General features: G+C 44.9%; 2 protein-coding genes across 2 annotated transcripts; one reads left to right on the top strand and one right to left on the bottom strand.

Annotated features, from left to right (window-relative positions):
- The first annotated feature begins 32493 nt into the window (after positions 1-32493).
- On the top strand, positions 32494-33551 carry LOC8028349 (elongation of very long chain fatty acids protein 4). Its single transcript, XM_029973480.4, has 2 exons — positions 32494-32591; positions 32722-33551. The coding sequence occupies exon 2, from the start codon at positions 32739-32741 to the stop codon at positions 33549-33551; it is 813 nt and encodes a 270-aa protein (XP_029829340.1). The 5' UTR covers positions 32494-32591; positions 32722-32738.
- Positions 33552-49562: 16011 nt separating this feature from the next.
- LOC8028347 (putative inorganic phosphate cotransporter) lies at positions 49563-70985 on the bottom strand. The gene is made up of 10 exons (XM_029973551.4): positions 70338-70985; positions 69294-69496; positions 66690-66923; positions 65743-65926; positions 65077-65207; positions 63953-64102; positions 63184-63316; positions 60231-60386; positions 57078-57163; positions 49563-55880 (listed from the first exon to the last, which is right to left on the bottom strand). Exons 1-10 carry the CDS (start codon positions 70405-70407, stop codon positions 55623-55625), a joined length of 1605 nt encoding a protein of 534 aa, XP_029829411.2. The 5' UTR covers positions 70408-70985; the 3' UTR covers positions 49563-55622.
- Positions 70986-72089: the final 1104 nt, after the last annotated feature.

The raw sequence follows: 72089 nt of genomic DNA, 5'->3' as shown, positions 1-72089 counted from the left end.
CCGAAATGACACCTAGGAAGCTCTGAAGTCAAACTTCAGTTGTCGCTGTGTTTCAGGTGTTACGTAAGTGCCTACAATTTTGAATCGATAGCAGTTAGTGGAACATTTCGCGGATTTCGCGCCATCGACTTCGTTATTTGAATAGTTAACTAAAATCTATTCATTCGTATAGTCTCTAATAGAAATCAGCGTCAATACTGCATTTTTAACACGATTCGTCAAATCAATATTAAAAGTTAATGGATTCTAGTCAATTACTCTAATGTGGCTTTCCTGAAGGCGCTGCCTTCAGAAGTTATGATTTCTGAAGGAGCTGCCTTCGGAAGAACTCAATGCAAAAACCCGCACATAATTAAAAAAAAAAAAAAAAACTAAATATTTATCAATAAGAAAAAAAAAAGGAGCCAATTATTTTTTTAAAAAGTCAGAATTAACGAAGCGGACCACCCCTCTGACCGTGTTATTATAGAATTCTTTTTTATGGTGATTTAATTAGAACCTGTTTAATTAGAACCACCTCAGATTGTCAATAAACGGTGAGACTGTCCATAACATTACATACATTTTGTAATGTTTTTAGCTTAAATTTGTAAAACAAAGTTTAACATGTGTACTACAGTCATGCTTCGTTTATATGAGCCCCGTTAATATCGATGTGGACACCCTTTTCGGGACAAACTGTGAAAATACACGTATTTTTGTCCCGTTAATATGAAAACATTATGGACGGGCGACTTCTGGGGGGAACGGAGGTGTCCATATTAACCAGACATAACTGTATAAACTATTCGGCAGTGCATGAGGCACACATTTTATTCTTAACATGAGTGTGTGTTTATCTCTATTGCCTCCCACGCACATGTCTTATATGTATATGTGCGAACAGATTGTAATATGTTAAAAATATAAATAAAAATATATTGTGCCATATTGTATTGTATTGTACTGTATTGTATTCACCGGCCGGGCCGGCCGTTTTCGTCGGAGGGAGTATACTGTTAGGATGGTGAAGACGGCGAATAAGGAACAGTGGGGCGCGATTCTTATGCCAGGCCCCACGTGCCGGCTCGGCCTCCATAAATCATTCTGTTTTCTGTCATCGCTTCTCCTTTCCTAATTTCATGCGTTAATATTATGGATAAAAAAACTACATACATTTCCGATGAAATTATTTAAATTTGGTATAAAGGGTCGGTGCAAATATATTAAGTTGGAACCATTTTCTTCTTCTCAAATGGAAGAAGAAAATTATCCCAACTTACACGAGCTTACGTATGAGGCCGCGTTCATTATGCGCGCGCACTTTCAGCGTGGGCTGGTCTGTGATTTAGCACGTGCGGGATGTTTGTAAACAGTGGAATTGTGACAGACATTTCCAAAAAAAAGGGGGGCTCCTCGCCGGTTCCAGTTTCAGTGTTGGTATGGCGCGCGATTCGCTCGCTTTATGAGCGTGCTGGGCTGAGGATTTGTAATTATTGGAATGACGTATATATTGCACGAAACGCCATTGCCTATGGCGTTACAGCTTTTTTGTTGCGGTGGTGTATTTTGAAGGCAAAGGCGAGCATTTGCTTTCAATCTCTCTCTTTTGCGAAACTTGGTGACGTAGCTCGGAGGTCGTTGGCATGGTCCCCCGGGGGACGATATTTGAATGCCGCCTATAGATTCGGATTCAAGCCCGTGTCCATTCGCTGGATTGACGACCATAGCCATAACAATTTTCAGAACTCAGCGCGTGTCCTGTGCTTTGCCAACACCAGCACGTGGTTTTAATAAAAAAAAAAAAAAAACACTGGCGGCATGCATAATCGGCTTCAGGTATTGCTCATCTACAGCTGGGAGACTCGTCGCCCCTTGAGGCAGACCATGTTCTAGGCTGTATAAACACACACAGAACCCAATTTTTTTTTTTTTTTTCGGCTTCAGATTACGTGGCCCCTTTTTCTGGATGTGAGTTGAGGGGTGAACGCGGCTCGTTTTAGAGAGCAGCTCTGAGCGGGCGTCGCCGTCGGCGTCGGCGTAATTATGGGAATATTGTATTATGGGAATATTGTAAGCGAACGTAACTGCGCGTTGGATTATGGGAAAATTTTGCCGTTAAATTTAGCGGTAACATTTCCCCGCTAACTTCAGCGGAAAAAATTCCCCGCTAAATGTAGCGGAAAATATTTCCCTCTAAATTTAGCGAAAATGTTTCTGCTAAATGAGAGGGGAGCAGGAGAGGAGAAGGGGAGGGTACAGAGGGGGAGGAGGGAGGGGGGGAGGGGCATATCATCCCCTCCGTACCCTTCCATCCTTCTCCTCAAGAGCTGCGCTACAGAGATATGTGAACGTCTTTCCTTTGTTTTACAGCGCAGCTCTTAGGCGCGCGTTTCTGGCTTGAGCGGCCACGCCGTCATAACCGCGCCTTGCATTATGAAAGAAATTTTCCCGCCAAATAAGCAAAAAAACATTTCCCGCTAAATTTAGTGTAAACATTTCCCGTTCAATTTAGCAGAAAAATGTTCCCGCTAAATTTAGCGGGGAATATTTCCTGCTAAATTGAATGGTAAAACTTTTCCATTAAGTTTAGCGGGAAAAGCTTTCCGCTAAATTTAGCGGTGAATTTTTTTTCGTTAAATGGGAGGGAAGCAGAAGAGGAGGAGGGGAGGGTAAGGAGAGTGAGGAGGGGCATTCCTTCTTCTCCATACCCTCCCCTTTTCCTCCTTAAGAGCTGCGCTCTAATTCGGCGTTACAGAGAATTGTAAACGTCCTTCATTTTTTTTCTCTTTGACTACCAATTAAGGAGAAAAAACTAACGCGTGTTTTAACGGTTTTAAACGTCAGGGATTCAATCCAAGCGGTATTTGCGCAAAGTGAGAAAATCGTTGCACCACCCCTTTAAAACGAATCTCTTTTTATTTATTTCCTTACAATTAAGAAAATAATGTCAATTTTTATGACTTTCCAGAAAACTGACCTTGACACCTTTTCCACCGGCGAGGGTGCATTCATTCGCGGATGCAAACTGATTTTTGTTTTCCCCGATTTTAGCGGAAACTTCTGGCCCCGAATCACGCACATCCGCGACTACTACGCAAACTAGAAGCTCAACGTCCTTATCAACTGGGTCAAAGGCGTCTTTTTTCCGACAGAACTCAATCGACCTCAGTCCGCAAGAGCGCATAGACTTCACGCAAAGCAGTAAATTCTAGAGCTCCCCAAGGTACAGTCCTTGGCCGTCTTCTTTCTTTCTACACAAACCGTTCTAAATGTCGCCTTTCAATACTGAGTGTTTCAGCCGAAGAGATTCCAAAATCGATAAAACTGGGTGATTGAGAAAAAAAAATTATTTTCGGGAACGAACTGCAAGTCATAATAAACGTCAGGGATTGCAAAAAGAAGAAAAGTAATTTGTAAAATGAATGTAACTTACTCGTTTTTTTTTAATTAGTGAAAATAAGCTTATGGTTCCCATTAGAAATTAGAAAATCATCCAAAAATAATAAATCAGATCATTTAAAAGAAGATATAAGGCAAGTACAACATTTTACGGCATTCGAAAAAAAAAAAAGAAAAAAAAAGAAGACTTTCAATTTGGACGACGCGTTTTTAGGGGTCGGTTTTCTAACGGAGCGCATCTTTGAGCCAGCGGTCCTGTACTTACCTGACCGAGGCGCAAAGCTACCGCCATCAGTGGGCATCACGCCACTTTTTTTTAGGGCTAATAAAAAAAAAAAAAGGAGAGGGGGAGGTGGTCTCGAAGTACTGCCGGAAACGTGCGATAAACGGTAGGTACTAATATTTATTTATTATTTTTTTCTCAGTCGTTAGATTTTACGCAGTGTTGGAGCCGACGGAGCGAAGCCAGCAAAGTGGAAAAGCGTCGAGTCATCGGAACCAGCAGGCACGCGCGACAGAACAGAACACCGTGCGGCACCGAAGACGAAGTCTGGACTGGTCTAAGGGCCGGTGTTTGTCCAAGTGCCTCTTCGCGAAGTATCTTTCTGTTCTATGCACTCACCCGATTAGCCACCCGCTAGTGTTTTAGTTCGCCTTTGAGTTCGTACACCCTTCGGTAATATAGAAGAAGCCCACAATAAAAGTTAATGACCAATGTAATTGTATCGGTATTCTTAATCTCCTGAGGGGGGAATTGGGCTTCATGCTACCGAGTAATGAAGATTACGAGAAAAGAAATTTCTCCTGAACTTCACGCGGTGGAAGGAGTGCTTCCCTCCCAAATGGAAAAAAAGTTTTCGGGCGAGGATTTAGCGCCCGAACGGAGTACAAGTTCCTCATGGATGCTGCTGCCAATCTTCTTCAAGCATCATGGAATAAACTGCTCAAGGAAGTCAACACCTCGTGTCTACAGGTAAAGACCACCAAGTTTGAACCTCCCGTGATGCTTTCCAAGAAACAACTCTCCGCTGCCACAATGGATCTGCTGTCGAGGGGACCAAAGTTTGCTCCAGATCTTCCTTCGTTGAAGGTGGACCAGCTGGCCTCTGTGCATCAAGTCGCGTCGTCTATCCCTGAACATCAACGGCAAGACTTCCTGGGCTTGGCAGTGAGCGCAGTGTGTCAGCATCCACCCCCTCGGCCAAGCAGGCTTCCACTACGTGCGGCTGTGCAAGAACTTCGCCAAGAACACCTACAATTACTTGAATCGGACAAAACGGGTGTTTTTGTTATTTTGGAGGAAAGGGCTTTTGATGATAAAGTTCTTGATGCCTTGTCAAAGAATTTTGAGCCCTTAAAAACTAGGCCTTCGGGTAGACTTCGCTCGAGGGAGAGGAACTTTGTTCCTCTCCCTCGAGTATATGTAGTATATACAGTATATGTCTGCGTTCTTTACTGCAAAAACTCACAAGTATGGAGTTGCCTTCAGGAGCATAATTTCAGAAATTGGCTGTTGACAAAAACCTCTGGGTCGTTATCTACAAAAACATCTGTCTAATATCATCTTCCCTCAGCTTTTCAGAGTCCAAAACTCCTTTGAATTAATCTCCCGCTTCGATTCGCTTCATTTTAGTTCCATTCCGCACTCAATAGACCGATCTCACCAGCTAGTTTGAGTACGCCACCGCTGCCGATATGCATCGTGGGAGCTGTAGTCTTTCTGCACGCGCGATAACCCTGTTTGAGGTTTGCGCGAGCACACCACGAGGCAGCATGAGCTGCCGCGTGAACTGGCGTCTGCCTCCTACGAACTACAGTTATAGCGGCGTCACGCATGCGTGGAACGCTTGGTAGGATCGGTCTATTGTCTTCCGACATAGATGGTATGTATTACAGCCTAGAACCAAAACTCATCTTAGAATATGTGACTATTGTGATCCCCCCTACTGAAAAAAATTATATGAATTTTTTTCTATGCTTATTTTACACCTTTTTTATATCAGAACTTATTTTTTTCATTTCAGTTTTATATGCCGCATATCAGTTACACTAGGCTAGGTGGCGCTAGGTACCGCCCAATTCATGTGCTACAAAAGTATATTTGTTTACTCACGCCACCAAGTAGATACATTACGCATACCACTAGCATCAGTTGAACAACTACATCGAGTGCATACACATACACGGCACAACAAACATGAATACAACAGCACACCCAATAACTACTTCGGAGCTCTGCGTTTCCGCCTTTTATACAGGTCGTTTTTAAGTACGGAGTTTTTCGGTGACCACCTACGCAATAAATAACATTTTCAGCGTGTTGTATTTTTTTCAGTAATGTCATACCTCTGAGAGTATTTAGAACGGCTCAGGGGACGAATCTCTTTATAAAAAGTAAACGCTCATCCCGTAGTTATTTGAAAGCCAGTAAATCAAGCCGCTCCACTGCGGTTCCTAGCCACGTGTTTGCTTTCCCGCGCGGCACGTCATATACTGAAAAAAAGTTATATGAATTTATTTGTGATATGTTTATTGGACACATTCATATCAGTCGGCATATGTTGCATATCAGTTCTTATATGTCGCATATCAGTTTTTGGGTATCTCATATCAGTTCTTATATCGCATAACAGTTAAGCATTTCATATCAGTTTCATATATAGCGTATCAGTTTTTGGGTATTTCATATCAGTTCTTATATCGCATATCAGTTTTCAGATATTTCATATCAGTTTCATATGTCGCATATTAGTTTTAGGATACTTCATATCAGTTCTTATATAGATTCATATACCTTTTTTCAGTAGGGCATGAACACGGAATTTACGACGTTCAAAATTACTTCGGTCCCTACTGAAAAAAACCATTTGGCGCCCATATGAAAATAAACGGGTCCATACCGGTAACCGTTTAACCATACTGGTCACCACTTTGTCAAAGGGGTCGCCCGTATGGCTCAAAGGGGTCCCCCGTATGAGCCATAACGGTCACCTATTTGGCAAACGGGTCGCTCGTCTGGGCAAATGGGCGACTCGTTTTGGCAAAGTTGTCGCACGTTTGCTCAAACCGGCGACCATGTTGCAAACTGCACCGGTTTAATCAAACAGCTCTCCGGAGCCCGTTTGATATTGAACGTACAGATCGGCGGCGTGGGCACGCCTAGCGTTTCAGCCGTGGCAGCCAATGTTTTCCGGAAGGCTGGGAGCGCCGCTTCATCGATTTCAAATCGTCCGCGTAATGCAAGTAATTATATTTATATTTCAATTGCGCTGATTTTCGATTATACTGCAACTAAAACTAAGACCTTTTTTTTTTGTTTTACGTAAACGCGCGACGTTGGTGAGCCGATATTTTTGACAGACCTTTAATACTTTGTCCATCTTTGTTGCCTCAATTTACTTATTCAGCTCGAATCTCTCTCGCAGAAGACGCGACCGCGTGAAAGAATGTACGTCTAGACTCCGTTTCACTTTAATTCAAGACGCAGCGAAGGTAGCACGCGTACACGCGGCTGCAAGAACATCGAGCATTGCGAGAGCACGCCCGCCGTTGCAGCACTCAAACTACGAGCTTGCGCTGAGTTCTTTCTTCGCTCGGGCGCAAGCCGAGCTTCTGGCAGCCCCGCCGCCATTTCCAAAGTTCGAGCGCGCGCGCGCGCGCGCGTTTGTTCTTCGGGACTACAAAAACGCATCTCCCTGGAATGCCTGGGGAGAGGGAGAGGGGCTGTCCCGGTGGTCCCAGCGCCTTGACCTCGCCCCCTCCCTCCTCTCTTGTCACCCCTGTCACGTGACCCACAGCAGCGCGCGAGCTACACGCTGATAAGCATAGAGATCCGGAAGGGCGCGCCTTGCAGCCGCTTTTTTCTTTGTCTGCTTGTTGTCAGTTGCTGCTCGAAGTTCGCTCGTCCTACCTGCTTCAATCTGTCGCCTAACCCTGCGGTCTTATTGGGATGTCTCTCGACAACGTATTGGATGTGCACCAAAGCTATCAGTGTTCGAAAAGACCCACGTGTATGTCGGCAACGAGCGATTCTTCAAAGAAGTCTCAAATTCTCGCGGTTTGGTTGGGATCGGCAAATGACAGCTTGTGCGCCGCATCGTGTTGAAACTTCCAAGGAGCCGTTCCCTCTCGTTTGTGTTTGTGTGGTTGTCCTGCTTTGACCGTGTCGACAAATATCACGGATTACCTCTTTCAAGTCCGCTATTGTTATGGTAAGTGCACTGCAACCTACGTGTTGGCAACGATTGACCGTTCTTCTACGCGTACTCTTCTAAATTATCTAAAGAATTATGCAGCGCCTATTCGCGTGGCAGCCAGGAGAATACTTTCCCCGAAAGTCTACCTGTATAGTGTTCACAGATCGCTTGCACGTTTGTACTTGTCTACAGAAGAGGTAATAAACTTCGAGGAGAATTGAAAACAATCTTTTGTGTCGGTTTTCCTGTCCACTTACAAGCACCTACGGGAGTGCATTTGTTCTACGTGTTTTCTCCATGTTATAAATACGTTTATGAGTTTCGGGACGTCTTAAATATGTTTAAGATAACCAACCTCCCAGACGATACCCATTTAGGGCTAGCGCATAATTTGCCATTTCGAAGGGCACGTTCAAACGTGTGGTCACGTGCCATGTCGAACGGGTACTCGTACCATACGGCACCCGTATCAAACGGGCACCTGTATCAAACGGGTACCGTTTCGAACGGGTACCGTTTCCAAACGGGTACCCGTATCCCATAATCACGTTTGATCCAAACGGATCGACATGTTTGATTTCAAACGGGCGACCAGTTTGCCACCCGTTTGAATTTCAAATGTTTTTTTTCAGTAGGGGTGTTTCGGTTGAGGGCTTCATCGAGCTGATAGATATTTACTTGCAGTCCACTTTAGTAGAATACGAAGGAAATATTTACAGACAAAAGAAGGGAGTTTGTGTAGGCTCTTGCCTTGCACATAGTGAAATATTTCTTCTTTTTGTTGACAGGGCTATCAACAATCAGTTGGACAAGTCCTTCCAGGGTTGCCTAGTGTTTAGGTACGTTGATGATTACTTGGTCATTGACTCAGACGCTGTGTCCGCTGACAGCATCTTTAAAGTTTTCAAAGACTGTGCGGTGGGACTAACTTTTGCCCGGGAAAATCCTTCAACGGAAGGATTACAATTCCTGGATTTACGATCACATCCTCATTCCTCGGGTCTTCGTTGGGCCTTCCAGCAGAGGTCGGAAAAGCCAGTCCTACCTTTCACCAGTGCTCACTCCAAGTCAGTTAAACATGGCATAGTAAGGTCACTTTTCAACTCCTCATTCTCCAAGTCGTGCACGTATTCCTCTGAAGGTAGCCTGAAGTTGCAGCAGCAGGTTGGAGAAAGCAGGCTTTCCTGCTGACCTACTTCGTTCCACCCTTGAGTTGAGAGGGTCATTCTCAAACCAGAACTTCCGCAAGCTGTTTTCAAAAAGAAAGGTCGTTTCGCTGTGATTCCCTACACGCACAATTCCGTGCACCGTTTAAGATCTATCGCGTCCAAGTTCGACACGAGTGTTGTTTTTTTTTCCTGTCGTATGCGCCTAAAACAGATGTGCAAAAAGGTTAATGAGAGCGACAGTCCCAGAGGGTGCGGTGTAAAGCATGCCAAAAAGTTGGTAGAATGCGAAGAAAGAAAGGTTTATTCAATTCCACTAAGTTGTGGCAGTCAGTACATTGGGCAGACTGGAAGATCCACCAACCATGCGACTAAGAAAACACAACTTGGAAGCATCAAAGGCTTCAAATGAGTCGTATATCACCCAATTGTCGTTCACAGCCGCACGTGCGATGACTGTACTTCTTATTTCTTTGGTACTAGAATACTGGGCGGGCACAACAACAGATTTGGGAGCGAAATCGTTGAATCATTTGCCATTGGGACTGTAAACAACATTTCTGCACCTTCATTATCATTGACAAAGACAGGTCGAATTCCTAACACCAGAGATGACTAGATGACTGACACCTCGTCGTGGCGCTAGAGATTTTTAAACTTTTATATTCATAGCGAATTTCCCTTTGGGACTGTAAACAACAATATTTCTGCACCTTCATTATCATTGACAACGACAAAGGTCGAATTCTAAGTAATCGGAGATAACTAGATTAGTGATACCTCGTCGTGACGCCAGCGCTTTATAAACTTTTATATTTACAGTAAATTCCCTTTCCTTTATAACAATTATCTCCTTTCCTTCTTTGAGAACGTTGAAACCTTTGAGGGGCGGTTTTATTGTTGTGCCATTCTATGTTGTTGCTAAATGAAAGATGTCCTCTTCCCGTCCTCGTCCTCGCTGTTTTATACTTTCAAGTTTTGTCTTTGAGCCCTAGGAGTTTCCGTACTCTGAGAACATTCAGTGACTCTAGCAGTAGCCATGTAAAGCAAATTTTATGTTTCAACTCTTCGCTAAAGGGTGGCGCTGTTATCTTACCTAGCTAGCGGCCCAGGTTTCAAGGCTGAGTTTCCCACCTGAGTGTTTCATTGGGTGGAGGCAACGTTATTAGATTAGCTCAGTTACGGAACTGCAGTTACCCCCCCCCCCTCCCCCCCCCCCCCTCACTCACCATGACTCGCCCAGCGTCGCTCGACGCGCCGCCAGAAGGCTGCTTTGGTAACTGAATCTGGATAAGTACGTTTCAACGTTACTAGAAACGTAAAAACTAACGAAAAAAAAACTATTTTTAGTAACTTTTATGGAAGTGTAGTACAAAATGAAGGGCGCGTGATGTTTTCTAAAATCTCTAGTTTGCAAGGTTTTGCGGCAACATTAATATTGTTTTCGTACAACCCTTTCCACTGTATCTGTTTCGGCTCCGAAATGGCCGATTGAAGCCAAAATAGATGTTATGTGCAGTTCCTCTAGTGACCGCTGCAGGATAAATGGCGGCGTTGTGATCGCCATTTGGTGCTTCAAGGGGCACTGACACATCACAATCATTTTTTTTTTTTTTATTATCCGAAACGATTGAAAACGATGCCGGGACATTACCCTCAAAATTTGAAATTTAGGAATTCAGTATTCGTGAAGTAAAAAAAAATTTCCAAATGCCGAATTCGAAGTTCCCGCGCGATCGGCGCCGGTGCCTTGACGTCAAAAATTGCGGAGACCTGAGAGTCGACTTTCTTTCACCACTCCCTGCTGTTGCCATGGCGACCCAAAGCGACGAGGAAAGGAGTGAGCGGCGGCGTCGCGGCGGACCGGTTTTGAGCGGTGTCGCCTGTTTTCCGTTGGAGGATACAAATCCAGGAGACGGCACCACGACGAACTCCCGATTTTTGGTATTTCAAAAAGAAGGGCCGTAGTGCGTTCGCAATTGCGTTAAAAAACATGTTTTAGGATTGCCGTAATTAAATGTTATAGAGATGTCGCCTACAAAGCTTCTAAATTTCCTGATTTTTGACGCCACCGATCAAAAGAAGCGAGGAGGCGAGAGGCGGGAAAATCAAACGCCAAAAATAAAAAGGAGCGCGCGCGCGCGGGAAAATTTTTTTCGCGATGCGGTTTTTTTTGCGTGTTTATGACTGCAACTTGCATCGTTTTAGACAATAAAAATAAATACGACCTTTGGGGTGTCAGTGCCCCTTTCAGCTGGGCTCTTTGGGACGCATAGTTATGAAACGAAAATATAGATGGCGCTTCGAACGACGGCTGGGAAGCAGGGAAGCGGTGAGCAAGGTAGAATTTGAGGATAGGTTGAGGCAAATGGATGGGGAGCAATGGGCACGAAAGTTTTTCAGCTATTTATACATGAGGAGTGTAGACACAAAGTGGAGACAGCGCACTAGGAAATTAAGAGGAAAGTTTTTGGGCTATAGCGAAGATACGGAAGAGCAGGGAAGTTAAGTCCACAGAAAGAGATCGGTGGCTAGAGGGAATGCAGACAAAGACGGCTCTGGAAAGCTATAGATTAAACAAAACAGTTATTGCCAAAGAAAGCATTTATGACAATTCTAGGGGAAGCTCATTGTTGTTTGAGGCGAGGACGGGTGTTCTGCGAACCAGAACATACAGAGTGAAGTACCAGGAAATGGATACAGTGTGCACTGCTTGTGGAGAGGAGGACGAGACGGCTGAGCACTTGATACTCTACAGGAAAGGGCTTCACCCTATGCCTACCGAAGACAACATAGATTTAATAAAGTCATTGGGTTTTAGAGACAGCGAAGGGAGAGTGGATTTCAAGGCTGTAGAGATTACCAAGCAAAAATTAAGTGAATGGTGGCAGAAATCGAGAGAAAACTGGGGATTTTCTTATTCACTGCACAGAGCAGCGGGTCGCACTCATCAAAATAAACGAGCACACCGCAAACGCCGGCAGCCATGTTTGTTAGCGTTTGAAACCGAAGCGGATTGGAAATCTCGGAATCGACATTATTTGTTGATTAAACATAAGATATTGTCGATTAAAATACTATTACGTCATGGAGCTACAATTTTACAACGAACATTTCACACACCAATCATCTCTCCTAGCACTGAGAGCCGAGAAAAAGTGCTTAGCTTCGTAAGCACCGGGCGGGGCATAAAGCAGAGCTATCCCCCCCCCCCCCCCCCCTTTTTTTTTTAAAGAAATTTTTGTTTAACGGCAGAAATATTGCTAAGAAAAACTTATTTTCGTGGGGAAAAAATGCTATCCCATTTAGTCTTTGAAGAACATTTTTTTTTTCATTCCAGTGTTTTTTTTTTTTTGTTGTTTTTTTGCAAGCGTAAGGGGCTCCTAACACCTTCTCCACTTTAGCGGAGCAAACGCTGGAGAGCAAACGCCGATTTAGTTGCAATAGGACGTTACGTAGCTCACGATCGACTTATTTTTGCTCGTGTTGAGACTCGCGTCAATCTTTCTCGCTTGATTATTATTTTTTGTAAATACAAAACAAATACACAAGCAGCATGTAAAATAATTAAATCGCTAGCGCTCAAATGTAGCGCTAGCGATCGGAACCTCGTGCTGAAAGTTTCAGAACCCACGCGCTATTGCAGCCAAAAGTTATATAAGTGATTTTCTGAAAATTTCAATAGAAAAATGGGGCCTGTTTTTTCCCTGTTTTCGGTAATCGGCGCAATTCAGCTGGCATGTATTCGAAAGCTCCATCGGTCGACATTTTTCAATTAAAATGTATATATATATATATATATATATATATTAATATATATATATATATATATATATATATATATATATATATATATATATATATATATATATATATATATATATATATATATATATATATATATAACTTACAGCTTTTGGTTGAAATAACGGTATAGTTCTTTAACTTCGGCAGCTGGTTCGAACCGCTAGCGCTGCATTTGGTTGGAGAATAAACGCCAAAAATGCGTCGTTCTTTTTTTTTTTTTTTTTTGCAATTAAAAACAGGATGATTGCTTCGCAAATCATACATCTGCAGAAGATGTTTTCGAGCATCCTTCGAGCTCAAAAATTTAATTCCTTCGAAACTTTTTTTTTTTTTTTTTCAAACTTGCAAAAACATTTTAGTCAGATGGGGCTAAATTTGGTGGATAGGCCGGCTGTTTCAACAGTGTAATGAATAAATCAACCTACTTCTGTTGCATGAGGCCGGCGATGTGAGACGAGGCGTTGCACCGAAGAAACAGGGCGCTTTTGCGAAGCAGATGTCGCGTCTTCTTTGGAGACTATAGCACTTGCTTCAATTTCTCCAACAGCAATATGTACAGAAGCTTGCGGTGGTTCTGGATTGCCCTTTTCTAATTAATAAACTAGAAGTATCCCGTCCTTACGCCAAAAGACAGGTGCCATAAACTGTTCTGCTGACTTTTCTCTGTCCGAAACTTTTTTTGGAACGTGGAGAGCCGCTGTGGCTCCACTCCTTGGATTGTTATTTTGTCTCAGGATCGTATAAATGAATCCATGTTTCATTCATGGTGACAATTCGCAACAGAAATCCTGCGTATCCGGTCGAAAATGGTTCAGAATGGCCCGAGAATCAACCACGCAATCACGCTTCTGATCAGCATTCAATTCTGTTTGGGCACCACTTTGCTAATAGCTTCCTCCGTGTCCAGGACTTTGATGATGAAGCCAACACGTTCTCTCGACATCCCCAGAATCTGATATTTGCTTTGCAGAAATTCGACAATTTTCCGAAATAAAGTTTTGCAGTGCCTCCAGATTTTCCCGGACACTGACGACTGGAGGTCTCCCCTGGACGGTCCTCGTCTTCTGTGCTGGAATGGCCCGTCCTGAACCGAGCAACCGACCTCTTCACTGTGGCAAGCAGGGGCATATGTCATTTAGAGTCCTAGACATGTATGGTGTTGTAAATTTCCTTAGCTGTCTTGCCTTGCAAGAAAAAGACAACGAAAAACTTCATCACAACTCTGCTCTCCTTCAGTCTAAAGACTACAATGGAGGCCGCCATCTTGTCTTCAAACCTGGATAACAACAAATCTACATTAATTGTAGTGCTAAATGTTATCCCTACTACCATAAAAAGTGCCAGATGGACAAGGCTAAAGACTTATCACCACCAGAATTAAAATCATATCGATATTAATTCTCCGCCCTCTCTCCATCTACAGAAGAACGTTTCAAAGACAAGGTATCGTACTCTCGAGCGTGTAGCCTTGGCTGCAGTAGTGTACAACGTTCCAACGTTTACAAAATCACAGCCCAGCAAGCGATCATCACAGCCTCTAGTCGGTGATTGGGTAAGACTGAAGTGGAAGCTCCTCCCACCCCTTTTTACACCAGCAGAGCGAACGCTGGAGAGGATGTCGCCTCCTTTCCAGCCTTCGCTCTGCTAAAGCGGAAAGAGGTGGGAGGAGCTTCCACTTCAGTCTTAACCAATCACCGACTATATATGGACAATTGCAAGCATGGCGCCACAAGTGGTGCCCCATGCGTGCAAGCGCGTGCAACGCGCGGGTGAACGTAGCTTTGGCAAGCTCGTAATCGCACGGGCGTGTCTGCTCGAGCAGAGACATGGCGGCGGCCAGTCGCCCAGCTTGCAATCGTCTATATATATATATATATATGGCACGCAGGTGTTCTTCGCTTCGGAAAGCGAGCAAAGCACGCGCCATACGCACGAACTCAGAAAATAGCACGGGCCAGAAGCCCGCTTGTGGAATGGGGCATAGATTATTTCTGACCCCGATGCGATAAATGACGTGGCTGAGCGGTAAACGTTCCAAACATTAAGGTTTTACATCTCTTTTTTTTTTTTTTTTTACAAACGAGACGGCGATTATTTTTGGGTACAAAATAATGGTTCAAACCTTGAAAATATATCGTGCTATAAATGCTCCAGAGTAACATCTCATTGCGACGTTTCCATCAAAGAGCCTTTGTGTGTCTAATTGCCAAAAAAAAACGCAAAATTGAAAGAAGTTTTTACATGAATAACGGTTCTAACACTGTCACGTGTTTTCTTTTTTTTTTTTAATTTAGAGCTTATTAGACAGATAAAAACTAGATGAAAACGGCATGATGGGATGTCTTCCAAGACGCGCTCAAACTTTTTGTTTTGGAGGGTTCACGAGCGCCAAGTAATATGTAAAAAGGTAGCTAATTCATCTGCGTGAATTGCCCCGCTTGGAACATCGCAGCAAATATCTCTTCCCAAGCCACACACGTCCCAGTCATATCAGCCCACACAAACAAAACGAAAAAAAAAAGTCACGCCAGTTCCTAATATCTTAGCTGTCAGATGTCACCAGCCGACTTGTCTAACACAAATGGCAAATTAATAAATAAGAAAATAAATAAAGGAAATAAACGCGTGTCTCTCAACCCAGCTGCATTTCCAATCGGTATAACGGGTTTATAAACCAATTAAAAATAAATTATATGGGTCTATAATGTGACAAAAAATTATATATAAAAAAATGGAAAGAAAAACAGGTAGGCCGCGAAGCCACCGGATCAGTAGCGAGCCAGGGAAAATGTCAACGGGCTTCTAAGTGAATCACCGTGAGATAAAATAATGCGTGTTGTTTTTGAAAATCTTCTTGATCCCCCTGCCCCCAGATAGTCGACGACCTGCAGCCTTGAGACTTATTCCAACGTTTTATTGTCTTGTCTAACACAGATGACACTCCATATGCTTTCACCTGCATGTAAAAAAAAAAAGAAATAGCCAAGGTCGGGCGCACGCGTGATGCCAAAACACATCACTCCGCGGCAGCTGCCTTCTCGGAAGAAAGTCGCTCTCTTCACCTTTCAGATTCGTGCCATACGTAACTCTCCTCGAAAAAAAAAAAAAAATAAATGAATAAAAAAAAAATATAACGGAATCCAGTTTTCCTGTCGTCAGGTTTTGAAAGGAGTTCCTTGGCTCGAAAGGAACGCTTAAGTTCGTCTGCTTCTCTTGCAGGGGTTCTGGTGACGTCAGAACGCAGAGCTCTGATTGGCTCTGATTGAAGGATAGTGGGTAGACCTCAAAGCAAGCTGCCTTGAGGTCTACCCACTATCCCTCAATTAGAACCAATCGGAGCTCGGTGTTCTGACGTCACCAGAACCGAAGCAGACGAACTCTCGCTTCGCGCACACTGTATGCATTCAGGGTTCCAGGAACATGTCGTTACATAGTATAATACACGTTACAGGCATGAGTTTAAATTAAAACGCGTATCATATCCACAAGGTAGGACGGTTTACAGGCATTCGTCTATGTTAAAACTGTTTAGCACATCATATCTACAAGGTCCCATCGAGAAAATGAAAAAAAAAAAACCAGTTTTGCGATCAGAAGAAATAAACTATGCATCGCAGAAATCGGAAACTGGGCATGAATGTGACGCTAGCGAGAGGTACAACAGAAATTTTACTAAAATAATATTCGTCAAACCAAAAAAAAAAAAAAAAAAAAAAAAACTGAGGGTATACCTGTGGAATTTGTATCAGTAAAAACAACTTGTCAGCAAGAAACACTAGATTGTCTTTCCTGCTGACCATGTGTTTTCAGTTAAATACATGCCACAGGTGCCAACGTACAACGCCACTTCTTGGTTGGTCGAATATTGGCCCCAGATGGACATCAGATCATTGAGAAATTTCGCTTTTTTGTGTGTGTGAATATACATTTATACATTATATACAGGCTGTTGTTTATTATTTTTTTAACTTGACAGATTTGTTAAAAAAAAGTCGCGAAAGTTACACTTATGCGGTTTGTGCAGGCGAGTTATACGGCCGGGGAAACATAGTATAGGGAGCTAATCGTAACGATCAGTCGGATAATAAATTGAAATTCGTTAATTTACTTTTTAAATAATGAAAATAGACATATAATACCTATCAGAAACTTGCTGAGCGTCATCGAAAACCACTAAATCACTCATTTTCAGAAAGACTTTGAGAGCGTGAGAAGCGCAATAGTGTACAAATGTTACCACACGTGAAGCAGGTGCAAAGCTGGGGCCAGATAAGAGACGGAAAAATCGCGCGGGCGCCTAAACGCAACCACTAGCTTTGTACCTGCTCCACGAGTGGCAGCTTTACTTCACTACTACGCTTCTCACGCGCTCAAAGTCCTTTTGTAAATTACTGACTTAGAGGTTTTCGATGATGCTGAGCAAGTTTCTAATTAGAACCATGTGTCTATTTTCGTAATTCAAAAAGTTAATTCACACATTTTAATTAATTAGCAGATTGATCGTTACGATTAGTCCCCTATACTATGTCCCCCTAGCCGTATAACTCACCTGCACAAACTGCATAAGTATATAACTTTCACGGATTCTATTAAACAAATCTGTTCAGTTAAAAATAAAAAAAAAAAGAAACACCAAGTATATATTTATATCAGTCCAGGTAACGCCATTTACTCCAAGAACATGGCGCGAATTATATTGCGAAAGTACGATACATTCGCTTTATATCACCAACATTAGCGTCAAATTTACGATTAGCACGCAGTTTATTCATGCGGGCTGATCAACAGGGAGGCATTTTTTCGATCGGACCCTGTATGCCATAAAAGCTCGTTCACACATATGCAACCGAGTGAGACCGAGAGAGACCAGATCGGTTTTTAAGCCTTTTGCGACGTCTTAGGGCCAGCTCCGCTGCAGCGCCTCCAGTCCCAAGACGTCACAGGGGGCTTAAAAACCGGTCTGGTCTCTCTCGGTCTCACTCGGTCGCAAGAGTGTGAACGGGCCTTAAAACAACGCTGAAGTAAACAAAAAATAACAGTAACGCGACATAAGAAAAAATAAAAAAAAACGAACCATTACTACAAGTCAAGGAAATCCCTTTCCGCTTCTGGATTGTCAATATAATGTCGTTACATCGGTCCTTGCCGGTGGGAAGGCGATAACAACGGACGCTGGTGCAAATGCAGAAAGGTGTCTACTAGAGCCACTATATGAGCTGCGCTTAGAGTATTGGCACTCCGTTCCCCGACATTGTTGTGGGCGCCGCCATATTGGGGCTTGTGCAGAGCAGACGCAACTGCAGATCGTCATGATTCAAAAGCGCGACTTCCTCAGCATTCGATTCGGTGTTAGGAAGCTCATGTAATATTGCTTTTCTCTGTCGCGGTCTGTTTAAACATTTTTGGAGGACGGAAAAGCATTTCCTGTGATTTCAGATGAAGCTTCAGATAACTGGCAACCACGATTTTAAGCCACATAATGGCCAAGTGTCGTTACTCTGAATCGTAGCTTATTTAGTGGCACTAGTGTCAACCTGTTGATGACATTACCGTTAGCCAGCAACGGCTTTTCTGTCGATGCACGTACTCACCCTAGCGGCCACATATGTCAATATGATTAGTCAAAGACATAGCGCTTCCCGTCAAAGACTAATCATATTGACATATGGCCGCTAAAATAAACCCTAGGCAGCCAGACATGCACACACTCCAAAAAGAAGGTATTTGGACAGGAATCTATCTTTCAATGCTTTGAAAGAGGGGCTGTGTACACGAAGAAAAAAAACAGCCTTGGACACATTCTTTGGAAGCGCAAGACAAACCGGGAGGCACGGCCTTTTCCACTCAGCTTGTGGACTTGTGGTGTAGAGGACTGGGATAGGTCGCGAACCTTTGACGAATCTTGAGGTTCGACTGGGTCGGTGAGCCTTCGAACTATTCACGAAATTCGAAGATGTTCGACTTATAGACAGTGGTGTCGGACATCTACACACAAAAACTGCGAAGTTTTGGGAAAACATTAATTATAAAGTAGTGTATTTTATTGGTTTACACAATATAAAAACAAACATATGTACCGGGCATTCATAAAAAAACGTGTTTTTTGTTGTTGTTTGTTGGCGTAAATAAACTATGCACCAAAATAAGAAAAAAAAGCTTGAATTTTGTGAGAATGCGACGCTAGCGGTTGGGATATAACACGAACGTTTGAGAACATGACGTTCCCTGGAACAAAAGATGATCGAGAAAGACGCAATATGTATCTATGAGCCGACATCCACCCAAGCCTAATATCGTCCAAACTAGGGTGCCTCAATGTCCTTCTGTTTAGGGTGATGCCACCCTTTGTAGTACCCGATGCCGACAGCACGCGCTCACGGGTAAAATACAAAGAAATCGACGGAAACAAAATGTCGCCGTAGCACAGTCAGCGCCACGAGCGCGTGCAGGGACACGTTCTTTCACGCGCTTCTGAACAAAAATTAAAAATAAAAGTGTGAGACAAAATGGCCGGATGTCTCCACCCTAAGCAAAGCACATGAAGGCACCCTAGTCCAAACAAGAACATTGTGGACGCATGTCGGATTTATATCAGTGAAAAACACTTGTCATAAAGAAAGAGGATATTGTTTTGTTTTTTTATACAATTTTTTTTTCACTGAAATATTTGTTATAGGCGCCCACAATGACATTTCTTGATTTAACAATATTACGTAGATGTCGGCTCACAAATTTTTTTTTCCACTCTTATTTTTTTTTTTTTTTTTGGGTAACGTAATGAGCTTAAACTTTCGTATTTTACCACCAGCCTCAGATTCTCACGGAATTTCAGCTTTCTGCGAAACGTAGTTTATTTATGCAAGCCGAAAAGTCGGGTTTTATTTTCTCTATCCAACCCATAACTTATAATTATGGGCTGGCGTGACTAGTTTATTAATGAGAAAAAGGAATTAAACATTGGAGAGTTTTCGTAGATCGTTCTCATGACTCCGATAAGGATACCTTATACTCCACCGCAGCCGCCTTTGCGCATGCGTCGTATCGTTAACGGAGGTATCGGAACCATCTACCAAAACTCTCTAATATTCGCGACCCCAGCGAAATCGACGCCGCATAGCGGCAGCGCCGAGAAGCTCAGGAAAGGAGGTCGTTTCAACTCTGTCGTCTGCTATCACTGCTTGGTTCTCGTAGGTAGCATAGAAACAAACATCATTTCCAGTAATTATTTTTACGATTCTGCCGTGTCATTCCTACGCACTGACTAGAAGAAGGTTTCTACTGTCGAAAAATCGCTTTGCTTTCAAATGTAACACCGATTTTACGCTGCAGTGCAGGAATTCGTGGTGGTCCGCGTAGTGAACGGCGAAAACGACCGCCATGTTCCCTGAACAGCGCGCCCTCTATAGTTCGCTGGCGGCGCGAATACCCGACAAATAATAATGCAGTTTCCGACACCAGGTGGCGTCGGCTCGTCTTCAATCCTCGGGCATGCGAAAATTAAGGTAGAACATTCGGCGGAAGTTTTGTCGAACATTGCGATAGAAGTTTCGAAAACGTCGAACCCGTTTGAACTCGAATCTCGGCAGAATCGGGACGTCGCTAGGTAGGACGTTTGCTCCGACGAGACTCCAGTCAAAAGAGTGCGCTTGAGGAGCCTAAGCATACAAGACTATATATTGATCGTACCAGCGCAAATCAATTCGAGGTTCCACGGGACAAAGATCCACTCCTCGCGCCTGCAGACCGCAAGGAACGAAAAAAAAAATTACATTCCGGCATCATAAAAAAAGAAGAAAAATTGTTAATTAGTTTACTTTTGTCGGTTTTATTTACGTCGGGTAATTAAGTGTGACAATCGCATAAATTAAAACTTAGAAAGGAGCACACCTTCAGCATTCAGCGAACAAGCCAAATATGACGAAAATAAACGCTAGAGTACGGGAACAAGGGGGAGCTCGCTAGCACTCTTGCATTTAATTGCATATCACCAGGTGGTGTTACTGCATTCATTGCAGTATCACCATCTAGAGTAGTATTTAAGGTACTTTTACTACGAACTATCTTGAGTAGAGTACAAATACCTTGAAAAAGTAATTGAATTACATTTGAAGATACACGACAAGTAGGTTGCAAGCTGGTAATAGTGTAATAATCATAAAGCAAAAAGTGGTTACTCTACTCTCGATGACTTCGCTGAAAATTACATTATGCTGTGATCTTTTGCGACTTAGCTGCTGCAATCGAAGTTAACTTTTAACTAATTCGGGATATGCAGCATAATGGGTACCGAAAGATTTTAGGAACAAGGGGGACCCACGTATTTTAGGCATGAAAACTGGCGTGATTTAGTTTGCAGGCACACCCTCGGCTCATGACGCATTCCGCAACTAGCTCGTAACATGCTGTCACGCGATTCGGCGTACTTAACACGTAATCCGGCATTGCACATCCCTAAAAGGGATATGCAATCCCTTTTAGGATTGCAGCCGGATTCGAGGATGAATCCGCGAGTGAACGACAAGCGTGCACACTCAGGGTAAACATCGGGTGGAGGACGGCCGCCTCCGTCGCTGATCAACAACCAAGAGAGAGTATTTTGTCTCCATATCCAAGGGCGAGGAGGAGCGTCTGTACCTTCAAACTGGGTCTAGGCCAACTCGTCGACGGCCAACTTGTCGGCGGCCCATTCGTCGAATAGGCCGATTCGTCATAGGGTAACTCGTCGAAGAGGCCAACGGGTTGCCGCTGTTTCAAAGCCATATTGTATAATTTTTGTGTTGTAATTTTAAAGGAATCCTGCCCTGTAGCAATGCGTAATATCGCCGCATGGTAATAGACCCCTTTAGTGCACTTTCCTGTCAAAGATAACACCTTGGCGCTTTCGCCGCTTTCACGGTGCAGTGGGGGATGATCACTACGTCGTGCATGTATCACTGGGGCGCGTGCTAACCTACCCGGCACACCCATTCACACCGCTTCGCGGCGGTGCAGTCTGCGGCGGCTCATAACAGTAATGCTAACCTACCTGGCTTACCAGTCACGCCGCTCTGCGGCGACAGTCTGTCACTAGGCCAAACTCAAATAAAAAATTTAGGTCAAAAGATAACAAGGAACCATGCATGAGCTTTTACCTCGAACCGTCATTCAACCCATTTCGACGAATCGCCCTTAGACAGATTGCCCCTTTCGACGAGTTGCCCTTCGACGAACTGCCCTAGTACGAATTGGCCTATTTGACGAATTGGTCGTCGGCAAGTTGGCCGTCGACGAGTTGGCTTTCGACGAGTTGGCCGGATTCCCTTCAAACTGTCAAGAAAATATTAGGATGGTCAAGGAGGAAACACATGTAACACAAGAGAGTGTCCACGAAACCGCTCCCTGGCGGAAACTGGGAGGAAACCTGGCGAACAACTGTCTTGGGACATTCTGAAAATTAAAACAATGAGCAAATTCGGAAGGAGATTAAAAAAAAATAAAAACACTTTTGGGCAAGCTAGGGAGCCAAAGTTAAGCCAAATCGGCACGCCAGGATTTAGGTCACTGCAGCTCAATAAAACCACCAGGATGTTAGCTTCCTTAGCCGAGGGAGTGACTGCGCTCACTTGAACACGTGCTCGCACATCTTCCTACCAGAACCCCCCGATGCGGCGATTTCCGAAAACGGTCCATTGTGACCGTACCGAGCGTTGGCGTCACTAACGGAACCACTCTAGCTTCAGACAAAAGATGTCGTCATCATCATCATCATCATTTATTATCCTTGAAGGCCCTTACGGGCATACACAAGGGAGTGGTGCATTTGTTATTTTCTTAATCGAACACTTCCGCACGCAATTTTAACACAATAGAAGAGGGAACTAGTCGGATAAGGAAGAGATGAAAGTGGTTACAGAGGCGGCAAATTTATGTGTGTTAGTTATGGTAACAATGTCATTTGGTAGTATGTTCCAATCGCTTATTGCCAGAGGTAAAGTTGAATTACTGTATGAAGTAGTTGACGAAAAAATGGGCCGCAACTTGCAGGAGTGGTCAAAGCGGGGGAAAATCTGCCATGGGGGTAAAAGCAGAGATTCACGAAGAGGCATGTTATGGTGAAAGATTCGGTGAAGGAGAGAGAGACGGGGACATTCGGCGCCTCAAGAAAGCGTGTGAAGGTTAGCTGCTTCGCGCAATCAAGATATGATCGTGAATGGTGAGTAATCAGAAAAAATAAAACGAAGAGCCCTGTTTTGGATGGATTCAAGTTTGTTAGATAGGTTAAGATTGCCAAGGGCACCACACAGAAGAAGCGAATTCAAGCTTAGACCGAACCAAAGTTGAGTATGCTAATTGTTTTATCTCTGGTGTTGCGGGTTTCAGGTTTCGGCGCAAAAAACCGAGGGTACGGTTTGCGCTAGCTACTATATTACTGATGTGAGACGTCCATGAAAGGTCAGATGTTAAATGAACACCGAGATATTTATATGAACTGCAAACGGTGATGGGGGACGCGTCAAAATGGTAAGAAAAAGGTTGAATAGCACGACAAGAAAAGGAAAGGGATTTACATTTGTCGAAATTGAGAGTTATCTGCCATTTATTGCACCATTGAATGACTTGTGAAATATCTGTTTGCAAGGTATGGTGATCGTCGAGCGAGAGAATGGGCCTGTAAATTACGCAGTAGTTTGCAGATAACCGAGCTGATGAGATGTGCTCATGAATATCATTGATGTAGATTAAAAAGAGTAAGGGCTGGAGTACACTACCCTGAGGGACGCCTGAGGTTGCCGGGCACGAGGGGGATTTAGAGTTATTAATGGTGGTGTACTGGGTGCGGTTGGTCAAGAATTCGGATATCCAATTTACGATAGGGGGATGGATCTTAAATTCGTTAAGTTTTATTTTAAGACGTTGATGAGGGACCCTATCAAACGTTTTATAAAAGTCGAGAAAAAATGGCGTCAGTCTGAATGTTGGTATTAAAACCTGCGTGAATGTCATTAAGAAACGCCGTTAGTTGGGTTTCGCAAGAGTACGCTTTCCGAAAACCATGTTGGTGATTAAAAAGGAGGTTGTTATCTTCGAAATAATTGATTATATTAGAGTAAAGTACGTGTGCCATGAGCTTAGATGATACGCTAGTTAGGGAGATGGGCCGATAGTTTGTAATTAGGTGGCGGTCACCAGATTTGAACACAGGGGTTACGTTTCCGGTTTTCCAATCCCTCGGAATTTCAGAAAGTTTAATTGACTGGGAAAATATGTCACAAAGAAACGCTGCGGAAATGTGTTTCGTGTTCATTAGAACCTTTGAATTGATTTGGTCATCCCCTGAGCTGGAAGACAGCTTCAAGTTCTCAATTGCTTTCAGGACGCCGGCATAGTCAAAAGTGATGGGCCCCACAGGAGTGTGCAATGACTGGCGTGGGACAGGAATATTACTCAGGTTTTCTTCTGTAAAGACAGAACTAAATAAGTTATTAAGTGAAAGAGCACTTTGGTGATCGGAAAGATTATGACCGCTGTTGTCAGTGAATTGCAGGGGAGACGACGTAGAAGGATTAATAATCTTCCAAAATTTCTTTGGCTTGGTAACCAAAATGTTGGAGAGGTCCCGAGTATAGAATTTAGTTTTCGCTTCATTTATAGCTGTTTTGTATCCCGTTGCACAATCGTGGTATTTGTTCCAAGCTTCCAGTGTGTCGCAACACTTAGCCTGTCTATAAAGCCTTTTCTTTTTGTTGGAGTGCTTATGAATGGTTTTGTTATACCACGGATTGTTGTTATCAGAGATGACACGAGTGACTGGTATGAAAGACTCAATAAGTTGAATTAGTTTATCTTTGTACAGCGTCCAGTTAGCGTTGACAGATCTTTCCTCAAAACCGTGAGAGAACGTGTCCTAGAAGTGTTCCAGTTGCGAGTTGATAGAGCTATAGTCGGCACCCACGTAATTCCGAATGAATTTAGTATAGCGTGATTTGTGAGGAGTGGTAATGGAGAGTGTTAATTCGATAACAAGATGGTCACTAATGCCGGGTAAGTATGTAACATTACTGATAAGGTCTGGCTCTTGCGCTAAGCACGTGCAAGTCCAGCACAATGCTGCAGATTTTGGTAGTTCTGGTTAGTTGAGTGATAACGTTGGAAAAATTAAAGTCAAGGCAAAGGTCTACGAAAGCATCGGAAAAAGCACTGCCGGAGGAGAGGGCAGTCCAATCTTACATCCGGATGACGTCACCAGCACTTTGCTAGCTCCAGGCGTTACGTGCCATTCAAAGACAGTTTGAAAAAAATATATAAAAAAGCGGACAAGAGGGCACATAAAGGTGAGAGTACTTGGTCCTTAGTGCTCTTAGAAATACTTTCATTTGATTACAAAATTACTCCGAAAAGTAATCGATTACAAGTAATTCGGTTACTTGTAATGCGAAGCGCAAGTTCGTCTGCTTCTTGCAAAAGGGTTGCGATGATGTCAGAACTCCAAACTCTTATCGTCTGATTGAAAAAAAAAAATAATAGTGGGTAGACCTCAAGGCATCTAGCATTGAGGTCTACCTACTATCTTTTCAATCAAAGCCAATCAGAGCTCCGCGTCGTTCTTACGTCACAGCAACTCCTGCGCTGGAAGCAGACGACTTGCTCTCTCTATTAGTACCGTACAAGTCTGGTACATGCGTACAGTATGATCCTCCGTACCAAAACAGCTTTTGTTACAAGCAGCATATCGAAAAATTAACCAACAATAAAAGCTTTCGGTACTTCCTTCTGCTCCAGAGATCGAACGGCGTGAGCTACTACGTCCTTGGCCCAAATTACAACGCTCATCACCGTAGGGGGCGTTTGGTTTCAAACCTAACCAAGGACGTGTCAATCTAAAATGCACTTGCAAGCACTCCGAGTGGACAAACGTAAGACTAACGTCGACGTTCCAAAATAACTACGAGTGTGTATCCTGAGGGATTTTAGTCGCACCTCTCTTTTAGGCAGGGGGGCAACATGCACGGTCAAAGACGCGGGCGGTGAGAAAAAAATGGCGGCCGCTTGCCAGATTTTTCACTTTCGTTCGTCTGCTATCAACTTCCGCTATAACGATAAAAAAAAAATCGTGCGCATAAATGCATGCATTAATACAAAACGTCGTTTGATAACGATTCGCAATTATTTCAAGTTCGGCTGATGCAGTATATAATACGTTCGAATTATTTGACATATTGTTTATCCGGCCGTCCAACATCAGATACAGGAACCTCATAAATTTTACCATATCACTGTCCTTTTTCCTGGTCATACGACACTCGTCGAAGTTATGAACGAGGAAGCTACACTGCCATTACTGTCAAATGTTTCCGTGAGCTAGCCAACGTGCGACGAACTCTACTGCAAGCATTCCTGCGTTATTTTCGATTTTGAACTTGAGGGCAAACGAGTGCCGACTGTAGCTCTATCAACTCGCAACTGCTTTAGTAGATCGTTCCGGTAACTCCGATAACGATATCCGATAACGATGCTATATGCACGCGCACAGGCGCCGGCGGAATATCGGTTACTGTTATTGGAGTGGTCGGAACGATCTATTAAAAGCCATACTGTAATAATCATCGGCAGGCTTTTTTTTTAAAGTTTCATAGAATAAATTATTATTTTATTAAGTGTACAGAGTGCGGCCGTAAGGACTAGCCCATTTGGCACGCCTTGCTAACTTCGAATTCTTGCAATATGGCACATGAATATAGCTACGGCAGAAGTGCTGGCTATTTATTCGGAGCTCAATTCTGATGTAGTCAAATATTAAAAATGAAGATTGGAACTGTTTGTCGTGTGCACACTGTTTATAAGCTCGCTCCCAGTTGACTTGCTGAAAACAAAAAACGAGGAAAAAAAGAGCTAAAAGTCAATAGCAGAGGCTGACGATTAGCGAGATAATTGCGATAATGAATACTTTTAACGATATGTATGATCAACCAGATGAGCGCCAAAAACCACAGGGACAATGAAGTAGACAGACAGGTGCGCTGCAGTCGTTGCCCATGTGTACCTTCATTTAGGGACAGCAGGTTTTTGGCTGGGTACCCAGATAGAATTTCTAAAGAAATACATTAAGCCTTTGAAATCAAAGCAGAGGGCGATAAGTGTATAAGAGTCACGTCACTGTCCTTATCAAATTAGTAATCTTTTTTGTTACGGTGGTTACACCGGAATTGGCCGTGACTTGCATCTCTTATCACCCAAGCGAAAAATGCTGAGTCACTGACCTGTGGGCGTATGCGCAGCGTCCGACATATCGCACACCAAAGCAAGAGCACATGCTCAGAAGGCGTTCCACAGCCCAGCCCCCAGACAAAGATGGCAGCTCGCAAAAAAACATTTTTTGCAAAAATCTGTTTTTTTTGTTTGTTTGTTTTTCAAATAGATTTTTAGTTGCGAGTAGCGCCCCTGCCTGTCTACTTCATTTGCCCCTGTGTTTGTTTTTTGCACTTACCTACTTGATAATGACCCAACTGGCAGAACCTACCACTGTAATAAAATATCTGAACAAGGACAACCTCGGAGCGAGCTCACAAACCAGTGTGCAGTCGACAAACATCCGGTATGGGGCATAGAAAATGCACGGCAATCGTTTCTGCTATATATTTTTTTGTTTTCATATTTTACCAACTCTGACTCGAGCTGTAATAAAATTTCTTGCGCAACTACATTCGCGTTATTAATTACAGGTATTTGGAATTCGAATTTTTCAAGGCGAGCCAATTGTGTTGGTCCTTACGGCCGCACCCTGTAGAAATCAATTTCATTCAATGTTAGAAGGTTGAGCATAAACCACGGCTTGGGAGCGGGCACTTCTTAACAGAGACACTGTGTGTGCTCGCCTTTTTATGACAAGTTTTGCTCCCCCTTTATATCACTTTTATCGTGATAACGACACGGACGCTCTCATAAAAAAACAAAAAAAAAATCTTTTTTTTTCTTTTTTTTTGGGGGGGGGGGGGGGCAACATCTATGAGGCGAAGTCTAGCACCGTGAACATGAAACTGCGTAACAACGAGTTTCTCTAGTGAGACACACCTCACTTACCAAGACTTTGTAAAGATCGTGAATAGTGATATTCTTCTGACCTCTCATCAACACGCCATCAGAGTCACCCCCAGTCACAGGGGAGGAAGGCTGTCTCAACTCACGTGCGAGTGAAGCCAAGGCTACATGCGCGAGCATGTTGCCCTGAACCATGCCTGGACGATGCCTGTATTGCACAGGCGCGCGTGCTGGGCAGAGAAACGGCATGTGAGAATCGGCGAACCATGCGAGTAATAATGTTGTGCGTATGTTTGGACAGCGAGAGGTTAGGCAGCCCTAGCCTCAATGGGCGCCTGGTGTCTTCGCTGTAAATGAGACATTTAGTCAGTGCCCTTCATTCGGTGCAACGATTTTTATACGTTGCGTAAATACCACTGAGAATGAATTAATGTCTATAATGCCTGTTTTATAGGTTAGTAATCTATAAAACAGGCCATTAGAGGTTCTCCTCGTGCAATGGTAGTCGAAACAAATTATAAAAAAAACAAGCAGCGTTTTTTCTCCATCTTGCAGCCAGAACAAGTGGCAACATGATTTTGCAAAGCGAAGGACACGTGCTGAGTTCCAGTGAGACATTGGTGGCCGAGTGGGCTAGCGCACAGCAGTCGAAACACGTGAAGCTAAAGCTCGTGCTGCAACACCCAGGGATCCTGGGCTCGATCCCCACCCTTGCCCGGTTCGATCTGGATGAGCATCCTATTGGCCTGTGGTTGGGTATCATTTACTGAGTGGTGCACGTTAAAGACCCCAGGCTAGCGGTTGTACTGCACTGGCTAAATTTCTCGTCTACAGCTGGGAGGCTCGTCGCCCGTTGAGGCAGACCAAGTTCTAGGCTGTACAAACATACACACACCTTACACACTTTTTTTTTTTTTGTAGGCGGTTTTTGATTTGTTTAGTTATGTGAGTGGCACACAACGCTTACCGCTCATTCACACTGGAATGCGGATCCGCGTTCGCGAAGCGGTTGCGAACGCGGTTGTATAAAGATCCAGTACAATTGCACGCGCACTTGATGTCATCGAGTGCGCGTGCAATTGTAGTGGATCTTTATACAACCGCGTTCGCAACCGCTTTGCGAACGCGGATCCGCTTCCAGTGTGAATGAGCGGTAAAGCGCGAAACACATGTACGACGAAACCGTCCGATCCGACGTCCGACCGCGCAATACGACGGTCGGAGGCGAGGGTTTTCAACGCTCTCCGATGCTACGAAAACCCTCTCCCCCCAAGGTCATTCCGGCAAAAAAAAAAAATAATAATAGTTAACATCATTTAAATTTTATTGCAAAAAAAAAGGTAATTTTACGTTCATTTTTTTTTTTTTTTTTTTTTTACAACTGGAAAGAGAAATGCAGAATCACGTTATTTGGTTCGTGTCTTGACAGCCCGAAGAAACAAACTCAGTTGCTTTCAGTCTGACGGCCACATTTGAAGCACACACGTAAAAACAAAACCCTGTTGTTGTTGTTGTTTTTTTGTTTGTTTTTTTTTACGGACGAACGCTTTTGAAGAACAGCGCGTGGGCTCGCAATCTCGTCTCTGCGTGTGCCCATCGACGTGCGCTGGTTTGCCGGCTTTTTCTACGTTCGTTACATACTACTTAGAATCACTCTTTAACGTTCGCAACCGAATAAACTTGCCTTTATTTTTCTTTCAAAACAACAATATAGTCGGCCAAAAAATTCGAGAAATATGAGCATCGTTCATCCCCTTACCTCGGAGCCGGAACAAGCGGTTACGTGGCCTGGTGCCTATCCTATGCCGCCAACGTTAATCGTAGCCACGCGTTGGGGCCGGCAAAGTCGAAAACGCGTGCTGAGCTCCAGGCATCTTTAGAATTCTGCTATTCTCGTCACCGCAGTGTTTGAACTCGAGCCACTACCCGAGTGTCCGTCGAGGCATTCGATTGTTACGAGCCGAAGTCGAGTGCTCATGCAGTTCTCGTGTCCAATTCCATGAGCCGCACTCGATTGTCGTCAGGCGGGTGGTTTCAATCCCACAATTACGGCATCAAACTTTACGTAGTCTTGTACACGTTACTAAAAAAAGTAATCGATTACAATTACTATTACTCTTGGCTAAAAAGTATTCGATTAGATTACTTGATTACTCGACGGCAAAAGTAATTGGACATTACTTAAAGAAGTAATGGTTACTTTTCCGATTACTTTATTGTGTGAAGACTTACATCTTTAGCGCTCATAACAATGAACTACTTCCAACCTATATTTCACATTTGCACAAGTATTGAAGAAGAAAAACTGGCTCCCTCTTCGTGGTCGTTGCACCTTCACAATGCGGACACAAGCATAGAATTCGTTTGAAGACGTTTAATGATTTGGGCGTTCGCCAGTCTGTGTGTGTGTGTGTGGGGGGGGGGGGGGGGGGGGGGGGGGGGGAAGCGGAGGGGGTTCTAGATCTTGTTAAGCTTGGGCAAGGGTTTTCGCTCAAAGTTTGCGTCGCTCATTTTATTATTCACATGTGGATGAGCTCGCACGTTATACAAAAGAGCAGCAGCTCCAGGATTGGAAACGGATCATGTGAAGTATCCATTAGCGGAAGAGATCGCCCCGACCACTTCTCAACTCGAGACATTGCTTGTCACAAAGACTACGAGGGGAAATTTGGAAATATTTCAACTGCCTTTGTTAAATTTTGCATCCGCTTTAGGCATTCTTCGGTTCTGGTTCTCCTACGGGCTGCGAGTAGGTACCCTAAGCAGGATTTTTTTATTTTTTTATTTCTGTGTGTGTGTGCGTGAGGGGGCCAGTTTGAACGGACTCACAAAGCTACATTCTGCTTCCTCAAACTTCACCCTGAACGGCCGTTGTCGCGCACTGTGGCTTTCCTGGGGCTCTCCACTCCCAGTCCCAGCTCGAAAAAAAAAAAAAAAAAGAAGAAGAAAACGGACATTCCACAGAAACTCTACATAGAAAGAGATTGACCTCGTTTCCTACAGCTCCGCAAATTTTTTTCTTTTTTCCGTTCGAAAAAAAAAGCAAATTTTATTTTTGTCATTTCATAAAAAAAAGGTGTGTGCCGGGGGGAGGGGGGGGGGGGGGGGGTCCCGTGGACGAATTGTAACGGTTACAAGCAATTTTATTACTTCAAAAAGTAATCAGATTACTCTTCTGGTTACTGCCGAATAAAAGTAATAAACTCATTACAAAATTACTCCAAAAAGTAATCGATTACAAGTAATTTGATTACTTGTAATGCGTACGGTACAAGTCTGCGTAGGTAAGACTGAAAGAAATAGTCCACTTTAATCCCCGCAATTTCACCGCGACAAAGGACCAGTACGCCTCTGCAAAGTCATGAAACCCAGTATAGTTTCATGACCCCTTTAAATCGAGCGTTCTAAAGGCCTTCACCCACTAACCCCCCCTCCCAGATTAGGCAGTTTTCGTAGATCGTTTTCGCCGTCTCGCAACGCTCACCGCAACCCGCGACGATACCCGGAACTCTACAGTCAAGGCCATCAACGTGCAGGCGCACTAGCGGCTTCTTCGTCGCGGAGGGCTTAGCGAAGGGGAAAACACGGTATGGTTAAACACCTGCTTTAACGTGCACGCTAAGCCGGGTTACCAACGGAATCAGTAGACAGGCAAATAGTTACTTAGCTAAAAAAAAAAAAAAGGAATAGATGAACGTTAGCCGAAATGAGCGAGGGAAGTCCACTGCAGATTCTTTCCACACCAGACCCCGAACGGCCTTCGAGATTCCCGGTAATCTTCAGAGGTCATCGCGTGCGCAAACGCTTCCTACTGAACGAGACCCCCCCCCCCCAGCACTACACTGCGCGGGGGGCGGACTAATCTCCAAGCAAAGCGAGAGAGCCACGCTTGTCATCGAACCAGCGAAGGTCACTGTCAGGAAAAGTGCGCGCGTAACGTACAACCAAGTCCTTGGTGGGGGGGCTCTGTTTACTGAGCGTTCTAGTTTCAGGCGCCTCCTCCAAATTTACGATTTTATTTCTTTTTTTTCTGACGCGGACGTTTCCCGCCAACGAGAAGAGGTCGCCCTCCCCATGTCATCTCCTTCTCTTCAAGCATGGCACGGCTTGCCTGTTGGATGGGAACATGCGGCTCCGGAACCTAGCGACTGCGTGGTGCAGTGCTGTCTAGAACTTCTCTCTCAAAATACCAGTTTGGTTTCCCTTTCGCTGGGTCAAATCCAACCTTGAACCGGAGCGGTTATTTTCGCTAGACGTTTTGATTTCGCCTGCCATTCATCGTGGCGGCAAGCGGCGTTCATTCCATACACGCGCAAGCCAAGCGACAAGACACGCGGTGAGTGGTTCCCTCCACGGTGTGGTGTACGTTACCGCTGCGCTGGATGCTTCCGAAAACGCTCGTGTTTTCGTGTTACGTTTCAAGACAGAATGGATTATATCTTGACATGGGCCCTAAAAAATAAAACTAATTAATTCGTCAGGTCTCCCAAAAGAAACGAGAAAAAAGAAAAATGCTGTTATTTTTGCACGGGTTATAAGTTGCCACTTGGTGTTGAAATACCTCTTACCCGGAAGACTTGCAAATTACCACGCTTTAGTTTGGCTATATCCTAGTTTGGCTAACTCAAGCTGAAGAGTCGCATCAAAAAATAGCGCGTTAACTTTTTTTTTTTTTTTCTTTTTTTACGACGGACGCAAACATCCGCGTGTGCTGTTCGGGGACCTTAAATCCGTCACCTCTCCGGCAAAGTTGCGAACGCTGTCAGGAACAACAACGCAATAAACCTTGTGGTATTTTTTTTTTTCTTTTTTATTCAGGCCGTCCCTATCCTCCTCCCCAAGCGCCTCAATGCAGGCACAGAAAACCTAGGGCCTCAGCGACCACATCGAAAGAAGACTGTGTCATTGCCGCAGCCGTGATTACGGAAGACGCCCTCAGCAGCGATAACAGTCGATCGACGCCGTTTTTCGCCGCCAGTATCAGCCGGTCAGATCGTCACCTCGCTCTTCGCGAAGAAGCCGCAAGGTGAGGTGTCGCTAATTTCCAGAAAGAAAAAGGACATCTTTTGTTTCCAAACGGGCGTCCTTGTGGCCTTTTCCGGAACAGCCGTGTAGACTTTCCGCAGCGCTCTCGCGCACCCCGCACTTCGCCGCAGGAAGGAGAAACCTGAAGATGAGCTCCGTCTTCGACAAGGGTGTCCTGGTGAACGCGTCCGAAGCCCTAGCCCGTGCCAGGGACCCCAGGACCGTAGGATGGCTCTACTCCGGCAACCCGGTTCCCATCCACGTGATCCTGGGCCTCTACGTGTATTTCGTCAAGTACAAGGGACCAGAGTGGATGAGGGACCGCAAGCCTTACGAGCTCAAGTCCGTCATCCGCCTGTACAACGTGGTCATGGTCGTCCTCAACTTCGCCTTCATGGTCTTCTTCTTTAGCAACACATACCTCCAGGGTAACTACAGCTGGTTGTGCACGGGCATCGACTTCAAGGTGACCCAACAGTCCATGACGCTTCTGGCTGGTTGTTGGTGGTACCTTCACGTTCGGATGGCCGAGTTCATGGACACCGTGTTTTTCGTCCTCCGCAAGAAGAACTCTCAGGTGTCGGCGCTCCACGTCATCCATCACTGCATCGTGGTGTGGAACGGCTGGATCGGACTCACCTTTGGTGCGGAGGGGCAGGTGATGATCTGCATCTGCATCAACTGCCTGGTGCACGTGATCATGTATTCTTACTATTTTCTTTCCTCGTTCGGGCCGGCACTGCAACCTTTTCTCTGGTGGAAGAGATACCTCACGCAGCTGCAGATCGGACAGCTTGCGTTCTTTGCTTTCTATGCAGTCGTGCCAGTCTTGTACGAATGTGGCTACCCAAAGCTGCTTACATGCATCGGGTTCGCGCAGGCCACGTTGGTACTAACGCTGTTTTGCAATTTTTATTTTCACGCTTACAATCGGCCCAGACGATGTATGAAAAATGAATGACCAAAGTGTAAACCATTGTTCTCACCTTCCGAGACGACCCATATGCCTCGCCACGTGGAGGAAGTTGGACATTATATACGTACTACTTGATATTTTGTGCGGTTTTTTTTCTTCAGACAAACACGCCGGTAGCAAAACCATCGACCGTGACGAAACGCGACATCAAGCAAACATCATTGTTATACAGTATATAGCATCTATATATGTAATAGCTATCGTGGTGTTTAGGTGGCGTGAGTTCCGTTTTAATATAGACGATAATGAAAGCGAGCAAATAATACGGTACCTGTAACGCACACACAATGACCATTATACCATAAAGTTTAATCTTTCATACGTGCCGTTCTTGTAGCGGCAGTCATCACGATTAAAATACGTCATTAAACACCAGTCTTCTTTCACTGTGTACTGTCGTGATTTGGTGTTGCAGTCCTCATCGTTTCGGCGAGTTCGACAAGCGTTCGAGTATGGACTATAGATACCAAACTAAGCGCGAAGTCGTCATCGCGATAGTTCAATCGGTGCACTCCGTGAACTTCGGCCCCAACTTCGTGTTTGATGAGTTTAGAGCCCCTGAGGGCAAATCTCCGCCGTCATAGTTCCAATGTTGGCGGCCGAATGTTGGAACGCACTGTCGACACAAAAGAAGATTGGCCCAGGTGACCGAAGACCGGAACGATGGAATCGCCACACGCGGCGCCGCGTTGTCGTCAGTGCACTAGAGATATGCGGAGCGTCAGTTCGTCTGCTTCTTGCACAGGGGTTGCGTTGATGTCAGAACGCCCAGCTTTTATTGGTTGTTTGAAAAAGATAGTGCGTAGACCTCAAGGCACCTAGCATTTAGGTCTACCTAAAGTCCCTTGATACTTCTTTACAAGTAACGACAAACAATACAAATGACAAAGCACATTCCGCTAAAACAAAATGGAGGCATTCAGTTCCGTCTTCTGCTGTGCGCCGCCATTCGCTTCCTAAAACCTGCACCGTCACGCGGTTGGCACTTCAAGATATGTCGCAATTTGTAGAAAGCTCCTGTCTACTATCTAGATACTTTAGGTCTACCCACTATCCTTTCAATCAAAGCCAATAAGAGCTCGGCGTCGTTCTGACGTCACCCCAACTCCAGCAAAAAGGAGCAGACGACTCGCTCTCCGCACAGATTGAAGAGAGGGACCATCTCAAAACCTGGGAAGTGTCGGTTGCAGTTTAATGGCGGACGCCTCCTGCGGAGGTTAAAGTCCCTCGATGTTTTTTTCAAACGAAAACATATTCTGGGTCGTTAGCGGAGGTTGGTCGCAGTGCGCATGCGCTGAGTTGTCGCGTGGCGAGGGGGAAAGCAGGCGGAGAGGCGAGGACGCTCGCAGGCGATCAACGCTTTTGCCATGTAGGGTATGCACGTGACGTCATATGGCACCGTACCGTTCCTGTGCCCATACATTTTGTACCATCGAATGGGTTCTTCTCGGCAAAGCTTGCCGAGAAGAAGAAATTCGATGATGCCAAATATATGCCTCAGAGAAACGAGCACTGGAGCGTGGTCCGGAGCAATGGAGGCTGAGGTGACGTCCATGCAAAGCATGTATTATCTTTTCCTTTTTTTTTTTTTTCTCGCTACATCGGTATTGCTATTGTTGTTACTAGCTCAGCGACTGAAAACCGTCCAACAACAGTAAAGCAGTGAATAAAAAAAAAAAAAAATTATATCGCTGCTCTTAACGAACTGGCAGAATGTGAATAGTCACGTATGACCGGTAAAAGCCCGAGGCAGAGCCGCGGCCTTCTCAAAGCGTGCGTTTGGGAACGGTTGTTGCTGTCTGCCGACCTCTCCCGTGTCATGACTCATGACACGCGCCATGCAATCTCGCGATCCCGCTTTGTTGGCGTGACTGCAGTGCAACGTCTCGCCGTTTCGCCGGTCCAACGTGCTAATCTTTTTCTCTTTTTTTTTTTTTTTTCCTTTTGCCGATTGGTCAAGATCTTTTCACACTCCGCCGCATGGGCGCAGCCATCTTGGAATCATGTGACGCGGCCGCCATAAGGTGGCTTCAAATCGTCGCTCCTCTTTAAAGGGATACTGAAGCGAAACTTGAAATACACCTATTATGGTCAGAAATAGGTTCAATATGATCAATGATATTCATAAATCATAATCGCGCGTTTGTATTTTGAACGGATGGCTATATTTTTCACCCTGATGGGCCCGATTGGGCGCGCGCTCAAAAATCGGCCATCGGAGAGCGCGATGCGTCTTGGGATATTGGGCGCATTCGTGACGTCACTTGTGCCGGTCGGGAAAGCCTACGGCGTGAATGTTGTGGTTACGAGCGTTGCCACTTGGTGGCGCGTCGACGATTTACGACCTGCTTTTTTGGGGGGACCGAGGGCCCTGGGGGCACTGAAGTAACTGAAAACCCAACAAAGTCAGGAGAGGCACCCAGGGTTAAAAAGAGGAGAAAACGTAAGAACAGGTATAAAAAAACAGCACAATCAGACATTGCATATATTAACATGCAGGGTGGTAGAAATAGGTTAAAATGGGAAGAGGTAGAGGAGCAACTAAGAAAGGAGGATTTAATGGTGTATGGGTTTGTGGAAACACATCTCAGAGACATGGAGCAGCCACCTTGCAACCCTGACTATGTGTGGGAAGAATGCAACAGAATGGAGGGAACGAGGAAGGGAGGTGGAATTGGAGCATTCATTAAGAAGAATATGAACTTTCAAAGGATCAGAAAGGAGTGCGCCGAACATTTGTGGCTGAAAGGAAAAGTCGCTGGGGAATCAACAGTCCTTGGAGTGGTTTACTTATGGACAGGGACAGGTGCTAAAGAGGAAAACAGAAAAATGATTGATTGCATATCAAGAGACATTAGTGAACTAGGGGAAGGCTCCAAAATAATTATTATGGGAGACATGAATGCCCATATTGAGGGTCTGGATGGGTATACGGACTCAACTGGAAGCATATTACTAGAACTGGTGGAAAAACATGACTTAGTTTTATGTAATACCAGTCAGAAGTGTGACGGGCACATAACTTGGGAAACTGGCAATCTGCATTCAACTATAGATTACGTACTCATGTCACACAAAATATATGGTAAGTTACAAGTAATGAAAATAGATGAAGAAGGTTCCAAAAGTCTTGGTAGTGATCACAAACGTATTAAGCTGAATTTTGCCAGAGAAGTAAATGCTGAAACTAGACAACACAATTCAAAGCAAACTTTCTGCAGCGACAAAGAGTTGGAAATAGTTGTTGAAAGAATAGAGGCAGCAGTTTCAGGGCAACGGCATACAGATTGGACCTATGAGAGCCTAACTAGGCTTTTTTCTCTAGAACTAGACAAAGTTAAGAGTAAACGAAAGGGGAAGCAAGGACATAGACCAAAAAGTTGGTGGGACAAAGAAGTGAAGCAAGCGATACAAAAACGTCAGGAAGCCTCTAGAGAACACAGGTATTCCAAGCGTAGTGGGGAGTCCGAAACGGAAGTAAAAAGAAAATGGGACAATTTTCTAACATGTCGCCGAGAGGCATCCAGTTTGATCAATGCGAAAATTCAGAGAAAGGGTGAGGAATGGATGAGTAATGTAAGTAAGAAAGATAGAAATGCTGCCAAGAAGTTTTGGGAGCACTTGAACTCACTCGGTGAAACAACGCAAGCTAGACAGAGGTTTATACTCTCGCATCAGGGAGATCAATTAGAGGGAGATGATGCGATACAATATATAGGAGCAGTGATGGAGGAGAAATTTCGGGAACGGGTACATGTGGAAGATAGGAGAACCGAAGGAAGTAGCAGTCCAGTTTGTGACATCGCGGATTTTGGACAAAGAGAATGGGAAAAGGCGGAACGAAGAGTCCCTAGTGGCACGTCGACAGGCACAGATGGTATCCCTATCAAGCTGGTGAAGAATTTGGGTCCTAAATCTAAGGCAAAACTAAGGGAGGTAGTGAGTACCATGATAACAAAAGGAAATATTCCAGATGAATGGAGGCTTAGTAGGATGAGTATGATATATAAGGGAAAGGGAGATAAGTCTGATATTAGGAATTATCGTCCTATAACCGTGACACCGGTTATTTACAGGTTGGTAATGCAGATTATAAAGAACAGACTGGAGGAATGGGTAGATTGCGAGGGCATACTGGGCGAGTTACAGAACGGGTTTCGAAAACAAAGAAGGTTGGAGGACAACTTATTTTCTCTAACACAGTGTATAGAAATAGCGCAAAAAGAAAACAGACAGCTCTGGCTGGCATTTCTGGATATCAAGGGTGCCTATGACAATGTGAACCAAAGAAACCTGTGGGACATAATGGAGAACTTAAACCTAGATGAAGGACTAACAGCACTATTAAGGAACATTTACAAAGATAACAAGGTGATTATAACATGGGAAGGAAAGGCGACAGGGAAAATAGAGATAAGACGAGGCCTTAGGCAGGGGTGCCCGTTATCGCCTTTGCTGTTTATGTTGTATCTGAGAGGATTGGAGGATAGACTAGAGAAGAGTGGGCTTGGGTTCAACCTTTCTTACAGTAAGCTAGGCCAAAAAATTCAGCAATCCTTACCGGGATTGATGTATGCGGACGATATTGTACTAATGGCTAACAACAGGACAGAGTTGCAGGAATTAATGAGCATCTGTGGTAGGGAAGGAGAGGAATTAGGTTTAGAATTCAGTAGCGAAAAATCGGCAGTCATGATTTTTAACGAGGATGAAGTTGAGAGGCTGAAGATACAGAATATTACAGTTGAGAGAGCTAGTAAATACAAGTATCTAGGAGTATGGATATGTGATGGTGCAGAATATCTCAGAGACCATGAAAAGTATATAATAGGTAAGGGCAACAGAAATGCAGCTGTAATGAAAAATAGAGCACTTTGGAATTACAACAGGTATGAGGTGGTGAGAGAGATTTGGAAAGGGGTCATGGTGCCTGGCTTGACTTTTGGAAACGCAGTGCTATGCATGAAATCCGAAGTGCATGCGAAACTAGAAATAAAACAGCGCGGAGTAGGTAGACTGGCTTTGGGGGCGCATTGCAAAACGCCAAACCAGGGAGTACAAGGAGACATGGGATGGGCATCATTTGAGAGCAGGGAAGCGGTGAGCAAGGTAGAATTTGAGGATAGGTTGAGGCTAATGGATGGGGAGCAATGGGCACGAAAGGTTTTCAGCTATTTATACATGAGGAGTGTAGACACAAAGTGGAGACAGCGCACTAGGAAATTAAGAGGAAGGTTTTTGGGCTATAGCGAAGATACGGAAGAGCAAGTCTCAGTTAAGAAGAAAGTTAAGGCCACAGAAAGAGATCGGTGGCTAGAGGGAATGCAGACAAAGACTGCTCTGGAAAGCTATAGATTAAACAAAAGAGTTATTGCCAAAGAAAGCATTTATGACAATTCTAGGGGAAGCTCATTGCTGTTTGAGGCAAGAACGGGTGTTCTGCGAACCAGAACATACAGAGTGAAGTACCAGGAAATTGATACAGTGTGCACTGCTTGTGGAGAGGAGGACGAGACGGCTGAGCACTTGATACTCTACTGTAAAGGGCTTCACCCTATGCCTACCGAAGACAACATAGATTTAATAAAGTCATTGGGTTTTAGAGACAGCGAAGGGAGAGTGGATTTCAAGACTGTAGAGATTACCAAGCAAAGATTAAGTGAATGGTGGCAGAAATCGAGAGAAAACTAGGTATTTTCTTAATCACTGATGGCAAGGGGGTTTCATAGCCTCACTTTCTTTGCACTGCGGAGTGAATATAGATTTCACATTTAAATATTCTAAGCTTAAATGGTAAAACAAAATGGCTAGGTGGCGTAAGCTACCGCCCGATCCAAAGGGCTCAGCCGTATTCATCCATCCATCCATCCACCTGTGACAACGTGGCCGTTTGAGATGTGCAAGGGCTGCACGCACGCTGCACCACGGGACCACGGCAAGTCGGCAACCACGGCGCACTGACAAAACCAGCTCTGAGGCCGGATTCTCAAAGAGAATTCACGACGAAAAAAGTGCGCATGACAAATTTGAGAAAAAACCCGTGCTCTCGAAACGAAATTGTCGTAATCTTTGCGCAGGTTACGACCGAATCCTACGACAGCTCCGAAGCTGTCTTACGCACTTTTTACGATCAAATCAACAACGCCGACAGCGTCGCTCAGTTACTTGGTATCGGCCACCAACGGACATTTATTTTTCTTCGTGCTCTTCTCGTGCGTCCCGACTTCAACCAGCAAGAAAAAAGGAAGGAGTACTTAAAACAGACCACGATCAAGAACGCAGGATCCACAAACACACGAGAAGAGCTACAACAGCCACGATTCTGCCGACCGAGCGAGCTCGGCAGAATATTATCCTAGCAGCAACATCGACTCGGCGCACCGTTGCTCCGGCGGTCCTTGGCCAAGACCGTCTGTCCATGACCGGCTGGCCTGCTGAATGGAATATGCCCGCGCGACCCTTGTGGACCCTTACCGGATGAGTAGTTTGATCCCTGAACTAAATTTCAGAGGTCAATATTTTCCCCTTGTCATCTCGATCTCCTTGTTTTCCGAGACGGCGGTGACGAACGCTGTCGTCGAAAAGGGACTCTCATTGATTCTGTCTCCTTGTTTTGTGTGATATAGAGCTCAAATAAACGCCATACGGATTACCTTGGCAACTCGGTATGTACACTCTGTTATTAGAATGCCATTTTTATTCTGACTCGACGTTACGTCAGTGTCGAGCTATAGCAGTTCGTGGGAGCTACGCGATGTCGGTCTAACCTTTCTTTGCCGAGTGTCATGCCAGTATCGAGTTGCAATCGTAAAAGATCGGTTCAGAAGCGCTTACCGAAACGCGGTCTAACAGAGCGAATCCAGCACTTCGATCAAACGCGCGTGTCCGCTCCGAGTGTGAACAGGTATTTGGCATTTGCGTGGCTCTTGCTGACACCCTCGTAGTTCAAACATATCCTTCTTAACGTCGGCTTGCAGCTCGCGACTCGCAGCAACTAATACCGGCCGTGCCAGAAGCATGCTCGGGCCGTGTCGTGCAAAGAGCCGCAACGAGAACGAGCTCACTGTGGCCAACTACGCTTCGGCTTTCTCCGCCAAGGCTTTGCGAACGCGTTCAGGCCTAGGCGAATTCTGCCGGCACGCCGTATTGCCGCAGAACGGCGCTGCTATTTTGGCACAAGTGATGTCACGAGAACTTCCCCCCATCCACCAGATGAGAATTTGAAATCGTTTAATTATGTTTAAAATTAGTTCTCCTGTGTTTTACAGCGCAATATTTATATTTCCGAGGTGGTGCCTGTCCCTAGCCCATATTTATGCAACAAGATCAGCGCTAAAATTTCGTTTCACTACCCCTTTAACCTCCTCGCCCTGGAGAAGGCGTATTCCTGTTTTTCGTTGTGTTTTAACGCGCTTTTTTTTACTTGCTTCGTGAAGCGTCGTCTGACACTTATTCCTACCACATAACTGCATGCCACTGTTATGAGAACAACTTCTGCACTTGATTTTATAGCATGTTTTGACTATTTGCGTCGTTGGCGTCCGGGATACGTGCACGAGGAAAGGAATCAGCGTTGGCACTGGCGCACGGAAGTAGCCAGTGCGTCTCTTGAAAGTATCATGCTCTGCCTTCATAACAAATCCAAATCAGTTGCTTTTGATTATATGGGGGAATCATTTTGCGGTATAAACATTCGCTCGATCTCTTTGTCGGTCTCATGTCTGCAGGCATTACATTTTCTTCGGATATCTCATTTAATTAATTTGTATAGACACAAAGGGACCGGGTGAAAAAACGTGTCAAAGACAGCTTGTGAGTGCCTGACGAAAGCACCCGAGGCACGCAACATGTGACGCCGAAAAGAAGTCGTCTGCATAGAAATCACTCGAGTGTGGCGTTGTCGATGCTAGATTGACTGTCGACGCCGCTGAAAGTGAAAAGCGTATCTGTTCAAACAAATAAAGATATGTCAACACAAATCGATGAAGCAGTGCTTGGCCTTTGACCTGAGCCAAGCTTGCTGGAGGTCAATTCACTCGCGCAATTTAATTTTATTCCGCAATTCATACGGAAGACAGACGTCAGACTTCAACGAACGGGTTTGTCCCTTGTGTCATATTCTCGGTACGTTGTAAGAAAATGCCGTATAACAAATAGTTTCCTAAGGTCAACATTGTGAAAAGCTGCTAATTAATACTTTAGCAGGGCTGATAGTTGCAAAAAAAAAAAAAATGTCCTACTCGGCCTCTGAGGAACCATCGAAACATCTTTCGTGTACTTCATTTCTTTAAACAAACCGATGAAGATAATACCACTTCTTTTTTGCATTCCATGCGTCATTACAAGGGGGTTTCCCCGTCGGCAACTTTCACAAATGGGGTCCTCGAAAACTGAACAGTGAGCACTTCATCGTGCAATTCAACACATTTTCAGTTAGGCCGCCAACCTGCTTTTTCACTGCCTCCATTCGTTTCTTCTTACATTTATTTTTATAGAATAGCAACAGCGGGTACGTCCATACGGCCGTAGACATCGCTAACCTTCCCCCGACATCATTTCAGTCGTTTCACCGCCGAATCTGGCCGCACGAGCAACAGTGATCAGATGAAGGTGTTCGTTGAAACGTCCACAATTTAAGCTCGTAACTACGTCGTAGTTCTCAACGTGGCCCATTACCACTGTATCACTGGTTCTGTACCGCAAGGGATATATTTATATAACAAAACTAAAGCGCGAAACACATGTACGACGAAACCGTCCGATCCGACGTCCGACCGCGCAATACGACGGTCGGAGGCGAGGGTTTTCAACGCTCTCCGACGCTACGAAAACCCTCTCCCCCCAAGGTCATTCCGGCAGTCCGCACGTCGGATCGGAAGGTTTCGTCGTACATGTGTTTCGCGCTTAAGCGAAAACGACATAACCTGCACGTCACTGCCTACCGGAAAATGCGCAAATCCCCAGTGGAATGGACCGGATCTCTTTCTAGTAATCTTCTGCGCATGCGCACGCCCTCTCCCCTGGCCTTGCCTCCCGCAGTCTTCATTTTCTCAGGGTACCATCCCGCACGACCAACATTTGTCAGTGTCTATCTTTCTGCGTATTTCGTATTTTTTGACGATTCTTTTTCTGGTAGCATGAAGAATAAAAAGCAATAAAAACCGATACAACGGCACGATGTCAATGGGTTTTCACGAACGGAGTCCTGTTGGGCTGCTTTTCCATGGCCTAGCTCCGAGATTTTTTCGTGAGGCAGCCCCATGGCGGCACCACAAAGACCACCATCACGATGACCACTACAAGCCTAACGCTCTTCACCCTCTTCAACCACAACATCAACCCCTCACCCTCGTCCACAAGCTGAGGGAAGTGGGATATTTTTTTGTCTCTTTTAATTGTGGCGATTGACAGTTGCGTCTGCTCTGCACTAATCACCAAGATGGCGGCGCCCACAAGAATACAGGGGAACAGAGTGCCGATAATCTAAGCGTAGCTCATCTAGTGGCCCTAGAGCGGCCCTTGGAAGCGAATGGCGGCGGAGCACCCGCTCGTGGCACGTGTCTGCGCGTTTCCACAACAATGGTTGGCGGGTACTTGTAAAAAACAACTTTATCGAGGGGCTTTAGAAAAAGCGCCAACCAATGTTGTGAAAACGCGCAACACAAGTGCCACGAGCGGGTGCTCCGCCGCCATTCGCTTCTAAACAGTCTTGGGTAAATTATTAAAAAAAAAAAAGTAACTAGTTACAGATAGTTTGTCCAAATAAATTTAAGTTACAGTTGCAGTTTATTAAAAATAAAAATGGAAGACATTGATGACAACACAATAACTGCGATTTATATTTATTTGGAACTGTCAGGAAACTCTAATATCTAGTTATGTATGTATATATATATATATATATATATATATATATATATATATATATATATATGTTGGATACCGTAGCACGACTTTGTTTAATAAAACTATTTGCTGCTTCGATAGAAGATGGCCTAAATAATAAAATATTTAGTTTATGTTGTAACGCAGCAGCCTGTGCTTTTCACAGTTTAACTTTCCACTTATGATGCTGAACACATCCCTTGCTAAAAAGGCGATCAACGGGCGCGCTAAACAAAACATTAAGGCATTAAACAAAAACATTTTTAAGGGTGGGAAGGTGGTCGTGGCTGGAGAGCACTATCGGAGTTTCAGCCTTCCATCGTCCCGTCTCTATGCCTAGCGGTAATGTCAATAAAAGCCGAAACTCACCCCCAGGTGCTTGCGAAGGTTCGAGGAAGAGGATCTCCCGGCTGTGTATACTTTTTTCTTTTTTTGCAGTGCTTGCAGCGAGCAGTGAAGTTATCGCCACTATGTTCGACAAGGTCAAAGTGTAATTCATAAGCAGCCGGGCCACGCGGTAACACCTGCCGGTTTTTCGCTCATGGCAGCCTTTTGTTTGAGCGATAACGGTTAATTACCATCCAACTATGTTCCTTCTTTTCAGCTGGCAGGAGAGGGAGGTACCTATGAAGACGGGTCCATTACAATAATAGGAGGAAAGCAGAAGGCTAAACCATTTGGAACTGAATAAAGTGAGTAAGACCGTTAGTATCAAACAAGTTAAAGGAGTGAACAGAAACAACACACAGTCGTCTCGAAATGCGTTACGCTTTTCTTTTTTAATTTCTTCTATGCAACGCAGAACAAGACTCGACCTTGGATCACGGGCTCACGGCCCTTGGGAAAGCGCAAGTCGACCAATAGGAACATCGACAGTGGCATTGGTCAGACAGCGCCTGCTGGCGGCGACTCGCTTTCGCAAAGAAAGCTGTTGCCGCGACTGCTGCGGCACCGACGACAGAGGTTCTCGTTCGGCGTTACACAGTTCACCGTTAGGTGTCTACGCGTCGCGTGTTGCCGCGAGGCATATCTGTCGCTTGGCTGAAGAGGCGGGGGTGTTCCATGAGGCCGGAAAGGGTGAAGACGGGCGAGAGAGCCACGTACAAAAAGCTTGAAATAAAGCAAATGCTAAATGTGCTTTTCTGCGTCATAAAAAGGGAAAAGAAAAGCAGAAGTAGAAAACCGTTTGCCCTCTGCGTTGGCACTTTGCCCCGACGAAAAAAAAGTTTTGAGTTCTTGTCTTATTTTGTCGCGTCTAATGGTACGTTTACACTTGCGGATCCGCCAGCGAATCCGCCCAGCTTTTGCCGCGGTCATTTTTTTCGCGAAAAGTATCTCTACCTTTGCAGACACTTTTTAGTTACTTAAAAAATTATTTAAGTTATCGTTACAGTTACTTGAAAAAGAAATGCATCGAGTTAAAGTTAAAAGTTAAAAACAAAAAGTAACAAGTTACTGTATCGCGATACTACCCGAGAATGTTTCCAAAGGTCGCTCATTTGAGTGCAGCGCCGACATTTACTTCCAAGAGGCGCTCGAGGCACGGGCCTTGTGCACTCGCGCATACAGGAGTTTCCCCAGGAATTGAAATCAGGGGGGGGGGGGGGGGGGGGGGGTGTCTAAATTTTTGGGGCGGGGGGGTTAAAGGGGGGCATTGCGAATATAGGAGTCGTTGTGAATTAAGGGGGTGCCTTCGGAAAAACGAGGGGGGGTCTAGGGAAATCCCTGCGCGCATGTGACGCTACTCGAAAGACAATCGCAAACAAAAACCTTTCACTCGGACGAAATGTTTCGGGATTTTTTGACGATTTGAATCATCCCTAATGTTATTAGGGAATTTCTGCTCTCAACATAATACAACAAAGGTCCAACGTACCATTTCTTTTTTTTTTTTTTTTTACATTTAAAAAAGTGTGTGGTCGTTTTAAAGGGTCGTTCTTAGAATCAGTAAATGAGCTACGCTTAGATTATCGTCATTCTGTTCCCCGATATTGTTGTGGGCGCCGCCATCTTGGTGCTTATGCAGAGCAGACGACACTGCCGATCGTCATGATTCGTGGGTGCGATTTCCTGAGCATTAGATTCGGTGTTAGGAAGCTCATGCAATATTGCATTGCTCTGTCGCGAACTGTTTAAACATTTGTGGAGGATGGAAAAACGTCTGTAGTGATTTCAGACATGGCTTCGGATAACTGGCAACCAGGATTCTGAGCTACAAGATGGGCCAGTGTCGTTACTCTGAAGCATAACTTATTTAGTGGCGCTAGTCGTTCTCAAAGGTCATTTTAATCTCTAGCCTCGTTCCCAGGTAGCTCCATCTCAACCTTGTTCTTCTTACATCTGATCCCTATTAGCGCTGAAATGTTTCAACGGCGCCTTCCATGACGCCACGAAAAGAATTTGCCTTGCCGTGACGTCACGAGCAGTGGTTCTGGCTACTTATTATTAGTTGGGAGCCATCGCGTTTTTACCCTTATGCCCGTGCATGGTTTGGCCGATCGAAAAAAAGCCGACCATACATCGTTTTTAAACGCACGCGTCACAAAAAAAAAAAAAAAAAAAAAAGAAAAGAAATAATGCGCATTTATTGATTATTTTTTTTAACGCATAAATTTATTATTAAATTCTCGGAGATGATGGTTGGCAGACGAAACCACTCGTTTTGTGGTTTTGCGCGGGACGGGCAATTTTGGTACTGTGGGAGAACATATATTAATCGCTTCCAGAGCCTCCTCTACTTCCCCAGGTATCTCGAAAATCTAAGCACTCGCAAGTGAAACCGAAAAGTGCTCATACTTCTCAAAATGGTACAAAATAAGTTATCTTATAAGTTGAACGGACGACAAACAGGTGCTGCCATGTAATATACAGTGTTCCAAATAACTTGTACCATTAAAGAGAATGTTCTATAGAATTGAGTTTTGTTAGCGTTTTACGAAAGCGCACACTTTTTTTTTTTTTTTTTGTGCGTTGGCATTTTATTATTTATGACTAATTAGGCAACCTTTTTAATTATTCGTTTAAGGACCGAGGTGTGAATTGGAAAGTTACAGAGCGCATTGAGAAACACCCAATAGACCTTTTTTTTTTCAAAAGTCCGCGCCAACACCTGTGTGTGTGTGTGTATGTGTGTGCGTGTGTGTGTGTGTGTGTGTGTGTGTGTGTGTGTGTGTGTGTGTGTGTGTGCGTGCGTGTGTGTGTTGGCGATGTAGAAGAGGAAATAGAGGCAATCGCGGGTGCAGACCTCTCTCACAGCCTCTTGTAAACGCCTGTCCGCCATTGTTTGTGCGCGTATTCTGAGCATCTGATTGGACACGAGCGCTACGTCAGCGCTCGGCGAGAACACGCGTCCAATCACGCGCTTCGGGTATGCCCTGAGGAAAAGCGCGAGCACCTGCTGCCGCAAAGCCCTACAGTCCACGCAGGGCGTTTGCACATAACGTCAATCCGCCATTTTGTTGTTAATTCTTTTTCTTTCACACAAATTTATTTATTTGAAGGATTACATCGCAACTGGTTGAGGATATGTCAGCGTGGTATAAGACATAAGCTTCTGTGCTCTACGCATTTGAGGGATCATGTGCATCCTTGGAATGCTCGAGTTCGGCACACGGCAGACAACTCACAACAACAAAATGGTGGACGAACTTACGTCAGTAATTTCGTCCACCATTTGAACCCGCCCTCAGACGCTTTAATAAAGAGGTGTATACCTCGTTTTAAAGCGCGAGCTCACTGGCTTCCGCAGTGCTTTGGTGCGCGTGCCTGCGATTTCATACTTGTGTTAGCAAGAGCAGAAAGTTATGGCAACTAGAGGTCAGCACACGCTCAGTAGTCGTGCACACACCTAGGGCCGCCAGTGTATGAAAACAAATAATAAAGAAAGAAAGAAACTTCAAAACGGAGTACGTTCTTTTATAAAGTAGCATGCCAAGTATTTTTTTGTTTGTTTACGTGTTCAATCTGCAGGGGCAAGTATACGCAACCGACAAACCGTCAAATTCAAGAGAACAATGCCACAAACTTCAACCTTGACCATTTTGCCCGGGGCCATTTCGGCCGAAACAACTTTCTCAGGATCACAAAAAAAAAAATAGAGGGAGAAGGGGGTGGGGGGTCATTCCCTTGCGTGCACGTGTCGCTCTGCGCGAAGAACGCGGTCAAGGATTGTCGGACGCAGGGACGAGGCCGTAATGGATTACAGCGCAAAGGTCGGCCTCTCGACAGCTCTTCGCAGCAACCTCCGATGCTCTCTCCCTCTGCGCCGGCAATCTTGCTTTAACCATTGGGAGAACCGGCCACGGAGGTAATGCGTAATTACTTAGAATCCGTTACTTTTAACACAGAAGGTGTCTTATCAGCCGATTTTCATGTTTGTTGTGTAACCTTCGGCTGTAACGAAAAACCGACGCCGAAAAGCGTTACACACATACTTCAGTCCACAAGCAGGATTTGAACTCACCACCTTTGTGAGCCAAGTGTTTTGTCGACTGAGCCAAACTGAGCGCGCTGGGGTAGAGGGCCGCTCCGCGCAAGAACGGACTCATTCGAGCGGCGCGCAAAGGCGCGCTTCACGGCCCTTTTCCGTCAAGCTGCGCCATCCCACTGCATGCGTCAAAAATAAGAGTGCAATCGCAGTAGGCGATGCCGTTCAGACGCCCTTCCCTTTGTTCCTAAAATGCTTATTCTGCGCTTACCAGTCTTTGTCAGCATGATCAAGCTTGTGTAATTTTTTTTCTGCACTTGGGTCATTACTTTATTACCGTATCTCCCGAACTGTGGTCTGCACGCAAAAAATTTTTATACGGCTTACGCCTTGACTAATTCCCGCTTAGTTAGCTCAAAAACAAGCTTCTAGAATGCATAAATCATCATTGGCATACTGCACCATTCTCAACATCCACCAAGTATCGACGGTATTATCCTAATGAACAATAGCGAGTTTTAGTAGACCGTGTTTCCCCCTCCGCTACCCGGAACCCTACAGCCAAGGCCATCGGCGCGCAGGCGCGGTGCCGTTTTCTTCGTAGCGGAGGGGGAAACACGGTCTACTAACCTAATCTAGTGTACATAAACCGCACCGCGTAAAATTTCAGCCTTTAAACATAGAGCCCGCAGCCTACAGTCCGAAAAACATGGTACTTTTCTCAAAATGTAATTTGAAATGTATATCTTTTTTTTTAATAACGAATTACCGACAATTAGTCGGAGATACAACGGGTAACGCACTCAATTCTCACCCCACCCATTTTTTTTTTTTTTTTTGCCAGGCGATTTATTATGGTGTCAGAAGACTATCCAATCAATATTTTGCTAGTCAAAACGCAACTGTTCCAAACCGAAACTAAACTGGACGCCTACCAAAAGTCACGTGGCTGTGCAACTTTTTTTTTAATTAACGTATTTGCAGTTTTCTAGAAGCCACAAAAAATGGGTATGATATTTTTTTTTTTTGTTTATTTTTAGTATTGACTGAGTGCCTTCGATAACCCCCGACTTTGATTATCTTTCGTGACCACAGAGAAGAAAGTGAGCGCGACTCAAACTGGCCAGCTCTCGATCGGCGGTTCTCGGGCGGAAAGAAAACGAATCTCTTATATGTCATTAAGTTGACGGCCAGTGTTTGCCCTTCTCAGTGACGGCTGTTTCAGGGGGCAAAACACATGCCTTGTCCCCCCCCCCCCCCCCACACACACACACACGCACATTCTGAGAACTGTGTGGGGGGGGGGGGGGGGGGCAAGCGCCCCCCTTGCCCCCCCCCCCGATTAGTACGCCCATGCCGCACGCTCAGGAGGCGCCCCACAGCCCAGTTGACAAAAATGGCGGGGGTTGTGGTGACGTCAGAACGCCGAGTTATGATTTTCTCCGAGTGGAAGGGTAGTTGACGTGCATGAAGCCAGCTACCACCCACTATCCTTCCAATCGGAGCCAATCCGGGCTCGGCGTTCTGACGTCACTGCAACCCCTGCACGAGGAGCAGACGAACTTGAGTTCGTCTGCTCCTGGTGGAACTGGTTGGATTGTGTACAATTATTAAAAAAAAGAAAACAAAAAGAAGCACAATCTTTTTAAACCTACAAACAAGTACCGATCGTACTCCAGGCATGCTCGAAACAGTCTACGTGACATCATATCTAGAGTCCAGGCAGTCGCACTTGGCACCGAAATGGCGGCGCCCGCAAAAGAGTTGAAGAATGAAGTGCAGATGTAGTGGCTCCAAAGAAGGTTACTGCGAAGCGCACGTGTCAATTATGCGACTTTAGCAGCACGCAGCTTAAGAGAGTGTTTATCACTCAAGCTAAACGTCTCGCAAGTTTGCAAAAACAAATGCCGAGGAATTTAATTTATTTAATTACCACAGTTCTCTCAAAAGCCGCGTATTACACAAAATAAAAACAAAAAACAAAAAACACACATTGGCCGAAAGAAGTCAGAAAGTCATGGTTTCATTGTCAACAGGCAATAAATACTGGCTCATGGCAAAAAAAAAAGAAAGCACAAAAAGTTTGAAACCCTAAACATAAATTGAGTATTGATCAATTTTTCGTCGTCAGGACTATGGAGTCACAGGGTTTTCAATTTGGAATTGGATTCATCTCAAAATATTCAATCATATGCATACCTTACAAGTTCAGGCATAACAGTATAACAGTAAAACACTAACCATAACAATCATAGAGCTCACTTGCACGACATCAGATTATCTAGCGCACTTTGCATATGTACACAAGTAACACAACATTTATGCACAACTTCACGTGAAGTGGTCAATATGTTCCATTATATATTAGTATATCTATTTTTTGTATTAACGCACACAAAAAAAATAGTAGCCAACAATTGTAAAAAATAGTGTAAGGTGCTGTACATGTTTATTTAAAACTTTGCTCTGGAACATTTTTTTTTTTTTTTCAGTTCTGAATTACTTTAGAGTGCTGTTCTTTGTTCATTCTAACCAAACATGTTTCACACATAGCCTTGTACAAAGAAGTACTACCGCCGAGATGAAACCTATCTATTGCACGGCATAAGTAACATATGTTTGATATCTCCTACCAGGGGCTCCGGAAGTATATCTGATGTGTGGGGGCGACGCGGTAGTCACAGCGCAGCGGAGGCTCCAACGCGGTATAACCTGGTGTTGGCACTTCCCGCATATGGCTTTTCTTTCGCGTCAGATTAGCCTGTGGCGTCTCGTCCCCTACGAAATGCAGCTTCAACATGCAACAGCCTCATGGGTGTTGGGAGGGGAGAAGAGAGGGGGGGGGGGGGAGTGTTGTCGGAACAGCTTCAAGCATGGGGGCATGCCCCCACTAGTTTAGAATCTGTGGGGGCGCCTGCCCCCACTAACCCCCTGGTTCCAGAGCCCCTGTTGCCTACTGAATAAAACAAATCAACATAAACAGCCCAATGTGAAGCAAAAGCACTTTGAAAGCTTCTGTCCTCATGAAGAAGAAACAAATGAGAACAAAGAAACTCTACAATCGGGAGTGTCGCGTGCAGTATTCTTGATTGTTACGCTCTCACATTGGGTATTGTCCTAGATATTTATAGCACCTACAAAATAAATAAGAAACAAAACGAATTACATTATAAAACAAAAGCAGGAGCTATACTCTGTTGCAGGTTCAGAAAAGCAGAACAGGCTTTTCCCACAAAGTCGTCCACTTCTTCCACTTTAAAGGGATACTTCAACAAATTTTGAAATATACCTGTCGTGTCCAAAAATAGGTTGAATATGATCCACAATATCCGTAAATGACAACCGCACGTTTATATTTTGAGCCTGGTGGCCGTATTTTTCATTATAAACGGACCACGCTTGCGAGCGCTTGGAGAGCAGCCAGCGGAGAGCACGTGACATCCCCCGCAATCGTGAAGTAGTTTGTCTCGGGACGAGCGAAACTGTGGTCAGGTTGAAGTCTAGAGGATGTTGTAGTCGTTCCAGCCACCAAAGCGGCTGCTTCTGTACGAATTTCGAGTGACGGGTATGTAGTATTTAAATTTTTTCATTTAAGTATTTCTCGCCACACTACCTAGATGGCGCCACTGTTACACCATTGCGCCCGTGTTATCAGGGTTGCGTCTCTGTGGCGCTCAACCCCACATTGTTGACCGTTAAATAAACAGTTACTTCTGTAATCTTGTAGGGGGACTATAGCGACTTCTGGGACACACAAAAGAGATTATTGGGGAGAGAGGAGTTCCGCCCTCCCCTTTTCTCTCGTGGTGGCCAGAGGCGAGACAGTTATAATCACTACGTGTCTAGGTTCCTAGACGGGCATTACAACAAGGCGCTAGCGACATCCACCAGGTGCTCTCTGCTAATCGTTTTAATTGGTTTTAAAATTCCTTTTTGTATCTTTTTTAACAAGATATTGGTGTGTCCGATGTGATGCTGCTCCTTTCAACACATATAGACCAAAAAATAAGTGCCGGAATTTCATTGCAGTATCCCTTTAAAAGAGTGAACGCTGGAGAAAAGTTACGAGAAAATGCAAACTTGTCCCGCTTTTCCCTGCAACACAATGTGCATTTTTAAGTGGTTGTATACCTTTGAGGTTTTCTGCAGGTGCTAGTAAGAGACAACCTTTCACGAGGTAACGAAGCTTAAGCAGCACAAGTTTTGCAGATCAACTGCAAGGTTTCTAACATGATTGCCTTAGTCATTTGTACATACAAAATCACAAATCTAAAATAGGTGTATACAAAAAAAAAAAAAAAAATTCAGGTGTACACAGATTTCTAAGTTTTGACCACTACCAGGCTTTTGATGACTAACTAGAAATTCAAGACATCCTCACAATGCATTCTTAAAACTGGTCAAATTCAGCAATGGTTAATTAAAAAGATGAACACCAACCAAAGCTGATTACCGAACGCTTGAGGAGAAATAAATAACTAGCACATTCGTCTTCGCTTACATGTGGCACAATATGTTTTCTACAACTAAGATTTTATTTGCAGATTTAATGTTCTTTGTAAGAGCAGATCTTTGGCCTGAGAATAAATATTGCGCACTGACCCAAAGGAGACATCTAAAACCATTGTAATAATGTTGTTAAAAAAGAATAGTTACGGGTATTAGCACATCCGTTAAAAATGGCTGCAATATAGTTTTGCTTGTAAGCACGGAGTACTAAACAGCTTAGGAAAAATAAATTGTGCGAGTAGTCTTTCAAGACATTTTCTTGCCCCAAAAAGAATTCCGAGATACTTCTTTTTCCTTTCTAGGGCAAAACTAGATTTTATCAGAAACACTCAACATCTTTGGAAGCTAGCATCCAACTTTATACACACTAAATTGTAAGTACTGTCCTTTTAAATTTTTGGAGTTGTTAGCAGTTGGCCTGAAGCAGGCACGTAGCCAGGATTTTGTTTCGGGGGGGCCCGCCCATGACAAAATGCTGTATGAGGGGGAGAGGGAGGAGGAGGTCCCAGCAAAATAGAAAATTTCAGGGGGGGGGGGGGGGGGCCGGGCCCCATTGGCCCCCTCCCTGGCTACGTGCCTGGCTTGAAGTATTGATAGTCATGTTCCCACAAATGAATGCCATTGTTTCTTGCCTTGGCATACAAAAATGGAAACCTAGTGCACTAAGAAAGTGGCTGAGAAAAAAAAGCTCCGTTAAAACAGCAGCTGCAATGGTGACGATACGCTGCGCTTAAAAGTATAGCGAAGAAGATGCTATGGCAGTTTTGCTGCGATTGCATTGATAATGCGCGTTGCATTCCATGATGTATGGCGACAAACCTGAAAATGAGGGGCACCACCACACCTTTGACAGAAATTCGTAGCTCCCAACGTGAGTGAAAACAAAGTACCATTAATTCAATCTACCATAAAATCCTGAACAAGCGCCTTTTACAAATTTGCAGCAAATCACATAAAACTGGGTCAACAGCATGTAAAGATAAGTCCTTTGCTTCCTTTTTTTAATGTTACAAAATTGAGGGATGGGCGCTTATTGTGGAATGGGCAGATGTTTGGTATGTTACGGTAACCGTCCCGATTCACAGCGTTATCATACACCCTGCTTTGCAATGTTTAATCTCGTTGGAATGGAAATACTAGCAAAAAAATAAATAAATAATATAGAACATTCTTTTTTCCACTTCAACCATGGCTCACTATGCTTCCGAGTGCTATTCCAGTGCAAACTTTACGAAGCAGGAGCGGGTGAAGGAAAACGTCCACCTTGCATGCCAAAATTAATTCTCTAAACTGATCGCTTCTTTCCAGAACTCTGCCCAGCGATGCAAACAAACAAGCGGCCCGAGTGTGAACAATACGCGAAACACATGCCAGATGCAGCTCTTGAAAGAAAATGGCGGCACATCTATGCACGACAACGATTGTCCATGGATGTACCTACGAAGTATCGCCTGAATATAGTGAGACAGGGAAAAATTAACAAGCTAGCTACTGGTACCACTCTGTTTCCATGCATCGTAACATTCAATGTATAGTAGGTACAGGGTGGGCGGCAGTGGCTTTGCTCCCCACCACTTCCACTGACCGGCCATTGCTCAGACTGACCGCCCACCGCTCGATTATGCCACAGGATGACGATGCGATTTTGCCTGCACCATATGGCTCCAGACCGCTGTACTCAGCAGGCCTGCACGCCGCCACCCTATCGCCTGTTATCGCAAGTGTCGCCACTCTTTCAAACAAATGAGTAGAGCCGCAAAGCGCCACCGGCAGTGTGGAGGGTGAGTGCTCAGTCAAAGAGAAACACAAAATAAAATAAACAGACGCGAGGAAAGTGCACCGCACGGCAGTTCTCTCCGCAGGTGGTGAGTGGCGGAAAGCAGAAAGCCGTGAGGACTTTTCTTTGACTGCTCAATGCTTGCTCGCACTGTGGCTTGTTTTATCTTCGCCCCTTCGCTCGCTCCTGCATTTCCTTCCCACCCCTTTTTTTTGTTTTTTCCAAGGCAATTTGGTTTTGGTTTTACCGCTGCGGCATGGCGCCATTCACAGGGCTACAAAGTTAGAGAGCCCACGCAAACTGCGTTCTGTCAGCGAGCAAGATCAAGCCGCATAGCAAACTACCCCGCCGCACGGTGGTTATGTCCACCCCTAAAGAATTCCTAGGGAGAACCCTGAGTAGGTACAATCACTTCGTAACTTCAAGTTTCCTACTTCGAAAACCTGGAGGTGAAAAGTTTGAGTGGTGCACAAGCGATCCAAATAAAGTTGTCTTATTGGCCGGTTACAATTAGTGAAGACTATAGTCTTCACGGTCAGTTACGTCTCAATATTCTGATCCTGTAAAAGGTATACCCATAATCCGTACAATTTTTCAGCAAAAAAAGGCCTAATGGGTGGTATTGTTCTGGTTATTAATGCGAAAGCATTTACTGTCTCATGGAGCGAACCGACGTCATCAGTCTGAAGCGCGCCAAATGGCACCTCAAATCCTTTCTCCAAGTGAAGACGTGTGATATACTCCCAGCTATGAAACCACGCGAAAAGCCTAGACAACAACACCTAGTTTCCCCAATCCCAAAGGAGCGGAGTAAAGCTGATGAATTTTGTCTTCAGTCCCATTGGCTGGCGCGTGTCGACGAGGCTCCCACCGACCGCTGCGCATGTCAGTTTCAACGCCCGCCGCCCCATGACGCTGCGCGTCCATGCCGCGAGCGCGCCTGTAACACGAAGCGTTCAAGGTCAGAGCTGCGAGGAGAGCTGGGACAGCGTTCGCACGGTCGACGCAAATACGCCGCAAACGAAGCACGGGAGCGGAAGAACGGCACGCATGCTTTCGCATTCACAACTCATAAGTGCTTAGGTATACCTCGAGCCTTGTTTTTTTTTTTTGCCTTCTATCGCATATTTTATGTGTACTTGTAGAATATATTACATGTGATATTGTGCCCCACACCTGTCACAGCCCCTGTTAGGGGTGAGCGATATTTAGCTGACATAACAAATCACACGTGGCGCAAGGTTTCAGCTCATACACATACCAGAATAGCACTCAGGAACACAGACTGCACCCTGTAAACCTGGTAAAGCAGAGCAGGGTGGCCAGATACCGGACTGTCATCCTTTGACACGCCATGATCAAAACTGTTGGGCACGCCGCGCGCCACCTAGCTGCGATTAGACGTCGGCAAGAGCTAATGTTGCAGACCGAAGTGTCGGCCGATCAAAGTGCAGGCCAATCAATATGCTTCCGTGGGGAATGCATCGTCGGACTTGGGACTTTCAGGAGTGCCGTCGTCAGTCGCCTGATAAGGCACGGTTCCGGAGGGGTCCGCTCCGAGAGTTCCGAGCGCTCCCGCGAAGTTTGTGCCGCGCGTCTGTGCATACAGACCCCAGGGTTGAAGCTCCGCCGATCCGAACAGCACGAAGATGGCGCCCGTGATGATGTACGTCCCTGAGGCGATGTAGAACACTATGCTCCACTGGGTGATGGTCTCCTGCGGGTGAAGTGTGCGTCAGTGAAGGTCGGTTCACATATTAGAGTCTAGGAGTGACTGAGTGCATTGCCATCACTTATCACCATTTAGGACGAGAGAAGACGCTACCGCCATGTTATGGGTAACCCCGGAACCCTACCAGTCTTATATATTTCCTGATTATTTACGCGTCCTTCTTTCGTCACAGGCTTAAGTTAATTCCGTCAGTCTTGTAAGCAACCAATCATGATAGGTATATAGTTTGAACACTCATCTTGGAAATAATATAAAATCTTTAGACACCTTACACAAATATCGGGGGTTATTCCACGGCCACCTGGAACACCTCTGCAACTCACACTCAAACGCAAGTGTGTGAACCACCCTTAGTGATGCAAGGTCTCAATTTGTGCTTCCATAAATGTCTCACACCGAAGAAGCTGGTCTCATGTACAATACAATGCGACTATTGCTTTTTCTTCTTCCCATTTTACAACTTCATTCCCACATAAGCCAGTAAGGCTTGTGTGTCGGACACGGCAGTGGCGGTACGGGGGAAAATGAGGTAAACTTACGCAAAACACAAATTGGATGTTAAACAAAAATACAAGAAACAACCACATTATTTTCATATTATTTCATATTGTTGCACTATTTGCAGCGACAAAAGTGCAGAAACGAGTGGTGCCAACACCTAGCTGCACATACTGACGGTTTGGTGAAACCATATTGGTTTATGTTGATACTGTCTTTGGTGTGCTAAGAAATACAATTTAGAGAGTTTGTACAAAAATAACTTTTTCCCTAGTATGTTTTCTTTTCTTCTTACTTTTCCCCTGTTAGTTTTTGACTGTCCAATTTTTCAGCGACATTTTGAGAGTTTTCGGAGATTTTATCATGACGATTTCTTTGGGTAACTCATTGAATATCTTGGGCACATAATGTTTTTTGTTGCCTCTCCCTTTTTCATATTTCTAAGTTGTTCACAGTATTAACTATTTGGTTTTAATACTCTTTCTTCAATAATTTCCGTTTTTTGTCTGCATTTACAAAAACTCTTTATAATTATGTCATATCTGATTTAATCTCTTAAACAGCAGCATTCCGTGCAGATGTATAAAAAGTTTCATGCTATATGGTAATTGCAAACCCAATCAAGGAGATGTGTTGAATAAGCCGTTAGTGAGACTTTGAAATGAAGCCCTGGTGCCGTCTTACGTTGTTGTTGGTCAAGCTTCCCACAGCCAGGGGAGCCAGGAATCCCGCCAAGTTGGCAAAAGCATTGGTCATTCCCATCAAAGTACCTGCCACAAAAGAAAAGAAAAACCAACAACAAAAAACGAATTTTTGCACAAGCTTATTGCTGGATAAGGGGCTCTAGGATAACTTTTTTGGGAATCTCGATTCCCACTCAAATGTGCAGTAATCACTTTCTCTTAATTTTTTAGATTCTGAAGTGCAGTCTTAATTAAGGCCTGTTCACACACTTGCAGCCAAGTACGACCGAGAGAGACGAAACCTGTTGAAACCTGTTGAAGCCTCTTAAAATTTCTCAGGATGAGAGAAAACACTAGCACACTGGTGCCATCTAAGTGGTGACCCTAGAACTGTATTTCACAAGAGTAAAGGTTTTGCGGGATTTCCGAGGTCAAGTGTGCGTAATACCTATGAGAAAGGCTCGTTTATAACGATGGAAAAAGTTTCTCGAGCCAACAATGAAAGGATAACGTGCGAGAGAAATAGAAAATCTGCCGGACCGCTATGTTTACACTGCACCCAATAGATGGCACCAGTGTGTCCTCTCGTAGTAAGATATATTAGGAGGTTCCAAGGCACTCTGTTCGTAGAGGTCGCAAGTGTGTGAACGGGCCTTAAGACACCTGTTTGCATAAAACATAGGCACGAATCTACCGCGCATATTTCACGATTGTTTTCCAAGAAAAATTTTTGCAGATACTTTCCCATTTTTCTGGCTCATCTTCTGTGACAAATTCAATAAAATATGACAAAGGCACTAATTAAAAAAAGCATCCACCGTTTTTCAAATGAGCACTTAGAGTGTAATTGGGCAGGGCTGCGAACGCCACTTGGACATGGCCATCCTGCCGACTATTTCCCTTTCCCACTTTGCACTGGTTGGGGAAGGAGGGGAGCAGCCATCTTCACACTATTATGGGGGAGGGACATATCCCACAAGAGGGATGAAACTCCCAACGATTCAACCTACTTATTTCTTAATTTAATTTAGCCCGCAGCACCTATACACCGCGTCAACTTTTTTGTGCTACATTGTCAAAGCTAGCATAGCTTCCACTGTGCAGCAGTCCCTGCTGCGGGAGCATGTGGCTTTGTCTTTTGCACCTCATTTGCATGTGCTCGCACAACTAGCTTTGACAGAGTTGGAGCACTGTGGAAGCTAGGCTAGCTTTGACAACGTAGCACAAAATGGTTGATGCCGAGTATAGAGGGCATTATTTATTTATTTATTTATTTCAATACCCTCAGGGCCCACGGGCATTACAGAGGAGGTGGACATACAATATTGGTTCAGTAAAAAATAAAAAAAAAATAAACAACTTTGTTATAAAAGTTAGTCTGGCATGGTCTTAGCAAAAGTGAGTAGTTAGTGCTTTCTAAATAAAACAATTGATGGAATAGTTACTAATGGCGCAACCGAGTAAACAATGATGACGATTGCATTTGACCGGCAGAGCCATCTTCTAGCAAACATGTGAAACGTTTTGCAGCGTGCGTATCCGTGGCAGCTCGCGTTTCCTTCGTGCGACTGATCTAAACAAGATGGCCGAAGTAACATTTACTGGTGGAAATTTCAAGACCTGCGAAGCTAGGTAGAGTAAAAAGTGTCCAAACGACCGCAAAGGTTGATGGTGTGTCTCAGTCATCTTGAACTTGAATGGCCGTTCATGTTGTGAGCCGTCGAACCAAATCATTTCGTCTGCTTGCGGTCCCCATGGCAGCATAGTTTACAGCATTCATGATTGCTTACCATTGCGAGCAGTCCTCGAAATGATTTGGTTTAACCTCTCAAATGAAGCAGAGTAACATGATGGCAATCGCTTCCCGCTGTCCTAAGCCTAACGCTAGGCTGGGTCGGTGGAGTCAGTCACCGAACTGACTGCCATCTTTTTTTACCCGACTCCTAACAGTGTTGGCTGCTCTGCGGTTACGATTCCAGCGGCTGGAGTGGGAGAAACCAACGAGAAGAGCGTTCCAAAGCCCCCAAGGACTCGCGTGCGCATGCGCAGTGGCATTGGCGATGCGCTCGAGGACAAACCATTCGTGTAAAAATTACTCGATAAAACTCCCTAATGTGGATAGGCAGAACCGCAAGAATAAAACCTTTACAGCATGTGATTGACGTTGCCTAATTCAGCCAGTGTTCTGTATTCTTTTGCTTCAGTCAAGTAACACTGAAAGGTAGGTGGGCTGGTATACACACATTGCAGAAAAGTTTCTTGCGTCTTTCTTAGTTTTTGTTTGATGAGCATTTTTTATCTGCCATGCTCCAGCCATGTTGCTACATGTAAAGGGAAGGATTGCGGGATCGTTTAGCGGTACCTAAAGTAGTGTAGAGATTTATCTATCTGCCTGCACATCGACGCTCACGTCGTCTCCACGACTTGGCCTAGGCTAGGCCTAGTGATCCAAAGCTTGGTTCACGAGTGTCTGGCACGTTAAACTTTCGTTCGCTCGGCATGTGCACGCTCAAATAAAGCAGACTACTTTCTCATTTTGCGCGTTTTATGTTCTTTTGCTGCGAACACTCTATTGCCCATGCCAGACAGCACCGTGCTATATGGGCATTCCTCGCGAGTCGAAACAACAAAATTGCGCGTCCAACGGTACGTGTGATCTAGTCAATTGTGCGAAATTCCGATTTCGCAATACCAATATGCATAAAACATAAAAACTCATCACGTGAGCCATGCAAAGAGGTGCGACTTACATACAAAAGTTTCTGAAAAACAGCTCAGTGTATATGGAAGTGTGACTTGTAGTTTGGAAGATACGGTATACAATATGTATACAGATATGCAAAAGGTGCCCATAAATAAGCACGAATATACAAGCACTGATTAACTCAAACATCAGGGAAAGAAAGCGTTAATCCCGCTTGTTTAATGGGAACTAAAAAAAGAAAAGTACTTCAAAAGCACTGAAACCATATTACTGGATAGTTGATATTATTCTACAACTCTAGGTAAAAAAAGGAGAAACTGAAAGCACCAGCACTAAAGCTGAATTCTCAAACTTTACTAGGGTGATGCGACCTTTGCGAAGCATTTGGAAGATATTGTGATATAAAAAATGGAGTACTGACTGGGCGACCCGTGAAGGAAATGTCCCCACCTGCGAAGTCCGGAGACATGTCGACGTGGGTGACCATGTACCCGGAGAAGGCGAAGGCGTTCAGGCCCATCCCCACCGTGAGGAAGGCCACACTGAGGATGTAGTTGCAGCCCACAAAGGTCACCGCAAACAGGCAGACAGCCGTCCCGAAAAACGCTAGCACAGAAAAAGCATGGAAGGGATTAACTCATTGGTGACTGGTCCTCCATGAAAGAACTCATCAAGTCTCTTGCAATCTCTTTCACATCTTAGACACACCCACACAAAAAATACAGGGCGTTTTTTTTTTTTTTTTGTAGCTAATCCAGAATTTAAAAAAAAAAAGAAAATCTGGGCTTTGGTTTTTTTAGTTTTGGGGTAAAGTTGGTGACTACGACAGCCACTAGAAAAGAGATAAAATGGGTTGATTGAAGTGTTGTGCATATATTCGAATTTTCGAATTGTTGTTTCGAATAATATGTTATTCGATATTCACTGTGAGATGAACTGCGATATTCATATTTCTCTAAGTGCTGACCGCAGCGCCTGTGCACTGCGGAGAAGCAATGCCCGCAGGCTCCGTGGGTATTGCTTCCCTGCAGTGCACAGGCGCTCAGTAAGAAGCACACTCAACTGGGCTAACCCGCTGCGATTATGCCACAGCATGTGTTAGGCAGCGACATGCTGACAACCCGCGACCATCATTTGTGCTTATTTTCTTTTTAAAGCAAAAGCATTAACTGTCTCATGGAGCAAGCCGACGTCATCAGTTTGAAGTGCGAAAACGGCACCTAGTTTTCTTAATCCCAAAGGTCCCATTGGCTGGCGCGCAGCGAAGAGGCTCCCATTGGCCGCTGCGCGCGTCAGATTCAACGACCGCCGCTAGATGGCGCTGTGTGTCCGTGCCACCAGCGCGCCGGTAAAACTAACCGCCGCAACCCCATGCCACTACGGTCCCCGCGCCGGTTAAAACGGACACGTTGGCGTGCGCTCAGAGGCTTCTGCTCGTCTCGCCGCTGACCAACATGCCGTCGCCTCCAGCATCCACATCTTCGCCGGTGCTTCTGCCACAGCTCGAAAACATTACTCGCGCCACAAAACTCCACGGATCACTCCGCGACATTCCATTGGATATTCATGCTTTCGCATGAATGTCCAATGGACATTCATGCGAATGTCCATTTTTTGTTAATTTTGAAATTGAAGAAATAATATTTTTATATAGCAAGCATATTTATAAATCTCTTTATTTAGGATAGCTGGTACAAATTTGCTGTTTACACGACACAGCACATAAATATAGTTATATTAAAATGACTGAGCTTAGAAGTGGAAGGTCGGGAACAAACTCCACGAGTTCAGCCGGTCACGGTCTTGAAAGTCTCGGAGAAACAATTCGATACTCGATTCGAAAATATTCAGCCAAACCCACAATTCGCTCCAAGCTCAAAGTCTACCATTTGAACATAACTCTACTTAACTAAAAAATGAAGACATTTACAAATCTCTGTAATGCAAAATTAGAGCGCAGTTCTTGAGGAGAAGGGGGGGGGAGGGCATGCCCCTCCGTAACTCCCCTCCTCCTCAACCCGCTAAACCTAGCAGGGAAAATTTCCCGTTAAACTTAGCGGGAAAATTTTCCGCCAAATTTAGAGGAGAAATTTTTCGCTAAATTTAGCGGGAAAATTTTATCTGCTAAATTTAGCGCAGATACTTTTCCGTTAAATTTAGCTGGGAAATTTCCCCCGCTAAATTTAGCAGGGAAAATTATGTCGCATGACTTTGTGTCATGTTACCCATGAACAAAAACAGTTTCTCCGCCAGATTTAGCGGAAAACTTGATGTCAAGTAACCTCAACACCAGTTCAATTTCCCGCTAAATTTAACGGGGCAGTTATGCCCCGTTGGTGTCGTCGACACCGCGAAATGCGGAAACGTGCACCTAAGAGCCGAGTTCTAAGAGAGTGAATGACGTTTACAAATCTCCGTAACGCAAAATTAGAGTGCAGCTCTTGAGGAGGAGGAGAAAGAGAGGGTATGCCACTTCTCCTTCCCCGTACCCCTCCTCCTTTTCCCATCCTCCTCCTCCTCCTCCTCCTCCTCCTCCTTACCTTCCCTTCCTCCTCCTAATACCCTCTCCTCCTCCCATAGTTTCCCCGCTAAATTTAACAGAAAAATTGACGCCACATGAAATCAACGGCAATTCAATTCCCCATCAAACTTAGCGGGGAATCGAATTGCTGTTGAAGTCATGTGACATCATTTTCCCCGCTAGGTTTAACCGGGAACTGAGTTGCTGTTGAGATCACGTGACATCAATTTTCCCGCTAGATCTAGCGGAGGAACTGGATTTGTTCATAGGTGACGTGACACCAAGTCATGTGATGTCAGCTTCCCTGCTAAATTTAGCGGGGAATTGAATTCATGTCGAGGTAACGTGACACCCATTTTTCCGCTTAATTTAGCGTAGTGACGCTGACGTACCAAAACCCGGAAACAGACGCCCAAGAGCTGCACTATAAAATGTTTTAACTACAAAAAATTTGCTTTCTGCATACTCTTGTTAAACGAGAACCCCGAAATTAACTTTTCACTATTCTTGACAGGTGAGACAGAGAATGAGAGAGAGAAAGAATAAACAATACTTTTGGAATCCCCAGAAGACCAAAAGGACACAAACGAAACCCGACTCAGTGATCATAGTTCCTAATTTCAAAATAAATTCAGTGTTTCACAGGGAAATAGAAGATGCTATAGTCGTTGATGGGATTAGAATGGCAGGGGGTTCTTTCAGTGGTACCGCCTCCAGTGTGAGCTTCCCACTTTCAAGAACGCTTCAGCGCCTTGTGGGCTTCAAGCGTGCACGTGCATCCAAAACGCAACAGGGGGCAACAAGCGCATGCTGAAGGTCGGGCATCTGAAGGAGGTGCCCTGCCACCCTCATCCTGTCAGCGGCTACAGATCTCGAACTCACAGACGGAGTTGAAGAACTTGCGTATGATGCTGGTCGAGAAGAGGTCCCTTCGGCGAATGTGGTCGGCGAGGATACCGGCGCTCCAACTCGTCACAGTGCCCAGCAGGTAAGGGAGCGCCGAGACGTAGCCGTTCTAGGAAATGCGACGAGACGTCCTCGGCGGTTAGTACTTCGGGACACGCCGCACAGTCGCCCTTTTCATAAAACACAGGGCGCCAGGAGTAGTTGTGTCTACACATAAGAATTTTGGTTAGAGGTAGTAGATGGGCACACTGTGAGACACAGTACAAACATGACATTGGGGCTTTTCGTGCATTATTCACTCAATACAGTTACAAAGACCACACTTAGTTCCCTGGGCAGGCACTATTCACTTTTTGATGACAGCCTTTCAGTTACAACTGAAAACGAGTGGAAAGAAATATGAATGGCATAGTAAACTGCATCACACGCTGTACAATGGAACAGTCCTCTGCCATTGGGAGGCGACATATCTAATTCTAACACACTATGAAGGTTAAAGGCCTGTTCACACGGTAGAGCTTGACTACGTCCAACTACATTGCGGGGGTTTACATCAAGATATGATCATGAGTTAACATGGCAACCAATGATCAGCCCGGTGTCTTGAGGTCATATTTGAATGTAGGCCTCCTCAGAACATAGTCCAATGCTACAGTGTAAATTTGCCTTTACACACTGTACTGTAAAGCAGGAAGGGGGGGGGCACTGCACAGTGCACAGGTGTGATGCGTGGCATTGCACAGACCTGCTTAATGTCAAAGTGGAGGATGTTCTTGAGGTAGCTGGGTAGTTCAGTGAGCAGAGTGTAGAAGCCCCAGTTCTGACCGAAATGGGTCAGCATGAGCGCCCAGAAGGGCAGGGAGGTCAGCACCGCTCGCCAGGGAATCGGCAGTTTCTGCACAAGCAAGAGCATTAAGAAAACCAGCCTCGGCGAGCCGGATACATCCTTTTGAACGACGAGAACAGCGCATACAAAAGATGATCACAGAAGAAACCAGTACACACGCAATGCCACTTTCGAGGTCGACTTTTGTAAGTGCCATTCTGATAGTCCGAAATCATGTTCTACCAGCTAGCCCGAGCTTTAGTTTTAACAATGAATTCATCCGTGCAGCGTTTTTTTCCTGCCTTGATCTGGTTGCTTCTAAACAGTTGGACAGCTGTAGGGAAGATAGAGAGTGGCCGGGAGTAACATGGTACCGCCGATCGACTTTAGTCTTTTCAACAGCGACTCCCATAGTTTCTTTTGTATTGCGGCGTAAATGCAGCAGCAACACCTTTACAAGTGAGGAGACAGTGGAACAGTATTTATCTGCATCAAAGGAACAAAAAGATATCCATGCGTGAAGCTAATTTTGAACGTGCACAATTGTGTAGTCAGCGAGACACAGAAACCTAAAAGAAACCCGGTAAGCACCATGCAAACAAATGAAGCATTCACTAACTTTCTCACATGCTTCTAGGTTTTCACTCATGAGCAGTACCAATCACACGATAGTAAGCCAGACTCGGGATGAACTCTGAGACAATGTGTATCTTGAGTTCTCCAATTTAGTCCAATGAAAACGTACATGAGCCAAGCACAAGAATAGCATGCCAGATGATAGATTGCAACATCACTGAACATGGGTACGCGTTCGCTGTCCCTTGTTCTGCAGCTTCATGCCTTAATCGTTGCACACTGCAAGTAAAGTTATGGCAGAGGTCACTGGTGCTGCCCTCGCTAGACAGCCTCATATTTTGGACACTTGGTGTCGCCTACTTCCTTTAGGTCATGGAAGAAGTCTATGAATGCAAACGATTTAGACAAGTGTTGAGAGAAATCAGAGTTTATAACTGAATTGTGCAGTGCATACAAGACAAACCCACCTCCCTGGCCTGTTCCTCCCCCTGGTTGGTCTCGATGTAGATGCGCTCCTCATCGCTGATCCTGGGGTGCTCCTGGGGGCTATTGTACACCAGGAGGGCCCAGAACACAAACCACACTATGCCAATGAGTCCTGCAAATAATGATTGCACAATGTCGGGGACCATCCTCAGTTTGCATCACGGACAGCTGGGATTTATTACAGGATGAACAACGAAAACAAAAAGAGTGTGGGATATGCACTGTGACAATGATGTTGCATCACAAGTTGCATTAATGAAAGCTTCTTCCTCTCTTATGAGCTATCTGTTCGGCCTTATCTGTGGATATTTTGTTGTATGACTAAGAAATAAATACATCTGCCTCTCCACTGAGCCAAGACATATCTCTCCTCATAGCCTTAAATTTCCTTCTTTTGTTTCACCGTCCACAAAGACAGGAGGAGGAAGCTAAAATTATGTTTTGCCTCGCACAAGCTTTGCAGTTTAAGCTAGCTTCCGGATGCCTAGAGTCATGCAATCAAGAGAATAATATATCCCCTCTCCCCTGTGAGCCAAGACAGATCTCCTTCACAGCTTTCACGACCCTCCAAGACAGAGAGAGGAGGAAGCCGAACCAATGTTCTCCCTCGCAGAAGTTAGGCCTATGAGGCTGCCTGGAGCACCCACCGAAAACATAGAAGGCGGCGGGCCAGCCGCCAAGGAAAGTGGAGTCGCAGAGGATGCCCGAGATGGGCATGGCGATGACGGTGCCTATCTGACCTCCCGAGTAGATGACTGTCGACAGGAAGCTTCGCTCGTCCTTCGGAAGCCACCGAGCTATCATGGCGTGCATCGCCGGGAAGGTCACGCCCTGGAACATTGGCACCGTAAGGTACCGAGCATGTGCCCATGCCACAATAAGAACCCATGTCACAAAAGGCACCCACCCCCCACCCTTGAAACACAGGCAAAGGATATATTGAGCGCCTACCCTGGCAAACTTCTGAGCCCAATGACATTAAACGGGGTGCCCCTTTGCATCAGCTGCTGCTTTGAGAAGACGAAGCTTGATGCGAGAGTGCTGGTGTGACTGCTTTAAAACTTGGGGGCTCCGCCAAACCCCGACACTGCTCCTATACCGTTCCGTCGGGTCAAACAAGGGCCTACCTTGCCATGTGTCCCTCCTGCTTTTCTGCCCTTGGACCTAAGAAGTGCCCATCCCGGTTTTCGTGATTCCTCTAATGTTTGCATGCGCCCTTGTTCGATATATCACGGTAGGTTGTAAAGATGCATATTAAAGGAATGTTGCCAGAAAGTTCGCGTCTAAGTTCCCTTGTCTTTCCAGGATTTCTCTGAACCTATTCAAGAACTTTTCCGATTAAACTGCACATATCCCAAAAGACAAAATTTCATTGCCATTGAAAAAATAGAGAAAGATGGTGAGCAATCAGGTTACCTAGGCTCAGGCTACTCGGTATGTTGGAGAGGCAATCTCAGTTTTGACGGCTGCAACGGTTGTCTAAGCCATCGGAGGATAGCTTAGAAGACATTGGACGATACAGGCAAGAATCGTACGAGCAATCTGCTTGCAGCGCAGCACTTTTACGCGATTGTTGAGAGTGGCAAGTGCTCACCTCTCCCAGCCCCATCATGACTCGGAGCGCCACGAAGGCGTAGAAGCTCCACATGGCAGCCACGGGAGTCAGCAGCGTAAGCAGCGCAGTAATCAAGACCCCAACTCCGTAGAGCCACTTGGCACCAATGCGCTCCGCCAGGCGCCCACCCGGGATTTGGGTGAGCACGTAGCCATAGAAGAATGCTCCCAGGGCGATTCCCTGCTGGTACTCGTTCCAGATGAATGTACCGTCCTGGAGAAAAAGAAGACCAAAATACGGTGAGAACTGCAAGATGCAACACACTTAAAGACAGATTTTTTTTTTCTTCTTCGAGGTGTGCCTCGCACGTCTGATACCTTCGTTACAAATCCACCTCTTTCCGAAGAATCGGAGCCGCCTGTCAGAGGCTCGGTTTGAGTATTTCTTAGTAAGAGGAAGGTAAAGGCACCAGTGGAACGGGAAGGGAGACCGATTGGGGTGCGAAAGATAAGCCCGGACAAGCACCAAAGCAAGGTTTCAAAAGCTCAATTTGGGCCACCCGGGCTCAATAGAACCAGATAGAGGCTAACGTCGTCACTCGAGAAACGTTCGCGCTCGCTCGTGCTACGCCAATGAAGACTCATACTGAAAAACACACAAACCGAGAATTCGAGAAAAGGGTGAATTCAGCAGAAAGCGAAACATGGCAGCATCGAAATAAACAGATGTTGTGTCTTAATGGATTCACATCATTCTCTGGATTCTCCAACTGCATGTATCATATTTTTTGGACTATAGTATGCAGACTACAAGTTCAAAAGTAAAACTTTTTACGTGGTACTCACAACCTACAGCTGCAAGCTATACGAGGATTTTTCTTTTTTGTTTGTTACGAGTTGCGACGAATTTTGTGAATGACAGATTATGTAAATGACGACTTTGGGACGATGCGAGCTTCTTCGTGTGCTAATAAAGCAATCATTTTTCTATGAGTGCTGTTTTTTGAGAATGTCTAAATGCGGAATGTGCACCAAGTGCGCATTCTGCTTCTTTTTTTTTTCAGTCAAACTTCGTCTCTACAGACAATAGACTCTTTTACTGTTCAAACATGAACCGCCGCCTGCCTCCCAAGCAACTTCCCGTCGCTTGGGACGCAAGCCCATCTAGCTTTGCTTATGACACCAGTGCTAGAAAGAATAAGTGCAACACGGACAACAAGGTTGGAAATTTATTAAGGGCCTTCGGCTGTACAATATAACGTCTTGGAGGAGACAAGTTGGTTTAAAAGGATAATCGAAAAATTTGAAGAGATGTCACACTTAGTTCTTTTGGCATTCATCTGGAGAACTGAGGGTTAAATGTTTCATTGACATTTTTGTTCATTATTTTTATGAACCGGAAGTTCTCTGGGATGTCAAGGTCTGGAGCATTGCCTGGTGGCATTTGCCATGAAAAGGGTCTATATACACTGGGCGTGGACTATAGTCTGCAAAACATGGTACAGTAGACTCATTAGTTCAAACTCCATGAAGCCACAAATTTTGTTTAAATTATCCCAAGTTTGAATTTTCAGAAGTTTGAATTATCAGAAATTCATCTAGATATGATGCAAGATAAAATTATGACTTGCCATATGAATGGCTACACAAATAAAGCAGATACGTGATGATATTTTTTATGTAGGCCTACTGATCCTAAGCAGGTGTGCCACACATGAAACATTTGTGAAATGTGTGACATAAGTTTATTTATCCCTCAAAAATGTTGTTTATTGTGGATTGTTTAGACAGCACACAACAACTGAAAACAAAATTAAGTTTGTTCATCAGACCAAGAAGTTGTCTAATGTGAACTATTAAACAGGGGACACATGAGCAATGAAAACGGGCACCGCCGCGGCAGTTTTCATAGCAACGTGTGCGTACGCTGTGACGTAGATCTATGGAAATTCCCTTGTGGTGTCCGATTACATAGCTAGCCCTGCTTGAACCCCGTTGAGTGCACGCTTCTCACCAAGCACTGCAAAGAAGCAACACCCGTGGAAGCAAGCGCCACGGGTGTTGCTTCTCTGCAGTGCACTGGTGCTTGAAAAAAAGCGCACTCAACGGGGCTGCGCGAACAAAAAGTATGGATTACACGAAAACGCCGTTCGAATCAAGCGGCTTTTGAATACATTAAAAACATAGCAAGACAACAAAAATTTTGAAATTTGTTTGAATTAACCAGAAGTATGAAAAATCTGAGCTAGAACTATTGCGAGCCTACTGTATATCCTTGCTTTTTGCTGTGCATATAGTATCTACAAGGTGTCCTGGACGAAGCTTAGCTATGGTCTGTTGCAGGTTAGGAAAAGAAGGACAAGCCCCTCCCCTAAAGCCCTCCACTCATTCTATTTAGGTAGAGCGATTGTTGGAGAAAGGGTGAGTGGAGAGCGAAAAACCACCAAGGATGGCGAGCAAAGAGCTTCGCGAGAATGGAAGACCACAGTGTGAAATGCTGCGGCTATAAGCCGTTCACCAGTTCGTTGTCTGACTGGCGAGCCAGATGACAGAACTTTACAAGGCTGAGTCGGCAGACCTTTCCAGGGCTATTGTCACGCTGACATTTCCAGCTCCTGCCCTTAGAGCAGGTGCGAGTGCTTACTTGCAGCTTCTCGGTGGTCTCGTTGAAGCCGTCCGGGCGACACTCTTGGGCATACGTGGGAGTGTGGTTTGTTGAGATGGCGGTGTGATTGACCATGGCCACGAGTGCCACGCTTAGGTTCACGCGTAAGGCGTAGACGTTCACAAATCCGAGGAATCCCATGAGCGCCAGAACATGACGAGTTTGAACTGCATCGTAAAGACCTGCAGTAAGCGGGGGAAAAAATAATGTTAGTGCACGTTTTTTATGTACTATAATCAGTTCACCTTTAAGCTGAGACTGCAGCCAAAGCTGTAAGCACGAGCTAGTTCGCACTCCTTATTTCTTTGAGGTGTGCCTTTCTAGCGCGAGCACTCATTCTTTGGAGAAAAAAAAAGGTTGTGAAGCAGTTCCCATTTGGCCATCTTACTGGTAATATTATTAAATTAATTTTAAAAAATACTAGTTAAAATGAAAGCATATATTGCTCGTACTGAGTAACAACCTTGATTTTCAGCAAGATATGCGCAACGGCAAAAAAAAAAAAAGGATGACAAATTTGTGTTACCGAGAGTTACGATTTTCTAGAATGCTAGATTTCTCCGATATTCGAAGCGTTACAGGATGAAACACCTGCAGCTACATCAAATATACCGAAGCGCGCGCTTTGCTGTCTTTGCGCGGATGTATGACAGCTGTTCGATATATAGTATTTTATATATATCTATAAAGCCGACGTAAACACACAACAGCAGAGCGATTATTGCGATAAGGTTATTAGTACTCGACTTTCAACATACGCGCAGTTAAAAAATAAATCAAAGAAGAGAGAGAAATAAAAAAAAAAAAGCAACTGCAGCAAAGCCCGCATTTCGCAACAATATGTTACGGACTGTCATTGCGGACAGATGAGTCGATATTTTGTACGTCCGCAAGAACTAAGAGCAACTCATCGCGACGCTCCTTGGAAACCGAACACCCCTAACGACAACAGCGTACTTTCCGCGTCGAACGTCAGCGCGAAACGAATTAACAAGGGCCGCAAAATAAGGTTCTTCAACTCACTTTTGAAAGATCGGCGTTTCCGAGAGAGCAGGGACTCGTTCGTTCCGTCTTCTTTGTCGAGTAAAGCCATCCTTCTTTTTCCCGTCCGGTAGGCGTTCTGTGAACAGAGTCCTCCGAGCACGAGCCGGCTACGCTAATAATGCCAATTAAACAGTTAAACGTGATCCATACGGAGAAGACCTACCGCCGGCAGCAGTCCCCCTATCAACTGGTGAGTGAGTGCAGCATTGGATGGAGAGACGGAGTCTTTTTCGGTCTTTTTTGAAGAGCGAGAGAGAAAGAGCCGGGCGCGTGCGTAGCTGGCGTAGCGAAAAGCGACCAACAACTCGCGGTCCAGACTCGGAGCGCTCCAAGAGCAGCTTCTTTATCGATTTTTGCGTCGGTCACGGGGGAATCGAGATAACCAGGTCGCTCGCACAGTACTCGAAAACAATGCCGAGGAACCATTTGCCCATCTAGCTTATCTCAATACACGAAGCCCCGGCAGAGCGCGCCCACACACCTTTCTCCTTCAAGTTACTTTCGGTTCTGGTTTCGTAGCGCACTTTGAGGAAACTTTTAGCAAGGCACAAAAAACAAGGACTGAAATCGAAGGCGAAGGTGTATACAACGGTACAACGTTTGGCGCAAACGCGTAGCTTCGTCCAGAAAAAAAATAATAAAAAGATTGGGGCGTGTGAGTGTCTGAACCACGACCAGCCTAGAACTTCGTCTGCTTCAACGGGCGAATTGTCATGCAGCTGTAGCTGAGAAATTTAGCCGGTGCAGTACAGCCGCTAGCCTGGGGTGTTTAACGTGCACCACGCAGTAGTGATACGACCGCACGCCGGTGCGATGCTCATCCAGATCGAAACGGGCAGGGGTGGGGATTTAACCCAAGATCCCTGAAGCCCCTCTAGCCTGGGAAAAGTGGCGCCATTCATTGTTGTGCAAATGCTCGAGACACGTGCCACGCGCCACTTATGGGAAATTCATGGCGTTAAACCCAGCTGAGTGCTGCGCTGTGCCGCCATAATCTTCCCAGGGGCTGCACGTTCCATGTGCCTCATGCATCGACGCACCGTGCGCTACATTTGAAACATGAAGGGGCTTTAAGGATCCCTGGGTTCTGCAGCGCGAGCTTTCGCTCCACGTGCTCCGAGCTCGTGCGCGCTAGCCCACTCGGCCACCGAACGCAGGGCAGTCAAACGTATGATGATATGATGTTCCCGCTTTGTTCTACGACTCCCCTAATGTCACAATCTCAGTGGCTGCCGAGAGGTGATAAGATGCTCGAACATCCTACGACGCCTATGGAAGGGCGACTGGTCGTATTCCGTCAGGCACAGCTTTTTTGATACAGGTGATATGTTATCGAGACCATATTCCTGATAAGAACACGCGGTAAATTCGGAGATTTTGCCTGAAGGTTTCAGACAAAAGGTAAAGTGATAAGATAAGCTGTTGGGGTTCGAACCACCTGCCGTGGCAGTCCCAAGTGCACCGATAACCTGATCACTCACATTTTTTTTTTACTTCTTTTTAAGTTTACGTCTGTCTGATGGTGCACGATGTGAAATAGAGATTTAAAAGAGATTAGTGCACCACCCTCTCCCCTTCTTTTTTTTTCCCTTGACCCAATGCCTACAAGCCTCAACTGGCAACACATTACTTTTGACTTCGCATAGAATAAGAAAAAAAAAAAAAAGTAAAACACTTCAATTTTAAATGAAATGTGAACACTTCATATGAATCTAGTATTGACGAGCAGCT

This window comes from Ixodes scapularis, unplaced genomic scaffold (genome assembly GCF_016920785.2).
Source record: "Ixodes scapularis isolate PalLabHiFi unplaced genomic scaffold, ASM1692078v2 PGA_scaffold7__128_contigs__length_106722199, whole genome shotgun sequence".
Lineage (NCBI taxonomy): Eukaryota > Metazoa > Arthropoda > Arachnida > Ixodida > Ixodidae > Ixodes > Ixodes scapularis.
The sequence above is the reverse complement of the archived record's forward strand: the minus strand, read 5'-3'. Positions and strand labels throughout refer to the sequence as shown.

Coding starts and splice junctions, on each gene's coding strand:
- LOC8028349 (XM_029973480.4), top strand. CDS start 32,739: ATGAGCTCCGTCTTCGACAAGGGTGTCCTGGTGAACGCGTCCGAAGCC.
- LOC8028347 (XM_029973551.4), bottom strand. CDS start 70,407: ATGGCTTTACTCGACAAAGAAGACGGAACGAACGAGTCCCTGCTCTCT. Junction 64,103..65,076: donor GGGAGGAACAGGCCAGGGAG/GTGGGTTTGTCT, acceptor TTGCTTGTGCAG/AAACTGCCGATTCCCTGGCG. Junction 60,387..63,183: donor CAAGTTCTTCAACTCCGTCT/GTGAGTTCGAGA, acceptor TTTCTGTGCTAG/CGTTTTTCGGGACGGCTGTC.